The 72,089-nt window shown below is 42.7% G+C and overlaps 1 protein-coding gene across 2 annotated transcripts; it reads left to right on the top strand.

Moving 5' to 3' along the window:
• Positions 1-23,988: 23,988 nt before the first annotated feature.
• VGLL3 (vestigial like family member 3) lies at positions 23,989-55,901 on the top strand. Of its 2 annotated transcripts, XM_035116030.2 has the most exons (4): positions 23,991-24,442; positions 42,993-43,239; positions 47,131-47,634; positions 54,211-55,901. In XM_035116030.2, exons 1-4 carry the CDS (start codon positions 24,209-24,211, stop codon positions 54,252-54,254), a joined length of 1,029 nt encoding a protein of 342 aa, XP_034971921.2. In that variant the 5' UTR covers positions 23,991-24,208; the 3' UTR covers positions 54,255-55,901. The 2 variants fall into 2 exon arrangements, with proteins under 2 accessions (XP_060129629.1, XP_034971921.2); XM_060273646.1 differs by lacking the exon at positions 54,211-55,901 and having other exon boundaries at positions 23,989-24,442; positions 47,131-50,630.
• The last annotated feature ends 16,188 nt before the right edge of the window (positions 55,902-72,089 follow it).

Raw genomic sequence — 72,089 nt, 5'->3', positions numbered from 1 at the left:
ACTTGGAAACATATTGAAATCTGTACTCTGTAGTTTAAATAGCAGCACTCTAAAAACAAATTTCCTTGCTAGAATGGAGACAATACAAAAAATGTGTGTGGGCATTATTTTCCTCCCTAAATCCCATACTGAGGGTTTCTTTGTATGGTTTGAAATGCTGACATAACAGCCTCTGAACTCAGCTTAACTTCTGATTTGTTCACATGTTGACGTGGTGAATCAGAATTGGGAGTAAGCATCCACCAGGAAGTTCAAGATGCGAGTTCGAGCGGATGGGAGTTTCTTAAAGGTGAAATATTGAAGCACAAAGGCAGACAATTCCAATAAGAAAGTAAAACGGGAGACACCTAAAGAAATCAGCGTGGCTGCATGAGGAACTTACATATAAAGATATATTTTTGTAGTGGACCTTTAAGTGAGTCACCCCAACACCTGCTGTAAATACTGTATTCAGAGAGAGAATAGGAGGTGGCATGCAAAGAGAATAACTACAAAGCAGTCTCCAAAAGAACAGCACCTATGTTCACAGGACATCAGACTTGAAATAAACAGTTTTTCACGGCAATAATTTGAAGTTATTCTGGTACGCTTTAAAGCATGAAAGGCTCTGTGGGTTTATTAAGAAACCTCAATCATTAAAAAATTCTTCACTAAGTAGTCCAATTAAACTACTCCAGAATAGTTTGGACAAAACAGGAATGTCAAAACTGGCCATTTTCCTTGAATCAGCTGCTGAAAAATTCCCATGTCTCACTCACAGGTAGAAAATAATTTCCTCTGTTTCTAATGCTCTGATGCTGTTGCTTATGTAGCTAAAAGAAGATGGTGTCAGCAGGGTTGGAGGAACCCTGAGGTTTGTCAAAGAGCAGGGGAAAAATGGGGGGGGGCAAGAAGCTGATCAACAGGGGAAAGGCTGCAGCTCAGTGCTAGAGCATCTTCACTGCATGTAGAAGTTCCTGGGTTCAATCTCCAGCATCTCCAGGTAGGTTTGAGAAAGATTCCCTACATGAAACCCTGGAAAGCCATGGCCAATCTGTGTTAAACAATACTGACCTAGATGGGCCAATGGACTGACTCAGTGTAGGGCAACTTCTTATGTTCTGAAACACAGACGAAGGATAGTCAGTGGTCAGAGAATGCTGGCTGGGGTGGGTGCAAGAGGGTAGACAAGAGAATGGAATGAAGTCTAGCAGAAAAGGGCTTGGCTGGCTGAAACGAACAGCAAATGGGAGCACTACACACTGCAACGTTTTATTGCCTCTCCTACTTGTTGTATGAAATTCCAAACTCACCAGGAAAGCAAATAGCTGTTTGACAGGACACTAGACTAAAATGCTATGAGTGGAAATAAACGAAGCTTTCAATCACCTGCAGCTCCTCCCTACAACCATTAAATTATGGCCATGTTCAATTGACCGATAGATGGCAGTATCATACTCCTTTTTGTCCTACCAGGCACATTCTCCGTTCAGCAGTTGCACTAGAACCCTTTGCTATGTATCTTCTTTTCTCATTAATCTTTTATTACAACTTTCCAATCTTCATTTTAGTCCAGCTTGTGTGTCTGCACTCTCAAGTCTTTAAATCATGTTTTAAAGGACTCTGAATTACTGGGAGTTTTAGATAAATACAAGTAACCCCTATAACATTTTCACAATGGCATCACATTAAAAAGGTGCCTTTAAGCCTACCTATGCTACATTATCCACATGGGGGGTATATTCATGTTTTATCTACATGGGATCCTGCATAGGAGAGAAACCTGGAGAGTGCCAGTTGTTACTCAAAGGAAGGTTTCTGTCGAACATAAGCCATGCATTCAAATTTAAGATGCTGTAAGTACAAATACTGGTTAAGCCATCACATTTCAAACAACCTTAATTGTGTGTGTGTGTGTGTGTGCCCACAGCTGGTTGCTTTTACACAGAATAAATCACATGTGTCTTTGGGTAGCATTATGGAAGGTAGGATGCAAATGTAATGAAACATTTTTAAAAGGTACAAAGGTATTTATATATGTGTGCATGAATCAAGGCACATCCTTGATTCTTTGTTGCTGCCCCATAGCTGCATTCATCAACTACACAGGCCAGTCAGAGGGGAGAATCAGGACAGACTGAACCATGACTTGTATGGATTGGATAAATACCCTTAATAAACCCAAATGGACCTTGAGTGGACATGTTCTAAGAGCTGATTCAAACAGCCACTTTAAAAAAATGATGCTTTTCCTGAAAACATTTTCCTGCATTTTCCTGAGCAGAGAAATTAACAAAAGAAAACAGAAACATGGTAGGAAGAATACAAGGTCAGTATATCACTACAGGGGAATGTGGTTTTGCAATTTAAGCACAAACAAATGTGATTACAAATGTAAGTCAGTCTGATCAGAATGAAGTGCTTCATTATCCACAAATGAGACGACTGGCCATCAATCATCTGTACAAGAGTTCAAGTCTATAGTCTCTACCTGCTGATTGTTTTCTTGTGTATAGAACTCATTAAGCCCATTTTGTGGCTGATTCAAAATGCATCTGTGCTGGAACGAGCCTACTCAAAAGGGGTGGTGAATACCAGCTTTTGCCACCTGAGGGCTCATTCAGCATATCCACATGACACAGGGCCGGCTCAGCCCATTTCACAGCCTGAGGCGAAATGAGAAGGTACTGCTCCACCCACTTCTGGCCCAAGCCTTGTTTACTGAGGTTACACAGCTGTGGCGACTTGCCGCTGTCTCACATCCCCAGTGCCCCATGAGCACTGCCCTTCAGGATTCTGCTGCCCATAATGGCTGCTTCAGTCCACCTCATGGGTGGTCCTATGCCCAATTAATGTGGGAGGAAGATAGCACCACTGTACCCACAACTAATATGAACATCCGGTTTCAGTGTAAAGCCCTCCTCCCCAATTTAGAAATGGCACACTGTGCGCAAGTGCATTTTGCATGCAAGCCCTCTAGATTCCATCTAGAGTAATAATAACAATTTCATTATTTGTACCCCACTCCTGGGACAGGGTTGCCCCAGCCTGTGAATTCTGTATGGGCTCTTGGAGTGGGTCAGTGTGTGCACCCCTTAAAGTCCTCTTTGACTGAGTCAGCTGTTTGGGAGGATGAGGATGCTGAATTCAGGGCCCTATTTTTCTTCTGCCCTAGCAGGTGATGGGCACCATTAGAGCTTACTTGCAGAGATCTGTGTGCACAGCAGAGTGTGAATAGCTGGTGCTGTACACAAGGATATATGGATTGGAGCCCTGAACTACTGAGAATTAGTCTTTTCAGCCAAGATCCGATCAGGTGTTTCTTCTCATGATTTACATACACTACTTGAAACTCTATAAGTGTCTATATTTGTGAGTGGAGCCTCCTGTAAATTTATTGCTCTAGGCATCCTCCTGCCAGAATTAAATTGTATTTGCTAGTTTTTATTGCCTGTTCTGGTCATAAATCTGTGGCCTAGTCATTCTGGGCATTGTCTATCACTGTTGTTCACACTTTTATTACAGGTTGGGGATTATTATTATTATTATTTCTTTACAGTAATTCTGACAGAGCCTTAACTTGTGCAGGCTTTCTCCTATATAATTTATATCTTTGATATAAAAACCTGTACTTAATAAGCTTGTTACACGTTGACAGTCTTATTGGAATCTCTCTCTGCCAATATATTCTACTGCGACCCTTCTTGCTTCTAGAAGTGTATTTTATTTTCAAGCAGTGTAACTCCAATAGTATTAATGGGGGTACATGTGTGAATTCTGCATGGATTTATAACTGGCAGGGCACTGGCTAGCTCCAAAGATGTGCAGTGCTGTAAATGGTGCTTCTCGGGCTCAGATGCAGTGGCAAAGCTCAAAGGCCCCTGCATCCTCATTACCAAGTCTATTTGGCGGCCTTCTTGAACGCAGCCATCTAATCACTTGGTAGCACAAACCATTCTTTTTATATGGGTTATAAAGGCAGGAAACATCTGTGAAAAAGCAAGTGATGGATCTGCCGATAAATAGAAGAGGAAGCTTCAAGTACTAGAATTAAAATGCGCAATTGAGGCATTCCATGGTGTAAAATGTAATTTGTGGGATGTAACAGTTGGGCTACAACACCATTAACTTGAGCAAGCATCAGGTTTTGAAGATTGAAGCAATACCTAATTTTATTATGAGTCTGGGTAGATAAAGCAACTATCGCAGTCGGTACTTGCAAATAGAGGATACCAGATTGGAATATATTCCTCCGCTTGTGTGTTGTTGTTTTTTTTTAATTTTCATTGTCTCAGTTCTTGATTTGGAAGGGATTTCATTTAGGCAACCCAAGAAACAATGGGTTATGTTCAACTAAGTGTTACTTAGCATAGACCCATTGCAATTAATGGACTATGACTACTCAATACCATTAATTTCAATTGGTCCAGTTTGAGTGATACTTAATTGAATACAACCCAACATTTGGATTGTTTGCATTCCTGCATCTCTTTAATATAAGAAAGAGTGGAGGGGTCAGTATAGTCAGCACACACGATATCACAATCTGTGCATTAATTGTTGATTTCCTCTTACAGAACCATTACTTCACATACATGAAACCTCATTAGATGGGTACAAGTGTTGTTGTTTTTTTGCAATTACACAGCAGTGTTGTTGTCTGTTGAATACAGGTCACATCCACTCCATACATTTAAACCATACAGCTTCCCACAAAGAATCCTGGGAACTGTAGTTTGTCAAGGGTGCTGGAGTTATAGCTATGTGAGGGGTATACTACAGCCACATGGGAAACTGCTAGTCATCTGTAGCATATTCCCATATGTCAGAATAATTTTACCAGACTCCATCCCCAATCATAAATCTGGAGAAGCAGAGGCATGATAAATTTATCACCATATGGGTGGCTACCATATGAGAGCCAGTGTGGTGGTGTGGTTAAGAGCGGTAGTCTCGTAATCTGGGGAACCGGGTTTGCGTCTCCGCTCCTCCACATGCAGCTGCTGGGTGACCTTGGGCTAGTCACACTTCTTTGAAGTCTCTCAGCAACAGAGTTCTTGTTGTGGGGGAGGAAGGGAAAGGAGATTGTTAGCCGCTTTGAGACTCCTTTGGGTACTGATAAAGTGGGATATCAAATCCAAACTCTTCTACTGCAGGCAACAAACTTCCTGTCCACAGCAGGTAGTCACCATTTGGCAAACAGCCGAGAGACCACCACTATCCTTGTGTGGATCTGCCACAGCTCCAGAATAAATGAATGCTGCATGCCTCCAATCATCGACATTGGATTCATTTGGCTCCCTTGGCACCCAGAATCACCAAATTCCATAGCACAACATTGCTCTTTGTCCCCCTGCTTTCCTGCTACTTCCTTGGATATTGGTCCCATGTACAAAATCATTTAGCACACAAATGAAGTGCTGAATACAATTAAGCATGGGTTTCTGTGAGTAGTTTTAAACAAGCCTACTTGTGGCTTTATTTGCTCCGTTCTTAAGCTCGTCGACATTAGCATCTGTCATTTTTATACTCATTTAAAAGGAATTTCCTTGTTGTGCATCTAACTGGCCTGCATGTTTCTGATTAGAAATGAAATGAAGTGAAATTTGCATTTGTTTTCACACAAAAAAGGCTTCTTCCAAAAAAAATGATTTTAATAAAGTGCAAATGTGCAAATACACAAGCCCTGTTGTTTTCTTTATCCAAACATACATTCTTGGCCCAGAAAATCAATGTTGAAAATTATTTTGAGTTCTTCAAACATCCATGTGCTTATTATTAATATATATGCAATGCATATTGTACAGATTAGTAACAGGCTGAGTGCTGAGTGACTGAACAAGGGTGTTAAAACTACACAGCAGAAGACTGGCAAGAACAGGTGCTTCCTTGAATGGATTACAATGAAGTAAGTCTGAAAACAAAATCCCTTTTCTTAAAGCCTCGTGTTGATCCTGTAGTGGACCCTTCACAATTCTCCCAATATCCAAATAGCCCAAAAGGACACTGAGTGCAATGGAGCTTATTTGTGTTTCTGTTATTTTAAAAAACCATTTTTGCTCTGCCTTTTCCATTGTTCAAGGGCAAAGGGCAGAGCAAAAAATGGTCCTCTTCTCACCACCCCATTTGCAGGTGGTAAAAAACTGGAATGGGGGATTAAATTGAATATTCTCTGGGGGAATTCTCCAGTGGGATTTTTTTAGGGTGCTGCTGTTGCAGTATTAGCAGCAGCAGAGCTTTTTTTCTTTGTCACAACCTCAAGTGATAGCAAGGACAAAGGTGTTGGTGGACTGGTGCCATTTTGTATCCCATACAATGCTACAGAGATGGCATTTTCCCAGGGCATTGTGGGAAATAATTGTAATTCTGTGGCGGTTGCCAGTTTCCCCCACAATGCTGCTGAATGGCATTAAGAGTTGTATCCAATAAAGTTGTACAATTAACACAAAGACTTTTGCCTACGCAGTGGCATGTTGTTGGAGATTCATTCCCCATGTCTGCAGCCATGAGATTGTTGTCTATTACATGACGGTGTATGTTTTCATTCCACAGAGTGGGACGTGACGGAGACAGGAGGTTTGTGTTACTGTGTTCCGTGAAATGGGATTATTCTCCTTTGTTCTCTCTTTTTGCTGTCTGATGCTAGAGAGAGAGGGAGCCATGTTGCAGTGCTCCGTGTGTGTTTATATGCAAATAAAGTAGATTAGCCAAATGCTGAGTTGCTGAGGTCTGTTACACGAACTGCGAATACTCTGCAGATCCCTGAGTGTGATGAAGTCAGTTGGCATCAGTCGCTGTGGTGTTCGGGCAGAAGAAAGCTTTTGAAGCTCCCGAACGATCGACCAGGAGGGAGAGAACATGCCAGTCGGGCATGTGTCTCTGCCAGGGTCCTACACGAAAGTAGAATAATCCTAACACATGTATTCTTCCTCTCCTCTCCTGTGTGTCCGCTAAAATCTGTTCTGCATTTCCCTCCAACTATCTGGAGCAGATTTGGGTGGGCAAGGGGGGTGGGCACAAGGAGACAGATGAAGTTGCATAGTCTGAGGCATTGTGAGAGGATACGAAATTATGCTGTTCCTCCTGTCAAATGGGGAAGAAAAGAAGCCACATAGCTCCTGCTAGTTGTGACCTCCGACCCCCCAACCAACACCCCCCACCCATATAAGATTGTTTGGTGCAATAACCTTTCATGTGTGTTTCTGTGTGTGGAGCGGTATTGTTGCCCCCACACTCATCTGAGGACTTTAAGCTTAGTTCTAATATAATGCTTCTCTGCTTGGTTCTGTAAATCAAAGATAACTGTGGGCTGGTTCCATACTAACATTTGCCATCTGCACATTTGCAGGTGAGAGAACATAAGAAGCTTGTTTCGTTTCATTTTTTGTTAAGCAGGTTCTCTCTTGTTCAGATTTCTTCAGCAGTTTGTTGATGATGTTTTTACTGCTGCTGCAATGTTACTGTATTTCAATCAGAAAATTCAGGGATGTATAACTGATTTTGCAACTTGCCTTGAGTGGTTCCATGTTTAAATTATAAAGGTAAGATCTAAGTAATTCTAATAAAGAAATATATATACATAAAGACATCCTCTGGGGATTTAGGCACACCTATGCTCTGAAATGAGATGAAATGGTTAATGATTGGCTTAGGCCTCTCACTTTATTCTGCCAATGCATTCGCCTTTTGACAGGGTTCTCAAGCTGTCCACCATCTGGGTGCTACTCACCCATCTTGGCTGTCCAGAATTCCAAATGAATGGAGGCCCACCTACAACCAAATGTCCACACATTTTGCAACTTCAGTATGATTCATTATTGTATGGGAATTTTTTTGCAATATCAGTATGATCAGACTCAACGATTTCTGTTTTAATTCCAACTTTCGCTATGGTATCTCAGCAGCTCGGATTTGCCATGTGAAAGATTCTGAAAACTGAGTATGATGTATACACACACACACACACACACACACACATTTCTATAATCTTTATGATTTCCCAGTTGTTGCTGTTGGGTTTTGTATGATTCTGGGTAATACACAGCCTGGAGTATGACACTAGTTTGTGACTCATGCCTTTGCTTGTTTTATTCTGCTCTCTGGGGGTTGTATTGGTGATGCACAGTTAAAGTAGGAGGTTGAGCTTTACATCATTAGCACACCCAACCTGTTTATTTTATTTTATATTATTTTTTAAAGATGATTAAACTTGCCAGCATCAATATCCAGCAACATTTCAGATCTGCCAAACTGGAGGTAGAGAATCCAAAAACAGCAGATGCAGGTAGTGTTGGTCACTGTGGCAACTGGACCATCCTGGTATGGAGGGGAACCAAGAACAGTCCATATTTTGCTGTGAGTAGGAATGATGACTCCTGAATTCATATCACAGTTCTGGTGAGCTGATTTTGGCAAGTCTACATCTTCATCCTGAAGGCAGAGTGGGGACTTGCCAAATGCAAGGTGGTTCTTTTAAAATGAGATTCAGAAGTAATACAAAACACAAGTGAGTGAGAAGATTAAAGGTTTTATTCTAAACAGCAAACAATATATATACCAAGCATATATACTTCAATCTGCCACTTGGAAGCCCTCAAGAAGCAGCGACGTGACTTCCCTAGGTAGCCGTCAGTCCGTGCACGAGCCTGTGGGGCTTGCTCAACTGGCTACGTGCAGATCATTCATTGCCACACCTTCCCAATGCCTCACTTTCTCAAAATAATGTCCAACATCAAAGAAGGTACCTAGCACTATCACTGCCTCCCAATTGATTAGGACATTAAAGGCTGTTCTCATGCCACCCAAGAACTTAAATGTGCTCAGGGAGCGGGAAGGAACAGAGGCAGGAAGAGTAATCATGTCAGATCACTAATTCCTCAAAATACAATTTATCTTCCGGGTAGATTGCCCATACAGGTGGTAATATTGGATGGTCTGCAGCAGCAGCATGATGGATGGAAGGAAGGAAGGAAGGAAGGAAGGAAGGAAGGAAGGAAGGAAGGAAGGAAGGAAGGAAGGAAGGAAGGAAGGAAGGAAGGAAGGAAACTACTGTAGCCCTGAACCGAATAATAATAATAATAATAATAATAATAATAATAATAATAATAATAAATTATTTATACCCCGCCCATCTGGCTGGGTTTCCCCAGCCACTCTGGGCGGCTTCCAACAGAAAAATGAAATAAAACAAACTATTAAACATTAAAAGCCTCCCTAAACAGGGCTGCCTTCAGATGTCTTCTAAAAATCTGGTAGCTGTTTTCCTATTTGACATCTGATGGGAGGGCGTTCCACAGGGCGGGCGCCACCACCAAGGAGGCCCTCTGCCTGGTTCCCTGCAACTTGGCTTCTCGCAATGAGGGAACCTCCAGAAGGCCCTCGATACCGGACCTCAGTGTCCATGCAGAATGATGGGGTGGAGACGCTCCTTCAGGTATACTGGACCGAGACCATTTAGGGCTTTAAATGTCAGCACCAACACTTTGAATTGTGCTTGGAAATGTACTGGGAGTAGCCAGATCTGAATAATCCCATTTGTGTTCACCTTTCAGAAAGTGGGCAATATATGAGAAAAAAAGCTGGTATAAATAAATGCAGTTTAGTACGCATCTGAACAGAACAATTAGGTCAGTGATTCAGAATACAGGAACTGTAAAGTTCAGGCAATAAATGACATTAGTTTACATGGCAGGAGCCACACCATTTTATCAGCAATGAATCACATATTCTATGATAAAGAAAATGCCATCCAGTCATCTGTTGTGCACTATCTTTTGCTGACATTTGGACACACCACATTCCGCTGATCAATGTCCAGCAGAATCAGTAGCCCTAGAAACAGTGAGCCTATCTGAAAAGTTTGTGTCATCGCCCTGGCCATGAGTCCCTCATGCTTTTAATACATCCTCATCTCTCTGTGTGAGAACAAAGGTGACAGATGGACTGAAGAATGAATCTCTTCTATCTTTAACAGCTGGGTAAGAGCAGAATTCTGTGTAGATGTGACTTTTGCCAAGAGAAAAGCTTATCAGGAAACAGGGGTGTACCCAGGATCAAAACTGGGGGGGGGGTGTCAAGCCATGGTCGTTCAGGTTGTGACATTTCAGCACGGAGAAGGCAAATGAAACCAAAATTTTAAGAAAATTATATATAATTATAGCAGTGCTTTATTACGGTACTTATTACAATTATTTGCTCGAATTTTTTTTAAAAAATTATTCTAGTTACATGTCTTATACTAATATCATTTTTCTTGGGTTTGAAGAAAACTTGTTCAAAACTTTCGTTTCAATCCAGTCCTGATTTTCCTTGAAGAATTTCCGATTAACGCTCATCAAACACAACCCAGTCAGTCTGTCCTCTCCCATTGTACTTCTGAGCCAGGTCTTTACCCTTTAAATTTTAATTTTCTACAGAAATTACTTAACTTACCTTTTTGGAACCAGTTTCTTATATCCATTTAGGCAGCCTCGTTGTCTTCTAAATGTAAATAAGAAGGTAAACTAATAGCGGACAGCTCGGTTTAGTGACGCGGAACTCACTAGACCCCTCTAGAAGATTCCCTCTTCTCTCTGCTAGAGCCTGCTAGAGACCTCTCCCTCCCTTGAATCCCAATGGCTGGCTGACATAGATTCCTCTACCAGTCGCTAGGTGGCTCTAGATACTTTTCGGTTTTTACACCATTTCAGTGTGGTAAACAACTGATTATTCACCATCGCCCTACCTAATTTTGTTTCGTTTCATCACTTTATAACCCCCTCTTTTTTTTGCTTCTAGGGGGGCAGTTGCCCCCCCCGCCCCTCGCTGGGTACGCCCATGTCAGGGAAGCTGCTTTTCATAATTCAAAACTGGCTTGTTTGCTCAGTCATGTGCATGCTTTCCCTCCTATGTGCGTATAAGTTTTATAGAATTAGATCATTTGCCTCTAAATACATATATAATCATTTGCTACAGTTTCGAGTTAGAAATCTGGTCCAGAAAGGTAACCCTAACCCACTCAAAAGCAATCTCTCTATTTATCTCACACACTCTAGTTTGGAGTTAAAAAATGCTTCTACCACCATGGCACCCTTGACATTTTAGTAGCTTTATTCTGCCATATAGTAACATCTAGCTCAGTGATGCCATCCATATATTTGCTGTACTACAACTCCCACCATCCCTAAACATTGGCTATGCTGGCCAGGGCTTATGGGAGCCAGTGTCCCAAACACCACATTGGCTGCCGCAGATCTAGCCCCGTTCCATTAAGCTGGCAAATCTGTTGCCTAGTGGAACGTTAGATCCAGAACCTTGTTTTAATTATTCCGCCTCAGTCAACACAAGCATCATATTCATTTGTCTTCATCTATAGCTTTGGAATTATCTCCATAAATTCTGAGGTTATCAAATGGGAATTTGAAGTTTTCAAACATATGCTCAGAGATCAGCTCTTTAAGCTATGCAATAACTCAAGGATGTCATAATCATATCTAAGCACCCTGAGCATAATTTCTGATAGCAACATCATCAAGGTGCCAGAAAGCCTTTGGCAACTGAATACAATTAAAGTATTTTAAGCAGTCAATCCAATTAGCAACAAACAACTTGCTAGATCCAGTGATCTCGGAGGACTAGGAGCCGTGTTGTATGCTTGAGAGTAGAAAAGGAACACCCACTCTGAATGAAATATGGGGATAAAACCAGATGGGATGTTGGAAGAAGATGCATGAACAGATCTGTCCCTGAAGATTTTGAAAAGGTAAAAAAGCACAGTGTCCCCTGAATTAAATCAGGGCTGCAATGCTTGGAAGAAGGGTTAAGCATATTCACTGACACAATTTCCTCAGTTCAAATTATCCAACCCTCTCCAAAGTTGCTATCACATCTGCAGAGGAAAACATACAGGTACTATATATTGATAACAGTACTGTATGTTTTCTCCAACGAGACAAATAAAAACTTTGCAGAGAATGTAACCTGGGGAAAGGGTGTGGTTCAGATTCCTTATCAGGATCTAGCCTCACAGGCCAAATTTGACAAGTGGATGAGACTGCTCATCTGTAGTCACCTGATGTCACCTGTAGTCACCTGTAGACACTGAGATCCAGCGCCGAGGGCCTTCTGGCGGTTCCCTCACTGCGAGAAGCAAAGCTACAGGGAACCAGGCAGAGGGCCTTCTCGGTAGTGGCGCCCGCCCTGTGGAACGCCCTCCCATCGGAGGTCAAGGAGATAAAGAACTACCTGACATTTAGAAAACACCTAAAGGCAGCCCTGTTTAGGGAAGTTTTTAATCTGTGATATTTTAATGTATTTTGGTATTTGTTGGAAGCTGCCCAGAGTGGCAGGGGAGACCCAGCCAGATGGGCGGGGTATAAATAAATAATAATAATAATGTCACAATGATGTACAGGTAACTCAGATCTTACACAGGCGTTGCATTTCTGGTCATAGTGCGTATATACAAAATCTCATAAAGCCAGAACACCCACTATTATGTTTTTATATGTGTTGGAAGCCGCCCAGAGTGGCTGCGGAAACCCAGCCAGATGGGAGTGGTATTAATAATAATAATAATAATAATAATAATAATACCATAAAATCCTAGAAAACCTTAACAAACCATTTTTAAAAATTGTGCACTTACCAGTGAAGGAGAAATGGGACTTTCAGTCTTCATCTTCATCTTCCTCCCCCTTCTTGCTGGATGCTTCTGCAGATTATATGAGGCCCAGGGGTTTTGACCTGTAGCCAGAAGAAATGTTTGGATGTGGTTCAGATCCAGAGGTAGGTTGCCTGGGCACATCTGCTGCTGGTGGTAGTATCTTTATGAAGAATACAGTATGATGATTGCCAGCTGCTGCTATTGTCTCTTGAGCTCATCAAACATTTCTTTGTATGGTCTCGGAGTGTCTGCAGTCCCATAGATGACCTTGAGGCTGCATTCCATGTGTTAGTATTAAGTTTTGGTTTAAACTAAAATAGTAGGTATTTAAAAAAGAGAGTTCTCTGGATGACAAGATCCAGGTTTGGGGCAAGTACAGTACTCTTGGTAAGAGAACCCCAACAGAGATTTAAAATCACAAAATATACAGTAAAGTAAAGCCTTGAAATATAGGCTATTGAACCTTTAAAATATCTCCTTCTAAGTTGCTTCTATAGTTCCCCTCTTCCTTTAGCATAGAAAGAGACCACACATGTGGTAAGTTAAAAATGGTTTACTTACAAACTCTTCAAAGGTCAGATTCATGTGCTTTTCCACACTGCTTTCAGAAAACACAGGCAGTAAAGCTTAGGTTGCAAAGTGATTAATGTTTCTAAATTATTTGTATAGAAACACAAAGCTGGCTTTGTAGAAAAGCTATGTGGTCTGAGTTTGGAGTAACCAGCCCAGACCTCTTTACATGTTGGAGTTCACATGGTAAACTGGCGAAACAATAGATTCCCTCCCAAGGTGAGGGGGAGTGACCTAGCTAAGCCTGGCAGAACAGTTTACTCTGTGGCATTAACCCCTTCATGCAGTAATTAGACTTAAGCATGCTAGTTATATAAGGCTGTTTATTCCACACCATGGAGGGGGACAGTTCATTTGTGCACTTTATGACATGGAAGAGTTGAGAATATTTGTGCAGCTTCCTTACCATTAATTCACCACCTCCCAAAATCATCACCATCATCATCAGGATTGTTTTTCTTCCTATACAAATAAGTATTCTTACGTCTCATCTCTCGTCTCCTCTTGTCTTGGAATCAGTACAAATTGTGAAAGGAATCAATAGCCCTGAATGCAGATTCACCTGCTGTTGAGCACCATAAAATGTTCACCATATGCTCCAGAAATACGTACTGGTGGTACTCCACATTAATTTCCTCCTTTCTCCTTTCTCCTCTCCTCATACTAGTAAGAATGGAAACTTCAGCATCTTTCAGGCTTTTAGTATAAGGGCCCCTAGAATAGAATATCATTATACTTGATAACATCCTGCAAACCACTTTGGAAACTGGTCTTGTTTCATAACATGATGCGTCAGTGCCCAGGCACCATGGTGATGGTAAGTGCCTAGGTCTGACCTTTATGGTAGATTTATTCGTGGGTAAAAATGCATTCATGTCAGTGGAATTGGTTTTGAGTTGCAGTGGTTTATCAACATAAACAAAAATGTTTTCATCAGCATCTCAACCAGTGTTTCTAATTTTTAAACTAAGAGCCCATTGCAGAAGACCTTGGATATTTTGTTGAATAGCCACACACAAAAATATGTACACATCTCCTGCTGGGGGATTCTGGGTATATTAATAACTTTGGGGAGCACGTGGGAAGGGTGTTTTGTTTTTTTTTACTATGGTGACTCACTAACCTTTTCATGGCACTGTGCCTTGGCACTGACAAACATGAATTCTCCACAGCTCAGAGGGACATCTGAACCCCCTGGGGTCTCTCTATTGCCTCAGAAAGAGCTGGCGTAGCTGGCACATTAACAGCATTTGATTCCCACATGAGAATGGGTGGATCAGCTGTTGTCCATCGACACAAGATGGTTCTCCTCATTGCCAGGTTTAGGGAGGTGTGGGCAGTTTACCTGCACAGGATGCCGAGCTGACAGGGTGCAAATTGTTGTTGTTACAGTCAAACCTCGGTTGTCGAATGTAATCTGTTCCGGAAGCCCGTTTGGCTTACGAAATGTTCGACAGCCAAGTTGCAGCTTCTGATTGGCTGCAGGAGCTTCCTGCACTCAAGCAGAAGCCTCGTCGGACGTTCGGCTTCCGGAAAATGTTTGAAAACCAGAACACTTACTTCCGGTTTTTGCCATTCGGGTGCCAAAACGTTCCAAAATGGAGGCATTCAGGAGCAGAGGTTTGACTGTACAGTGGTACCTCAGGTTACAAACACTTCGGGTTACAGACTCCTCTAACCCGGAAGTAGTACCTCGGGTTAAGAACTTTACCTCAGGATGAGAACAGAAATTGCATGCCAGCGGTGTGGCGGCAGCAGGAGGCCCCATTCGCTAAAGTGGTACCTCGGGTTAAGAGCGGTTTCAGGTTAAGAATGGACCTCCGGAACGAATTAAGTTTGTAACCAGAGGTACCACTGTACCTATATTTATATGGGTACGTACTCAAAGTTAGGCCCTGGTAGGTTAGGCAATTGAGTTGCAGCAACGATGACGTAGTGCACTTGAGAGCATGAGCAGAACAGAAGGTGGGAGGAGGGGAGAGATATTTAGGAATGAGCACCAAATGTTGCCTTTGCTCAGGGCACCATATTACTAAAGTCTGCCCCTGGTTTTCCTGCACCTGCTTCCATTTGTCCTCCTGTTCTTAGGCATGTATGTTTCACACAGCTGAAACATCCTATGAGTGTACAGAGCAGTTCCATTTAGAGAGAGCCCTCTTCTGCAGCCTTCCGCTGCTTAGCTTAGCTTGTTTTATTTTCTCCTTTTTTTGCTATGTAAGAAAGAAGATCTAGTAAAAGCCTGAAATGTCCACTTGTGCCATAAAGTGCCATCTTCTCTTAAGAGTGCTCACCCACTACATGCTCTTAACCGGAGAGCTGGATCTAATAGTTCTCCATATTCCTAATGCATCTTCTTGTGTTAACTTTGTATGTAGGTCATTGTGTGGCAGACTAATGCATGCATACATAAACTTCTGTTTGTTCATTTTCCAACCAGGATCTGGGGACGTATGTTCTGGTTGTGTTCGCCTTTGTTTCAGGAAGTGATGGGGCACTTCAAGCCCAGCGGCACATGCCATTTTAGGTGCCATAGGGACAGAAGGGGAAGAAGAAGTAGTCTGTGGTGACGGTGGGCTAATTGGGCAACTCCTGCCTAAGAAACAAAAGAGATCCCTGATTTTACAGCACCCAACAGGGTCAGTCCAACCATTAGTAAGGCAGCAGTCTCAAATGGCAATGATGCAGGGTGGAATGGGCAGCAGCAGCAGCACGGTGCTGGGGGGGGGGGCGGCACAGTGGTGTTCATGTAGTCTGCTCTGTGCCCCTAAAGCTAGCCTGCTGCACTAAGATGGGTTGCCTGTCATCATTGTGTAAGATTCAACTGCAAGCGTGGTTGGCTTTTGCACATGGAATAGGGAAATGGACACCATCTTGTTTGCCTCCAGCAGCAAAATCTCTTGAGCTGGCCTGGCAGCCAAAGCCAAGCTCAGACATTTGAACATTTTTCTCCCATTAATGCACCAATTTTTCGCACCTGTCCCACTGGCTGAAGGACCATGCCATAATTTTATTTGGGTCATGTTAAGGGGTGTGGGGTGGAACACTTTGATTTATTCATCCAACCAACCACTACTTGCAGGAGCAAATGGATCAGCATGAGGTGTGACCTCTCGTTCTTGGATTACCAAGTTGTCCTTTTGCTTTTCATGTATGTGTGTGTTAGATCACTCCTTCAATTAAAAGTACCTGCTTTCCTTTAAAGAAATAAAAATAAATCTCACTGCCACCATTTACTTTCATATAAATAATAGCTTAGCTCACTAGTTATCGCATTAGTTAAGACTGGCCATAACATCTCTGCACCAGCTTTATATTATGCAGACACTTTAAGCAAACTGAGGTGCCTTCACCCAAGTGGAAGATGCTTGTGGGTGAGGAGGATTGTAGCAATCAGCCTTCCATTCCTTTTAAGCCCACCTCTGTTCATCCCTCCTGAACTACACACACACACACACACACACACACACACAGCTGCTCTTGGTGAGCCTATCCCAACTCAGGCTGCACAAGTAATTCCTCATGAGTAAATGTAGGGGGGGAGAGGTTGGCAGAGCACACACAGATCTTCAAGGGTTCTAAATCACAGCGGGACTCTCATGACAAAAAAAAAAAGACTTCCCTTTTCAGAACTTATACATCAGCATGTATAGGACTTGCGCCTTAAAATAAATTATCAGAAGACAAAGATTCTTGCTTTTTGGGAAAAACCAAAGATCAGAAACTGGGAACTCCGAGGCCACAAATTAGAACAAGTGTTGAACTATAAGTACCTAAGAATGGTGGTCCAGGCTTCAAAATCCATATAAATTCTATTAGGAGTGTTGGGGAAAGATCTGAAAACTTTGTGCTCTGGGCCCAAAGTCCTCTCTCATTTGAAAAAGCCTTTTTTCACTAGCATCTTCTAAGAAATGTGATGAAACCTACCATGCTATGTCTGTGAGATGTACTTCACTCCCAGAAAGTGTGGATATCTGACCGTTACTTTCTATTAAGAGCCTAGCTGTGAACAAAAAATTTCAGGATACAGCATGGGCGTAGGCAAGGAGCAAAAAATTAATGTATTTTACAGACCATAACCAGCACTTTCCCCCTCCAAAAACTGAAGTGGAAAGGGCTTTGCTTTAGCGAGAGCAGCTCTGTCTCCACTTGCTGGGGGGACGGGTGGAACACAGCTGTAACAAAAACACATCAAATAAATAAAGCAAAGTGGCTACCGGTAGTTAAGCAGTTAAGACAATGGAGCAGATATCGCCTTTCAGGCAAGATTTGATAGCTCACCACTTCACCCTATTGTTCTTCAGTGGGAGTTGTTAATGAGCATTCAGGGATCGCATTAAGAGTTCTATTGGCGATTTAATGAGGGTGCAGAGGATTCAATTTGACTAAGGTGGCTCTGCAAGGCTAAAAGGAAGTGAATAAGAAAAGGGGGGCTGCAGCTTTGATAGACACAGTGATGTTTATAAAAAGCAGTGGTGTTCCAGTCTGCCCCTCCTCCTGCATCTGTATACTGTAAATCATGGGTGGCCACCTCCCAAGAGACTCTGAGCTACTCACAGAGTTAAAAACTGGGAGTGATCTACCCCCTTTTGGGGGGTTCAGGTTAAAGCTGTTGAGTTTTTTAAGGAAGGGAAGCCCTGTTTTTTGGGCTTTAGGTCAAACTTGTTGAGCTTCTTTTAGGAGGGAGGGAGGCCCATTTTTGTTTAGGGCTTCAGGTCATAGTTCAGCTTTTTTTTAGGAAGGAGGAAAATTTTGGGTGAGCTTTTTTTAGGGGTGCCAGTGATCTAGCAGTGATCTACCACAGACATCCAGTGATCTACTGGTAGATCACAATCTACCTGTTGGACGTGCCTGCTGTAAATCAAGCAGAGAGAAAGCTGCTTACAAGGCTCCTGTACAGGCGTACCGGTATCTTCCTCTTGCTGCAGAGTTCCAGCATCACATCGTCACCCAGAGGCACCCACAAATGTGAGTTATCCCTCTCTCTATTTCTTCCCTCCTTCCCTCCCTCTTCCATCCTTAATAAAATACTGGGGGGGGGCAGATAAGCCCCACATAGAAAGCCCTAAGGTGGGGCTTGAACCCACGACATGGTTGAAATATTATGCTGATATGCAGCAACGCCTTGGAGCCGTCGTGACTGCGGCCATGCCTTGCCTCGCCTTCGCCCGCCCTGCCACCCCCTCTTGCCTGCCCGACCCTCCCATCCTCTCCAGCCAAGCAGGATAGCCGCTGACGCTGCCAGCCCCAGAAGCACAAGAGGGCCGCTGCTGCCGCCACCACAATGTCGTCGGGCCCGCTGGTCATGTAACCCTGCCCATGTTCTCACTTTGTGCCCCCGCCCCTCCCGTGCCTTGGTCCCACCCCTGAACGACCATGGCTTCCCCCCCCCCCCCGTTTTGATCCTGGGTACGCCCCTGGGATACAGCTTCAGATAAGGAGCTCTAGTTTGACCGGGGATTTACATCAGGTTTTACCTTCTCCCCCATTCTCATGACCATAATTAAACATTCATCTTAAGTCAGATCGGGGCATTTCAGATTGGACCCCAAACTGAATTGGGGAACATGCAAAGCCCTAATAAGTACAATAAGTACAAATAACCTACTGAATGTTTGGAGACCAGACTATCTGAAGGACCAGCTGCACCTTATGTGCCTGTGCAACGTTTAAAATCACCTTCATTTGCCCTTCTCTCTGGATCATCATTTATTTGTTAGCTTTGTGGATACTAGGCACAGGTCCTTTTGGGTGTTGGTCCCACACCTGTGAAATTTCTTTCCCAGGAAACTATGCATGGTCCCACCAGTATTTGCATTTAAGAAGATCCTGAGGACTCCCCCCGCCCCACACACTTTTCACTCTGTATTTGGTGGGTGTGTTGCTTCCTGAGTGTACTGTTGTGGCTCATTAATTCCCGAGACAGTTTTAGTAAGCTGCAAAGATGATTTTGTATGATTTTACTCATCTTTCTGTACAATGCCTTGGAAGTGCTATGCCCTGGAAGGTGGGTTAACAAATCTTAATACGCAAACAAAGGAAAGATCAGGAAACCACACCATCGGTCTCCTGGATCTCATCTAGTTTCACTCCTTAAATAGGACCACTGGACTGAAGAAGTCCCTGGATGCTTTGCAGTGAGAAAAAAGTACATGGAAAACTTCAGAAGCACTTTCTGTTTGGCAGCCCAATCATTTCTGCTCAGAAGTAAGACCTGCTGCATCCAATGGGGCGTAAGTGTGTTTAGAATGTTGGCCTTTATTCTTCTATTAAAAAGCAGGTTCAAGTCCTCACATGCCAGACTTCAAATAAACTCTAGATGTTTGATAAAAGCTAGTGCTTAGTGACAGGGGATAGAACCAGTCCAAATGCTAAATCCCCGCCCCCCTTTTAGCAGCCAGAACTAGACTCTTAATACTGTAGTAGATACAGAGATATATGAAAGCTCTTTTGCTACTATCTGTTTCCCTGCATCAATTCCATTTACAAATAACTCAAGGGCTTCTCTCATCTCTCCATTAAAGCACTCCCAATCTATGCTGCAGGCTAATGGAAATAAGAAAATAAAGATATGCAGTGCATGCGCAGAAAGAGCATTCAGTCCCAGACATTTTCTCACCTTGCTCAAACGTGGTGTGATTGGCATTGTTGTAAAATTGATATAAAATACGATATAAATTTGAAATGGCAAAAGTCTATATTATCTTTCATTCTGAAAGCAACAGCAAGCATCTTTCTATTGGGTTGTAGCTAATGTTAGAGATACTCAAGAGCAAGACCATTGAAATTAACGAGTATGACTAACTTGGGCTTCTTTATTTCAGTGGGTCTACTTTGAAAATTACTAACTCCATTGATTAAGACTAGCAACTTTAATACTCTGCTCTTCTAACAGCACCTTCCTTTTTTAAAAAGAAAAGAAAAGAAGAAGACATAAAAATCAATTATATTAAAGTAAAGCAGAACAGCTGCCTTGGAAAATGATTTGAAAACTGCATTTGGTCTAGAATAGGGCCACAAGATTATTATCTGGAGCTGCTGCATGGCTTGACCATATTACACCTGTGCTACTGCTTTGTCAGCTACAGTGGCTCCCAGGCCATTTTGGGCCTCAATTTGAAGCCTTGAACTGCTTGGGACCAACTTATCTGAAAGATCATCTTCTTTCAACCTGTACATCAAGACCCTCTTGAGAGGACTCTTCTCCAGGTGCTTCTGCCAAATAAATAAGACTGATAACCAGCAGCATGAGACCTTCTTGGCAGAGGCACCCCAATTTTGAAGAGCCTTCTTTATGGCACCAGGTGAAAACTTTTCTGTTCACCCACCTCTTTAAAACGGCAAATATTTCACAGTCTTGAGTCTCTCCGTTTAGTGTTTTCTTTTCTAAAAATGATTTTTTTTGCTACAGTTTTGTGTTATGTTGATAATATTGCATTGCTTTTCATTTCCTATTTTGCATTGTGATCCACCCCAAGAATTTCTGCTATGTAGAAGCTATATAAATACTGTGATATAAATAAATTATTTATAGGGAAATAAAAAGTGGTTTTCCTGGTGCCCAAAGACAACATGCAACACCAGCAAAATGGCTGGGCATAGAGTCCCAAAGCCAGGCCACCACCCCAGAGAAGGAAAATGAAATCAGTGGAAATAAATTACACACTCTGGGAGTTTGGGGGCAAAGGATCAATGACAGATTGGTCCATTGTTAGAGGAGGGAGGTCATGTGAGACGGACCTTTTTCTTTTTAAGAAGGTTGGGTGGACAACCCTTTCTCCCATTTTCCTTATCTAACTATTCTGTCCTTTCCTTCCTATCACTGCATTATGCCTGAAAAGGATGTGTGTCAGAAGCAGAAGGAATTTATATTCTTTATCAAATTACTTTATCAGTAATTTGTATGAATGCAGCATTTTCACAGGGAACTGTCTGTATTTTTGTAACATTTGTTATTGTTTTAAGTTGTCTGTAGCTGTTTTTGTTTTCAGTACTGTGTGTGTGTGTGTGTGTGTGTGTGTGTGTGTGTGTGTGTGTAGTCTAAATAAGTAACGTGTTTCTCCGAAAATAAGCCATACCCCGAATATAAGCCATGGTGATGGGCAGTTTAACCTTGTGAGTTAAACTGTACCATACTTAATAATAATAATAATAATAATAATAATAATAATAATAATAAAGACATCCCCTGAAAATAAACCACCATGGGTTGTTTTTGTTTGTTTGTTTGAGGAAAAATAAATATAAGACGGTGTCTTATTTTTGCAGAAACACGGTAATAAAGTAAGCCTCTTTGCAAGTGGGGACCCCAATAAATCAGGGTCTCCAGCCATGTGGAAATTCCTCCTGATGTTCAAGAGACATCGGATAAAAGCCCTCATAGGACTTTCCCCCATACAGTACAGGAAGATCAGGGATTTTTAAATACAATTTTTTCATGTGAGTAAAGGCTACCCTATCCTATTCATGCTTCATAGTATAATGGGGCAAAAATGTCAGTAATAAAACTGCATAAATGTTAAGGAAGCAGCAAGTGAGGCAAACAACAATTTTGTGAGAAAATTGATTTTATTTCTGATGTTCTAGAATAAAAAAATATTAGCTTATAGGCTTTTTTATTTTTTAAAAAATGCTTTACTTCTAACCCTATGATTATAATAAATAAAAGTACCAACATAAAAAGACCTGTAAGATTAGAGCTTCCCTGCACAGAGTAGAACATCACTTGACAGAAATGGGGAAATGTTTGAGCCTTCTTCAAATCACTTAATTACAAGTCCTACTGAACTCCCATTTGCTTTCAGTTTTGAGGAATGTTACATAACCTTAGCAAAAATGCTCAAATGGCTGTACAAAGGACATATCTGGAAAGCAGGAAGCATGCATTATTTTAATTTTGTCTGGAAAATGTTTGTTTAAATTCATGTTATGTCCTTATAGAGCAGCATAATCTTCTGCCTGAAGTTTTGACAAGTGTGCAGCAGTGTAAAAAGCTTACATTTGGAAGCTATGAGTTTGGTTCATCACATTGCACTGATGATGCAGAATTTCAGTTTTGTATATTGAGGACAATGCTACTGTCTCAGTGAGGCCCAGTTTGCACATGATCATGCCTTAGCATGAACATGTAAACATGATGGCTCCCAGAGCGAAGATCGTGGCTCCAACCTTCCTCTCCCAGTCCTGCTACTGCTGTGTTACACTTGTCTAAGTATTACATCTGAACCCGGGCTCTAAGAGGAACGATTAGTGCAGGCATAGGCAAACTTGGTCCTCCAGATGTTTTGGGACTACAACTCCCATCATCCCTGACCACTGGTCCTGTTAAGGGGATTATGGGAGTTGTAGTCCCCAAACATCTGGAGGGCTGAGTTTGCCTATGCCTAGATTAGTGTAAACCAGTAAACAACCTTAGCTACAGTCTGTGTTTGGACATAATGCTAAGGCAAACTGTTGCTTAGCCCTTGATAGTGCAGTTGCAACAAGACTTGGCAGCAAGGGAATTAAAGACTCAAATTGTGCAATTGGAGCTGAAATAGAATATCTACTGAAGGAATGGAGGGAAGTCGCATGCTTGGCAGAGCAGAAAGTTTTTGCATTTGGTATTGTAATGTTGAAAGGCTGAAATGTTGTTTAAGAATGAAAATAAATAAAAAATTATTTTATTTTATTTTGAAAAGACTGGCAGAAAGAGAGAATGCTGCTTCACCCACTTTTGCTTGTTCACGCTAAACGCTGCTTTGGGTTAGCATGTGCAAACTTGTTCTTGCATTTGGATACAAAATAAGGCTCCTTCCGAGTGCTGCTTCAGAGTTTATATTCTGCTTGCATGCAGTAAAGAACACATGATGTTGCTTTTTAAAATTTCTGTGAAACATTTAAGGGAAGAGATTGTCTCTTACCTCTTTTATTGCCAAGTTTGCAAGCTGAGGAACAGGAACCCTGAACAGGAAACAAAGATGTTCTTTGGGTAAATGATTACTAAAAATGCCATGCAAAATATCTCCTTATTATGCAGAAATGAGAAAGAAGAAGAGCTTTTCAGGAATTCTTCATGACAGGGCGGGCACACCCATGAGGCAAGGTGAGGCAATCCACAGGTAAGCAAGATCCACTGTGGCAACAGATCTGGTCACCTGTTGCTGCTGCCGCCCCTACTGGCCAATAGGAGGCGTTGCTGGTCTCTATCCACCCTTGTTCCCTGTGCGGATCTTCAACTTAGGTGCCAAAATGTATTGAGCCTGCCCTGCTTCATGAGATAGCAGAGCCCACTGATTTTCTTCTGGGGGGACGCAAAGCCATAAACATTTTGTGACTCTTTGTACTTTTGTCCATTTACTGTATTTATTCCCCCCGATTTAAACTAATAATAAAAAAAGCACTGGCAGGGCCCATATTGTCGTCTAATTAAAACCCTTAATTACAGGGACTCAGATGAAGGGTCTTTGGCGACCTGACTTCTTTCACCTCACGTGCAGTTGCACCCTTACCGACTAGGTCACTGACCAAGCCGCTCTGTCAGCACGATCCCAGTTGCCAAGCTCGTCTCCCCTTCTCCCGCGCATCGCTTGCCTCCCACGTTCTCTCCAGGTGCCGCTGCCTTCCCGGGCGACGTGGGAAACTCACGCGGCAAAAGCATCCTGCAGAAAGGGGCGGAGTCCGCGCCTTCTTTTTCTCTCCGCGCCTCCTTTCTCGGCCAATCCCCTTCCCAGCCCGCTCTGTCCGGACACAAACTTTTACCCAATCCGAAGGCGGCGGGGCGGAGTTTCCCAAGTTGGGACGCGGCTCCCCCGCGGCCAGGCAGCTATTGGCAGAGCGCGACAGCCCCTCATTGTGTCTATGATAATCAGGGCGGCGGAGGCGTGCTGCCCCTTCTCTGCCTCCCCGGGCTGCGCTGCCTCCTCCGCCCAAGGCAAGCCGGCTTCTATTTAAGCGCCACGACGGCTCCCCGAGACTCTCGAAGATGACGGCGCCTCCGCCACTGGCCTCCGCAGCCCAAGGCTCCTTGGCCGAGCCCGGATGGGAGAAGGCAGCGCGGCGACCGGCACCGGCGGCTGGAAGGCTCGGCTCCCGCTTCTCCGGACGGTGGCATTAGCTGGTCCCGCGGCGGCTGCCATGAGCTGCTCCGACGTGGTGAGGCACCAGCCGCAGGCGACGTGCTGCTCGCCCCAGCTCAAGCTGCCCGGCGCCGTAGCTGCGTGTCCCGCGGCCCCCGGCGCCTTTCCTGCGCCGCCCTTCGCGCACAGCCAGCAGGTGAGACTCTCGCCGGACACGCAGGAGGCGGGGCAGGTTCCATTCTAGGAGTGGGGTGGGAGAAGACCAGACGGAGCAGCTCACTTTGGATGAAGCGAGCTGCTTCTCCGAGCGACTCTCCCGCTGCTTTTACACGTGTCCGTGATGAACCTGACATACTTGCGAGCCAGGTCGCCAGCTCATGGCCCTGGACAAAGGTTCTTAACTTCGGTATGTGCGAGTGACGGATGCAACGGTCAGCGGGTGATGCACGTGTGAACAAGCCTCAAGCGTGCGCGATGACCTAAGCGCGTGCGACGACCTGTGCCTTGAGTAGGCTATTTGTGCCTATAAGCGAATATTGACATAAACGTCGATGTGCGTCACTCCTCGTATCTTAGGAATGTTTATGTCCTTCTTCACGGTCACCAGCTCTTTCTCGCACAGACGCCCGCTTTGTTTCTCACACGTCGCAGGCACATACATTCCCTTGGGTGCGGCACACACTGCCTGTCACTACTTGTGACAGACAATGAATCGGGGTTGTTTGCCACCACACGTGTGTGTGTGTACCCGGGCGGGGTGGGGGAGAGGGGGACAGAGCCCCAGCCCAGGGGAGAATGTCAGGCGCTCCGGCCTATGAACAGAGAGCACACCTGGGGGTTAGGGGTGTGGGGCGTGAGAGAGACTGGGACCTAGACGGAATGGGTTTTCACGACCTCCCGCCCTGAAAGTAGCAGCAGAGGCGCTGCAAGTCACCTTAGGATCTGACGCGGAAGTTTCTTGGCGCTTTCCTGAAGCAGAAACACTTCTTTGACGGGACGGTGTCCTTTAGTGGTGCCCGCAGGATTGCCCCCTCTGGCGAGTTATCTCACTTGCTCGTGACTGTGAGGAAGTGGGTCTGGGAGGGGGAAGACGGCAATGAGAGAGGTGAACGTCTGGACCTCGACGACGCGTGTTTGTGCGTTTTAAAAGCGCGAGCGAGAGCGGGGAAAGTTGGCCGTGCGTGTGAATATACTTGAGAAGGCTTTGCACTCCAGGGTCTGGAGTGTATGTCCTTTTGCGGGTTCCCGTGGAGTGACTCGGGTTGCCCCGACTCTGTGGCATAGCTGCCAAGTTTTCCCTTTTCTCGCGAGGAAGCCTATTGAGCATAAGGGAAAATCCCTTTAAAAAAGGGATAACTTGGCAGCTATGCTCTGTGGCCGGACCCTTGCGGGGCTTGCTTTCTCGACAGCCATTCGGGTTCGAGAGCCTCGCGAGATAAGCAGGAAGCGCTTCTCTACTCAGGTTAATCCTATTGCGCCCGTCCTCCGGCACCTGAAGGCCAGGGCAGCCCCAGCGCTCGGCCCCGTTCCTAGAAAAGATCGCGCGGGGCCGGTTCCTGGCCAAAGTTGCCCACGGGAAAGCGGAGGAGAGCTCGTCCGCGTTACAAACGAGATCGCTGGGCGTAGACACGTTTGGGGCGCCCGAAGATCCCACCTTGGTTTTTCTCATCTGGTTCCCGCCCCCCGAATTCTGAATTAATGCTGGGATGGGATGGTACTCTTAAGGAAGATTGCATTTGTACCCTGACTTGAAGGTATGCTTTCGAAAGCAAGCTCCATTGCTTTCAGTGGGACCTTTTCTAAGATCTACAGACAGTACAGTATTTGTTTGGGAGTTAGTCTCGTTGATTCTAACGGACATACTCGGAACACAGTTGCTTTGAAGGGAGATCTTTCTGTCCATACAATGTAAGTTGGGATTGTGGTATGTAAGGGTTTACTTCCAAGTAAACTTGCTATCCTGGTCAGTTGTAGGTGTTGCCCCGTTCAAGAGCATAGCCAGAAAGTCATTTTCGTAATTGCAGCGAGTTAAATGGGTCTGGTGTTGGAGCAAAACGTACAACAGAAGAGTTTTGTGGTACTTTAACGACTACCAGATTAATTTGGGTTTACACTTTTGGGAACTGAAGAAAGTCCTCTTCATCAGATGTATCTGATAAAGTGGGCTCTACTACACAAAAACTTATGCTGCCTGCAACAAATCTTTTACATTGAGGTGCCACAAATCTTTCAGCAATCCTACATAGGTTAACTCAAAAGTAAGCCCTATTAACTTCAATGGGAGTTAAGCCTGTATAGGATTGCAGCCTTTACTGCCTTTACTGTTTTAATTGCTTCAGTTGGGTTTTTAATTGAGAGCATTCCTTTGTGGGTGTAAACAGTGTTATTTCTATACCAAGCATAATTCATTGTAATTAACTATAACAATGGCCTAGTTGTACATTCTGCATATTATTACTATGGCTGCAATCCTCAACACATGTACTGTACTATGTCCAACTGAACACAGTATACAGTAACTTACTTCAGAGTAAACATTCACAAAGTTGCACAGTACAGTATGTCTAATTGGTGTGTAGGACACCTCACTTGATAAAACAAGCCCCAATACTCTGGTTTTTGTTTTTGTTTTTTGTTACAGGACAGTTTTAAAGTACTAAGTTCTTTTGCAGATCTAAAGGAGAAGAGGGTTGTTGTTTTTTAAAGCCAGCCAAACATCTTGTTCTTCTAGTAAAGCGGCAAGGGCTGTTTTTAACCTTTAACTTAAGAATCTGATGTAACAAAGTAAATCAGGAAATTCTTATCAGGCTGACAGCATTTTTAGACTATGCTTGTGCGTGGGTGAAGTGGGACTAATATTGACTTGGCCCAAATGCAGTCATCTGAGAATACATTTTTTTGGTTGTTGCTGCATTCCATAAGGTTTTATCATTATTATCCACAAAAATTGTTTTCTCCGTACATGGGAAGTGACCCTTAATACCAGCTTGCCTGGGAGACACAAATATGGGCTAAAATACAAAATCCCTTTTTCAAGTTTATTATTTCCTCTTTATTCATTGCCAGGGCAGTTTGAGCAATGCTTGGCTAACTTTTTCAGGTCCATTATACAAGGACAGTAAGAGTGTGTAGAATTTGGGATGTCTTCCCAACACCATCACCACTGAAGTATACTGAAATTTATTTTGCAATCTGGGTTATTACAGTTGCAACTGAAACCATTTTACTGATTTGTAGTTTTACTGTTTAAGCATTCCACAATTTCAAATATTATTTGCTAAGAGATCAAATACAAACAGATGTTCCAGTTTGCTATCATATTTGGAAATACAGCATGGCATTGAAAAATTTAGGGTTTATATACAGTACCTTAAATTTCTTCATCTCTACTTTTTCATTTTACAGTTCCAAGCTTTGAGCATCTTTTTTCATCTATGTATTTTTAAAATCAAGAAGTCGCTTTCTTTTTAGAAGACTACTGAGTCCGTAGAGTGAAGCATATATTTAAGCAAGTAAATTTCTTTGTTGGCGAATTTTTAGATCTAAATTCTTCTATATGCCATCGTCCATATGTTTCCCTGCCTTGATCTTTTCTCCTTGGGTTTTTGTTTCATTTTTTTTCTATATGAATCTTAACAGCGATAAGAAAACAGTGTTTAACTTTAATTGTTAACAACCTGAACACAATAAAAAAAAATCCTTCCAGTAGTACCTTAGAAACCAACTAAGTTTGCCATTGGTATGAGCTTTCGTGTGCATGCACACGAAAGCTCATACCAATGGCAAACTTAGTTGGTCTCTAAGGTGCTACTGGAAGGATTTTTTTTATACATTTTGTTTCAACTACAGCAGACCAACACGGCCAACTACCTGTAACTAAACCTGAACACAGGTATGCTTGACTGCCTGAACACAATTTAGTTTAGGAAACACTTTGGCATGTTCTCCCCCCCCCACTTTTTTTTATATTTCCAAGCTGGCTAGTTTGTAAAGAGGTGATGACTCTGCTCTTTTCACATATTTGTGGATTTCTGATTTAATAAAACCTGAGGGTAATAACTATGATATTGCTTTACTTTGATAAGAACCCCCCGACTCTCACTGCTATCTAGCAGAGGTCATGTGCCTGGAGCAGCTTCCACATACTGTTTTCTTTGCAGGGTCACATTCCTTGCAGCTTTTGCTGCACCGTAAAAATCTTCCCTGTATGGCACCTATGGCTGAATGCTGATACGTTCTGACTCAGTCCAATATGCATCCCTGATGGCATCAGCACGGCGAGGTTGAAAGCACTGGTTCCTTCTAGGGGGAATAGGACCAAATCTTGCCTATCCCTCAAACAGGTGACGGGCACTCTCAGAGCTTCACCAACTGTGCTGCTCATCTGTTTCACAGGTGTGCATGTAAATAGATTTTAATGAAAGTGGACATGGAAGGAAATGTGTCTGGAGAATCTTTGGTCTAAGACTAAAATTGTAAAAACAATCACACTTCCTTTACCTTTGCACAAGACTTGGTGGTTCTAGAATGTCAACATTTGGAGTCAATACAACTCAGAAGACACTGCCAGTGATATTTTAGGGGATTTTGAATATTTGTTTGCCTATGTAATACTTTATAAGCCCGTAGCAGGCAACAAACAAACAAACCCTAAAACAATAACAACCCCTGATTTGGAAGGTCATGATAATATTTTTGGTTGGCACACTTATTTGTAGTATGAAAAGGTGAAAGTACATAAAGGTTTTACAAACCATATAATTAGGGGGGAAATTGTATAGAATATGGGACAAATAATTTTTTTATTGGAAACTAAAGCACCACTTTTGCTTTCACCTTTTGAAGCCATAGCATGGAAAAAGAAAAATATGCCGGAAAGTTGGGCGACTTAATAGAAATTTGCTAAGAGAGAAGGGTGGAGAATTTAAATTAAAAGAGTTTAAGGATTTACCAGGAATGTTAACAAAATGGTAACAGTATCATCATTTGAATGAAATATTTAGAAAGGATATGAAGCGGGGGTTTGGGGAACAACTATCACAATTAGAGAGAGAGATGTTAAATTGTAATGTTAAAGTGATGTCTAAAATGTACAATATGCTGTTGGGATGGGAGACAAAGGATGAAAGACAAAGTGAAATCTTCAATGATAGACTGGGCAATAGATATTAGTCATAATATAGAAATGGAAGCATGGGAACAATTATGGAATACAGGTATAAAATTTACAGCATGTTATGGTTTAAGAGAAAATCATATGAAAATGCTCTATAAATGGTACCTAACACCTAGTAGCAGGACGCAGGTGGCGCTGCGGTCCAAACCACAGAGCCTAGGGCTTGCCGATTGGAAGGTTGGCAGTTCGAATCCCCGTGGCGGGGTGAGCTCCTGTTGTTCAGTCCCTGCTCCTGCCCACCTAGCAGTTCGAAAGCACGTCAAGTGCAAGTAAATAAATAGGTACCGCTCTGGCGGGAAGGTAAACGGCGTTTCCATGCACTGCTCTGGTTCGCCAGAAGTGGCTTAAGTCATGCTGGCCACATGACCGGAAAGCTGTCTGTGGACAAACGCCGGCTCCCTCCAGCCTATAGAGCAAGATGAGTGCCACAACCCCAGAGTCGTCTGTGACTAGACCTAATGGTCAGGGATACCTTTACCTTTAACACCTAGTAGATTGGCAAAAATGTATAAATCAAAGTCAAATAGGTGTTGGAAATGTAAACAGAAAGAAGGCATCTTTTTCACATGTGGTGGTCTTGTTAAAGCTAACTGGGAAATGATATATAATGAATTGAAAAAGATGTTTAAGATAACATTAGTCAAAAAAAGCCGGAAGCTTTTCTCTTGGGAATTATAGGATTAGAACTACCCAAACAGTATAGAAATTTATTTAGGTATGCGACTATAGCTGTAAATATGTTATTTGCCCCAAAGTGGAAGGATATAGAGGTCCCAACAAAAGAAGATTGGATACAGAAACTAGTGGAGTATGCAGGAATAGCGAAACTAACTGGAAGAATAAGAAATCAAGACAACAAATGTTTTAGAAAGGAAAGGAAGTGGTTTATTGAGTATTTACAAACCAGCTGTAAACAGATCAAAACATTGGCAGGATTATTGTGAAAACCTGCAGTTTTAAAAATATATATGATATATATATATATGAGAATAGGTGATTAAAAGGAATTTGAAGTATGCAGGTAAGGATGAAAATAAATGTAAGGAACCGCAGAAAGAGGGGGAAGGGAGTCGAAGCTTGAAAATGTTAAAACTATGGTTAAATAATTGTTATAATGTATATAAATGAAAATTATAAATACAAATTTAAATAAAATATTAATAACCCTAACCATGGCTTACATAAGTCCTAACATAAACAACAGATTTAGACAGTTTCATTTTTTCCCTTGGCTCTGTCTAGTCTGTTCTGCTTTTGGTGTTGTCAAAATACAATGGGGAAAGAATTCCAAATTCATTTTCTGTTAATTATAATTTAATCATGAATATTTCCACAAGCTGATGTTTTCTGAACTAAAATTGTACAATAGATTACTCACTACTTTAGCCTTGATCTCGCCAAAGTGAACTTTCAGATGCAACTGATTTCAATTGGGATGCTTCAGCACATGTTTAGATATTTTTCTACTGAGCCACTGGTATGGAGAAGACGTGTACACGTTTAGACTGCAGCATGCCCTAGATGGACAATCTGTCGCCCTCCTTTTGACTATAACACCCATCACGCCTGACTATTAACCATACTGGGTGGGGTTGATGGCAATTCCTTTTGCATGCTTATTAGGATGATTCTTATGATAGGTAGGAAAGAAACTGGCATTCATTTTCCATAGGCAGCAATGGCAGCAATGGGCAACCCTACTGCTTACCTGCTGCTTACCAGGGTTGGCCATTGCTGCCTTTGGAAAAAAGGCAGTGACTAAACTGCACTAGATTATTTCATATGCTGTATTTAGAATCTCTTGTTCCCTAGACCTGTATTTACTTACCTGTCATGCCTGCTAGCCAGGTAATATTTTCACAGGCTGCATTTAATTGGTGGGAAGGGGATGGGGTGGTGGGGGAATCAGGTGTGCTGCTGTAGGTGGAGAAAGGAAGGAGAAAAGAGGGTAGAGGGGAGCCTAATATTTGCAATTGCCAGCAGATGGACATCAGCACTGAACCGGACACATTTGGCCTGTGACCTGACCCTCCTTTTCATACCAATGCGAATTTATTCATATCAACACTCACAGGAAGTGTGCTTTAAGCTTTGTTGCCGATATCCAGTTATGCCTTCAACAATTTCTGACACTTCACCTCATCGCTAAGAAGTTTTATAAGCATTGATCCAAGCAGTGGCAAGAGAATAATCTGAAACTTTAAACAAAAACACCAGTTGGTTATGTCCAGTTATGTACATCTGCTCTTGGAAGGCTTTTTTTCCTTTAGTGGAGGCTTCCGTAAATGAGAGGTGGGAGGAAGAGAGTTTTTGCAAATCACACCTTTCTTTTATAACTGCCCCCCCATCACCTCATGCAGTGCTCCAGAGGGCCTTCCAACATTCTGGAGCAGATTTCTGGTGGGCACAGTGGGCTGCAAAAGGGAAGGCAAATGATCAAATACTGCTCCCCCCTCAATTCATGGAAGCTTCTGCTAGGTTTAAGAGCTTTCCAAGAGCTGTGAAGCACAATAGGCTAAAACTTGGATTATTTTTTTCCAAATACGATGGTGTGAAGACCCTGGTCCCACTCTGCCTTACTATCACTGCGACACAGGAATCCAGAGGGGAAAACACCCACCCTCTGGTCCTGCCGCCTCAAAAATAAACCCCTTTTACTAATGGGTTTCTAAGTAAGGAGAGCCTTCCAGCCTGCGTGACCTGGTACCTTAAGAAACTCTAGGCTGTCCCCCAGGAATAACCTCTTGCCTCCAGTAAAGGGTCTCCCTCAGTTGGATTCCCCCACTGTAGAAGTTTGCCCTATGCACTCTGGCAACTTCTTGGCACCTCAGGTTACCCTTCTAAGTCTCCTCCGTGTAACTTCAGGACACAAACCACCACCTCCCTGCCTGAGGTGAGTTTGGCCCTCTCTTGAGTCACCACGGCTGTGAGTCCTGGTACCTCGCTGGAAAAATACAAACGGACCTCTTGTTGGCAAAAACAGAGATGAAGTTTTATTGTGTTAAAAACATAAGTGATTCTTTAACGTGTCATTTATTAATTAGCTTTGTTCCAGTTGTACAAAATAAACTCAGTCAAACATTTAACTTTAAGTTGTCCTAGCCTCTTCACTGTCTTCTAACAAGCCACCTCATAACACCACACCCCACCTTCCTCCCTCTCCCTCCTAACTGACCAAACCGACTCTCCCTCCTTTCAAACCTGGCACAGTCCCGCCCCCATCAGAGTTCTATGCCAGTCAGGCTGGAGGTGGGTTAACTCTTTGCCAGCCGGGCAGAAATAAACATTTTAAAAGTGCTTCAATTTGTCACATATCTCCCCCACCACAAAGACATTGCGTCGGCTTGCTCTTAACTAACTAGAGCAATGCCAAAGCAATGGGCTTGGGGTTAAAAATACTTCAATGCATTCTATAACATTCATATTACAAAGTCAACTAAATTAACATCTCATAAACTTGTACACAGATAAACCATGTTTGGCATGTGTCAGACTATAATGCCTAAGCACAAATGTTTTGCTAGGGTTACCACCGTTTCATATAATAATTTGCACCATCCTATACCTCTCAAAAATACCTGGATAAAGCGTCCGCTATGATGTTTTCCTTCCCACTTATGTGCTTGACATCAAATGTGTAATCTTGTAACTGCATGCTCCACCTGATTAACTTGCTGTTGTTACCCTTCATTTGGTTTAGCCATTTCAGCGGTGAGTGATCGGTATATAGGGTAAACTTTCGGCCCCACAGGTAAGGCTTCAGTTTACCTACGGACCACAAAATCGCTAGGCATTCGAGTTCTATGGTAGAGAGGTGCTTTTCCCTCTCCAATAGCTTCCGGCTGATATATAACACCGGGTGTAAAAACCCTCCTTCTCCCTCCTGTGCCAGCACTGCACCTAAACCAACACCTGAAGCGTCCGTCATTAAATTAAAAGGGCAAAAGAAATCAGGTGCTTTTAAAATGGGCTCTGTCATCAGAGCAGCCTTTAAAAGTTCAAAAGCTTGTTGACACTGTGTGGTCCAGATAATCCTGTCCGGGCGGCTTTTCTTCGTGCAGTCACTCAACACAGCCGCGTGAGTGCTGAACTGGGGGATAAAACGCCTATAATAACCTATAGCTCCTATAAAGGCACGCACCTGCTTCTTAGTTTTGGGAGCCGGCCAGCTTCTGATGGCTTCCACTTTGTTAGTATCTGGCCTGATCACTCCCCCTCCGAGAACATGGCCTAGGTATTTTACCTGTCTTTTCCCCATCTGACACTTAGCCGCTTTTACTGTTAAACCTGCCGCTTTTATCCTCTGGAAGACCACACTTAGGTGCTGTAAGTGACCTCTCCACGATGGGCTAAATACCGCTATGTCGTCAATGTAAGCAAGGGCGAACGTTTGCAGACCCCTTAGCATCCTATCGATGAGTCGCTGGAACGTGGCTGCCGCGTTCTTTAATCCAAAAGGCAACACTTTAAATTCAAACAACCCATCTCTAGTGATGAAAGCGGTTTTGGGCCTGTCTAAGGGATCCATTTCCACTTGCCAGTACCCTTTTGTTAAGTCCAGTGTAGATATATAATTCGCTTTTCCTATGGTCTCAACCAAGTCGTCCACCCGTGGCATGGGGTAAACGTCCGGCACGGTCACCTGGTTCAACTTTCTGAAGTCTACACAGGGACGAAAGGTATTGTCTGGCTTCCTGACCAAGAGCAGGGGCGATGACCAGGGGCTGTAAGAGGGCTCAATCAATCCCAGTGCAAGCATCTCCCTGATCTCTGAAGAGACCAAGTCGGCGTGCTCCCCCGTCACTCTGTAAGGAGGGGTAGCTATGGGTCTTGCTTCCCCCGTATCTATTTTATGAGTTGCTAGGTTGGTCCTCCCTGGGATGTTTGAGAAGATCTGAGCAAACTGAGCAAGGACTAATTTTAACTGCTCCTTTTGCTCTGGGGTCAGACTTTCATCGAATGACACCTCTGATAGAGTTGTGCCCTTACTCAGCTCTCCCCATCCAGTTAAATGAATTCCTTGGGTCACCTTCCCCTTTACTTGCAACACCAACTTATTTCTGTCAAAATAAGGCTTAAGTAAATTTACATGAAAGTTTTTACATCGGTTCCCTTCCCCATCTAACTCTACCAAATAGTTCACCGCAGATATCCTCTCGACCACTTTGAAGGGACCGTCCCACGACATCTCCAACTTCTTTCGACGTCTTGTTCTTAACACGAGCACACTGTCACCAGGCTGGAAAGTTCTGTCTCTTGCGTGTGCATCATACCACTGCTTCTGTCGACGCTGTGCCTGCTGTAAGTTGTGAGCAGCTTGCTCCCGTAGCTCTTGAAGGTCGCTCTGCAGCTCCTGTAGATACGTCACAACATCAGGGCTGTCGATCTGCTCCTCCCCTGACCACGCTGCTTTCATCAAGTCTAGGGGTCCTCGTGGCTGTCGTCCAAATAGGAGTTCAAAAGGACTGAACCCTGTGCTCTCCTGCGGCACTTCGCGATAACCAAATAGGAAGTGTTGCAGCCTCTCATCCCAGTCGTTAGGATGATTGATGGAATAGGTTTTTAGCATCCGGCTCAGGGTCGAATTAAATTTCTCCGTCAAGCCATTCGACTGTGGATGATAAGCCGTAGTTTTAACATGCTTAATCCCACAAAGGGTTAAAAGCTCTTCCATGGTCTTGGACGTGAAGGATGTCCCTAAATCTGTTATAATTTCTTTGGGGAATCCCAGCCTTAAGAACACCGACATGAGGGCTTTTGCTACAGTCTTTGAGTCAATGTCCTTTAGAGGTATTGCTTCTGGATAGCGCGTAGCATAATCCACGAGGCATAAAATAAATTTATTCCCACTTTTAGTAACTCTGGAGATAGGCCCGAGGATGTCCACTCCTACTCTGGAAAAGGGCTCAGTAATTACGGGAATAGACTGTAACAAGCCTCGCGTTTTGTCCGCTCTTTTGCCTGCTTTTTGGCAGATCACACAGGACTTGCAATACTCTTTGATGTCTTTGCCCATCCCAGGCCAGTAAAATCTTGCTTGGATTCTATCACTAGTCTTTCTAATGCCTAGATGCGCTGCTGAGGGTGCGTCGTGTGCCATTTGTAGCACTTGCAACCGGTAAGCTCTTGGCAACACTAACTGTTTCTTCCTTTCCCAAACAGCAGCAGTTTTCCTCCTCCTAGAAATTCTATACAGTCTTCCCTCAATGGTGGTAAATAAGCAGGGGTTCTCCACAGTTACTTCTGCAGTAGGACTTTGTGCTTTACCCCACAGCTCTTTTATAGTTTCATCCTCTTTTTGATCACTCAAGAATTGGGCACCGTGCTCCTGGACCACTGGCACGCTAATCAGCCCTTCATCCTCACCAGGCTCTATGGGTGACTCTATAACTGCAGGGGGATTACTCTCAGTGACTTGAGACTGTGACCTAGTTATCACTTGAATACGGTGCTTCTGACTAGCTAGGTCATTCCCTATTAAAAAGGGTACCTCCAATTCATTTAGGATTCCTACTCTCCACTTGCCACAAAATCCTTTGTAGGTAATATCAACTTCAGCTAATGGTACTTCAAAATGTGGGCCCCATATGCCTTTTAAACTATAGGACTGACCCTTGAGGTACTGCTCCTTTGGAACAAATTGTGATTTAACAAGTGAGACTTCTGCTCCTGTGTCCCTCAAACCTAAAAAAGACTGACCATTTAATTCAATTGGCTCCATGTAATCTTGGTTGCACTCCTGCTCAGCCCTCCAGACCTGTAAGACCTTAGAAGTAGTCTCAGCTGAACTGTCTGCTTTCTCTGAGCCTTCTGTCTGAGGCGAGCTATTTTCCTGTGACTGCATTACCAGTTTTACTTGTTTAGCTGCAGTAGGTGTAGTTTGCGACTTAACCAGCAGGGGGCACCTGGCACGTACATGGCCCTCACGATTACAGAAAAAACAAGTGATTTTCTTAGACCCTGTCTTGTCAGAACCTGATTCCCTGACAGGAAAATTTTCTTGCCTGTCTTTATTTTCTCTGTTTCTCCATGGATTACCCTTCTGTGAGTGTTTTGGGAATGTTATTTCATTGAAATCTCCTTGTAGTTCGTCTAAGACCTCAGCAACCCGTGCCACAGTTTTCAGTTTTTTATCCCTCAAGAACCAACGTAAATTGCTAGGGATTTGCTTAAAAAATTGTTCTAAACAAATTAATTGTTTTAACTCCTCAAAGTCCTTCACTCCACTCCCTTGAATCCATCTGTCAAGTAATTTATCTAAGCGGCTAGCTAGTTGGGCATAAGTCTCTTTATGTTCCTTTTTTGCCTCATGAAAAGCCTTTCTGCTTTGTTCAGCCGTGAGCCCACATCGAACCCTGACTCTTTGCTTAAATACTTGGTAACTTGACAGCTCTTCTTCCCTCAGGTCAGCATAAATTTCACTTAGTATCCCACAAATTTGAGGTCTTAAATAAAGCATCCAGTTCTCCTCAGGTATTTGAAATTCCACACAAACGCGTTCGAAGGTAAATAGAAACGATTCGACATTATCGTCTTTTCCAAATTTGGGGAACCTTTTTAAATTAATTGCGATACTATCATTGTTAACTGGACTCCGAGTTAATTCTGATCTCAAACGTATCTCTTCAAGCTTCATTCTGTCCTGTTCTAATTGAACCCTTAGCCTCTCGGACTGCATTCTCTCCTCAGCTTCAATTCTAGCTTTTTCCCTCTCACTTTCAATTCTAGCTTTTTCCCTCTCCCTTTCACTTTCAATTCTGGCCATCTCAATTCGTAGTTTCATCAGTTCTACCTGAGAATCTGGGCTTTCCTCAGCCCCTTCCGTTCTTTCATCTCCTTTTGCCTCTCTGGGTTTTCTTACGTGAGTCATTTTCCTCACAGGAAAATCCTGACAGACTCAAACCAAACTAGGCGCGTGAGCTTTGAATTTCGATCACGACGCTGCCACCAAAAATGTGACGACCCTGGTCCCACTCTGCCTTACTATCACTGTGACACAGGAATCCAGAGGGGAAAACACCCACCCTCTGGTCCTGCCGCCTCAAAAATAAACCCCTTTTACTAATGGGTTTCTAAGTAAGGAGAGCCTTCCAGCCTGCGTGACCTGGTACCTTAAGAAACTCTAGGCTGTCCCCCAGGAATAACCTCTTGCCTCCAGTAAAGGGTCTCCCTCAGTTGGATTCCCCCACTGTAGAAGTTTGCCCTATGCACTCTGGCAACTTCTTGGCACCTCAGGTTACCCTTCTAAGTCTCCTCCGTGTAACTTCAGGACACAAACCACCACCTCCCTGCCTGAGGTGAGTTTGGCCCTCTCTTGAGTCACCACGGCTGTGAGTCCTGGTACCTCGCTGGAAAAATACAAACGGACCTCTTGTTGGCAAAAACAGAGATGAAGTTTTATTGTGTTAAAAACATAAGTGATTCTTTAACGTGTCATTTATTAATTAGCTTTGTTCCAGTTGTACAAAATAAACTCAGTCAAACATTTAACTTTAAGTTGTCCTAGCCTCTTCACTGTCTTCTAACAAGCCACCTCATAACACCACACCCCACCTTCCTCCCTCTCCCTCCTAACTGACCAAACCGACTCTCCCTCCTTTCAAACCTGGCACAGTCCCGCCCCCATCAGAGTTCTATGCCAGTCAGGCTGGAGGTGGGTTAACTCTTTGCCAGCCGGGCAGAAATAAACATTTTAAAAGTGCTTCAATTTGTCACAGATGGCATTAAAAATAATGGGGGAAAGCACTGAAATATGTCACACAGTTTGAAAAAAAAGGTTGTAGTTTAAAATTCTCAGTAGTGTAAGTTACAGTATGTGAATGCACTGACTTAGGAATTTTCAGGGTTATTGCACTCGACATGCAATTTGTGCATCACTATTTGTAAACATCTTTCTTTCTCTCTCTCTCTACACACACACACACACACACACACACACACACACACACACACTTGTTCCTGTCCTTTTATTATTAAGTTCATTTTATTGGGGCTGCAAATTGAGCTTGTCCTATTTTTCATCACTGGAAAGGCCTTAAAGCTTATGGGGATCTGTTTTCAAAAGCTCCAGGATATCTTTGTAATATGGGGATGGACTGTATCTCTGTGCAAGAGGGCATGTTTTGCATGTAGAAGGTGCCAGTTTCAATCAATAATGTAGCAGGTGCCAGGAAATAGCTGCATTGAAGGAGGTTGGACTAGATGACCCCCAGGATCATTTCCAACTGTGCAATTCTATGCAAGGGGAGGTAACATAGTTTGGTGCTTTGTAGTTTAGAAAAAAATATGAGTAATAGAGACCACGTTAAGAGGTATATACCTTGTGGAGAAAATGGGCCCTCCCACAATATCAAAACATGGGGTCTTCCAATGAAGCTGAATAGTCAAATACACACAATTAAATTATGGAATTTGTTACCACAAGCATTGTGATGGCCACCAACTTTGATAGTTTTGAAAGGGAATTAGACAAATTCATGGAGAATTGGGCTGTCACTTGCTACCAGTTATGATGCCTATATACCTCGAGGTTCCGAGTCAGTGAGGAACCCAGAGCAGGAGACGACTATTGCCTGGCAGGCTAGATAGATCTTTGGTCTGTTTTTATAAGGCATTGTATCAGTGAGGGTGTGTATAGTGATGGCAGAGAGACCTATGGGGGAATAATTCCTAGTTTTGCTCTGTGGCATCTTTGCAAGATGGCTTTGCTTATTTCTGCTGTGCAACATAGCGTGCCCAGCTGCTATTACGGTTCATGCCACAGATGATGTATGGTTATGCTTACAGCAATGTTGACTCTGCAGTATTGTTGCCACTTTGCTGACAAAGGGTCATCTGTTAGTACTGGTCAAATGGCACGGGTTGCAATAGCAGCCATCCTATGAAATGCGCTCTCAGAACTCTTATGTGTACAAAGGCTTCTCCGTTCATTTTAGTCGATTTATTCATTGAAACGAATGGGGAAGCCTTAGTACGTACTCACATCAAGGTGCTTTGGAAGAGGACCATAAGGAATAATTTGCTTTAAAAGTGTTAGTAAAGTTTATTTTATGGCTAGGATTCTCCCATCTCTTGAAGACTGCCAACAAAAATCTAACTTCATGAACAATGTTGAGGCTCAAAGGAATTGTCCTAGTATGAAAACTTTAAGGGGGGGGGGAAATTAATTTGGTTTCTGTTGCTTGAAAATGTATATCAAGTATTACCCTGTTGTTGAAACAAACATTCTATGTATGTGGAGGAAGTTTGCCACTAGGTTGGTAAAGCGTTAGCATCTCAGGATAAAATAGGAATATCATAGATTCAGCTTCATTTTCTAAAATTAACCAAAATAACTTTCAGCAATAACTCTTGGGATGAGAAACAGGAAAGATTGAAATGCAAATGCTGCGACAGAGCCTTGACCATGAAACGAAGAGCATTCCTGCACAGAGCAGCAGCTCTGGATACGAGTTTTAATTTCCTGAATTCCACCTACTATATACAAACGCTAGCAGACTTCCAGGCAGTAGCATCTGGATCCCAGGAACAAGTTTCCACATTGCCCCCTTGGCCTACCCTTCACATGTAAATTTTCCTGGTTCGCCATTTGAAAATGATCTCAATAAGCTGAAAACTCAAACGGGATACAATAACAATAAAATGAAATCTGCAAAGGGCAGAGTCAAACTGCTACATTTGCGGGGGGAGTGACAACGCCCAAACTGGCCCATGTTGAAAAATAGAGCTGTATGACAGTATAGCTGCCAAGTTCTCCCTTTTTTTAAGGGAAATTCCATTATGCTGAATAGGCTTCCTCATGAGAAAAGGGAAAACTTGGCAGCTATGATGACAGTGAACACTGCAATGCAATTTTCTTCCCGTTGTTGTGGTTTTTTTTAAGCTACTGGTTATTGCTAATATATGACAAGTTTGCCATGTGAGAGGGTGTGTCAACCAGGGGGTGGGGTGGGGAGTGAGTACCAAGGGGCCTGGAGCTACATTTTGCCCCTAGGGCTGTGGTTGCTCACCCTGTTCTATTGTGATGTGAGTAACAATGTGGTATTTCTAAGAAAGTGAAAATACTAACTTTTGAATATGGGTCATTGTGATGCTGCTGAGCTGAAGGAAGTGAAATAAGTGGAAGTTATAAAACGCGTACTTGAACTACAACTCCCATCAGTTGCAGACAGCATGATGTGCTGACTAGGTCCTATGGCAGTTTGCAGCCCAAAACATCTGGGCAGCACTAGGTTGGAAAAGCCTGTGTCAGGCTAAAATGCTATTTAACAGACTACTTCTTTGAGAGCCTAAGAATGGTGGCAAACGTGCTGCACAGAGGGTGAAGGGGAAGAATGGGAAACACTAAGAGCTTATCCACACTTACCTTTTGCCCCACTCTTTCCAGGCACAGGTCGGCACCTTATAGCTCCACGTCCCACTGCCCCCCCTCTATTTTGCTCCAGAGCTTTCCCTGTGAAAACCTGCTCAATTGGAGCAAATGTCGGTTTGGTATTTCCACGGACTAACATTTGCTCCGACTGAGCATTAGAGAGTAGATTTTCAAGGGGGAAGCTCCAGAGGGGAAAAAGGTGCTTGGACCCCGAGCTTTAAAGCACAGGCTGTACCAGTGGATGAAAGGTAAGTGTGGATAATAAGCCCACTGAGAGCTGAGTTAAAAACCTGCAACCTTTTTGATTGCAGCTTGCTAGAGGATGGTGTAATGCACAAGAAGGGACAATCTGATGCTAAGAGCAACTTCTCCTGCAAATAATGGGGAAATTACAGGGTGGGTGGGTGGGGGTGGTGGAGTGACTTAGAACAGACATACCATGTGAGCCATTCCTGCTGCCTGCCACCACCAAGTTCATCCGTCTGCCAGTTCCTGGAAGCCCCTTACTTCCCAAACTATGGTCTGAGTCTAATGCTTAAGTGCCAGTTGTAACAGTTAAGAAACAAAAGCACAAACTGCCATGAACCAAAATATATGCACAACAAGTTCATACAAGAAAGGGGAACTAATAGCCCTGGATAATCGACATATGATAGCAGAGTGGGAGAGGAGGTTAGACAAGAATCCTCTGTTTATTCCTCAGGTGGAGACCAAAGCAGAGAAGCCTCCACTTTGGTGTATGTATCCTGGTCCCCCAGCCAACTAGCTCTGCATGAGCAAGTCAGCCAAATGCTGAGGCCTCCATAGCAGGTGGCATGGCTGGCAATTGTACCCTAAGATGAACAGCCACTGGCCATGCAGCCAACAATCACACCCGTTCCCTTCTCTCCCCCATGCTGGGCACAAAGGGATGCTCATTGCCAGAGGGGTGTGGATCTGGGCTTCTTGGAAAACATTCGTAACATGGAACATCTGAAAAATATGTTCCATGTAAAATTGATCTTCACACTTAATTTATTTTGACATTTTCGTTTGATTTGACAGAAAAATCGTGGAGAGATACGCAGAGGCTTTCATCATCCAACATTGGTTTTAATTATGTTTCTTTCCCCCCTTATGAACTTTAAAAGGGTTTGTTTATCTCACAGCAATCTCATCACATTTAATCATCTTTTATATGCAATGTTTTTATAAGTTGGTGTTATGTAAAAAAATGCAGCATTTGCTTGAATGAGGGAAGAGCACAGATTTGTTTTGTATCTTTGGCAATGCTTAGACTCCCCCTCTCCCCGCTCACAAATGGCTCGATTCTGCTACCCACATCTATGTGTAGCATCCTCCTCCTCCACAAACGATAACTAAGCCCAGGAAAACTATGACAAGTGGAGGATAGTGAAGAATGCCTGAAACTGAATTATAAAGCTGGAATATTTTATAGCGCTTTCCACTCATAAGTTAGGGTTGGGAAAATCCATCACTTGAACAAGAGTACTAGTTCATCAGATGGCTGATTGAGGAACAGTGCAATACCATTAAAAGCATGGTTATTACGAGCAATTCCTGCTGGGTTCAATGCAAAGCTGCCAGATAGGTGTGCAGTAGGGCCTGCACCAAAGCAGCATGAACTTGAGCCACTTGAGTCATTTAAAACAAGAACCAGCACGACTCTGTTGGTAAAATGCAAGCATAGTCAATGTTGAACCATCAAGTTTTAGTTAGACTACAACTCCCATTAGCTTGGCCAGAATGGCCAATGCTGAGGCATTATGGGAGTTGTGCCCAAAAACATATTGAGATTCCTGCATTGCAGGGGTTTGGACTAGATGACCCCAAGGGTGCCTTCCAACCCGATAGTTTATGATTCTATGAATATCTGGAGGACGCCTCACTGGCCACTGAATAATGGAAGGGGTTATGTTTTGATTTGTGCATTAATCTTGGTGGTGTTTGTTAGGTCAGTTAATTTCATTTGGTCTCCATTTCTACTTATGGTACCTTCATCCCTATGTGACACAATATGAATGGCCATTCTCTGTGGCAGGCACTTACAGAATAGATAGGGCTGGCTACATGGAAATGTATAATAATATAAAATGTACAGTATGTCCATTGCCATACGTTAAATGCATGTTTGTTTCAGTAGTCTGTACTTGAAGTTATCTTACTCTCTTTCTTTCTGTTTCCCCCCCCTTATACCAGAGTAAGCTAGCTGTATACAGCAAGATGCAGGAATCTCTGGAAGTGACCCTTCCTAATAAACAAGAGGAAGATGAGAAAGACCAGCCTACTGATATGGAGTACCTTAACTCTCGCTGCGTCCTTTTCACTTACTTTCAGGGTGACATTGGGTCAGTAGTGGATGAACACTTCTCAAGAGCTTTAAACCAAGCTAGTCACTTCAGTCCTGAGACTGTCATTTCAAAAAGCAAGACAGGGCTATGGAGAGGTAAGGTTTATAAGCAAAACTTGGTTACATCTCATTTACTTTATTCCTTTTGTTTTGTGAGCACACAAGTTGGGTTTTATAGATGCCTTCAGGTATACATTCTTTTTAAAGATTAGGTTGCCATACAAGACCTGGATGGCAGGACACAGATATACAAAAATCTGACCTGCAAAACCAGTGTTAACCGTGCCGTCTGACTAGCCACATGCAAAATTTGGAAATTCCTGGGGGAAATTAGAAGAATTCAACATCACACTATTATGATTATTCCACTAGTGTAAGCATTTTTGCTTATCAGATGGAACAATCTCCCCACTCCTCCTGTATGATATTATAGCGGTTCTCCTAACCCAGGGGTGCCCAAACTTTTTTCAAAGAGGGCCGGATTTGATGAAGTGAACATGTGTGAGGGCCAACCAAAGTTGTTGAGGTTTTTTTTTAATTGAACTTGTTGAGCCTTTTTAGGATTTGACCCCAATAAATGAACTGCCACAGGGGCCAGATAAAACTGGCCAGGGGGCCAAATTAACAGACTTTGGACATGCCTGTCCTAACCCTTCTTAGAGCCAATGGGGGGGAGGGGAAAAAAACCCTTTGCACTCTCCTCCTGCATGCTATTCTGATGTCTTGCATTGGCTCCCACTAGTGGAACTGTCTGGTTGAAACCAGCCCCTACCTTTTCCCATGAAACGAGATGTGATGCAGGAGATCTGTAACTAGCATTTTCTTCAGTTCCTTTTTCTTAACTACGCAGCAGCCTCATGCAATGGCTTTGATAACTAGAGAAATAGTACTTGGAGAGAGTGCAAAACCCGTTTCTCCTATGCTATTTTACCTTTCTGAATTGCCCCTCCCAACTGTAACTGGAGCAATGGGGAAACCATGCAGGTACCAGACATGTTAACTGCCCCCCTTTGTCCAGCTCCACTTTTAAAATCTTCAGAGCAGAAATATGGGGCTCCCAATTGGTAATAATAAAACCTACAGGGAGATCTTATGCTTGTGGATTTTATGTGTTGCGTTGAGTGTTACAGAATTAGTCTCAGAGAATGGGAGGTTGCTATGTGGAAAATTCTTCAATATTCACACCTTTAGAATTTCACTTTCCTGAAAGATATTATAGTGTGACAATGCAGGACTTGCTATCTTATCATCATGCTATATAGTCTGGTGGGTGGATAAGCACCATGACTTTGGAAAGAGCTGGCCATTCCAGGCAGATGGGATTGCTTAGTATTACAGAATTAATGAAAATTGGAAAATGAAATGGGAGTGATAGTTGGGATGCATTTATTTTTCTCCAAGCAACTGAATACTACCAAAATGGGTATAGACAGTATCAATTTTATTAATTAAGCACTTTATTGAAATCTCAAAACCGAAATCAAAGAACATACGAACACTTAATGCCTGAAATGATTGTGCCCTGCATTTACAGCTGATCTATTACATTGTAGAATAGCTTTGAGAAGGGATTGCACTCCTCTGGCTATCTTTAGCGCAAGTGTGGGCAGACTGCAGGCATATTGAATCCATTTAGGGGTTTGTTTGATTTTTGTTTACTAAAACCCCATGATCCACCCTTAAGTTCTTTATACTTCGAATGGAAGAATTATGACCTTGGTGACAGCTAATATGAGGATAGGCAATAGCGGATGGCATGATGGGGCTACACTGCATACCTGACCTCGCCCCACCCAGCCAAGACACTGCTGCATCCTGAGCTGGAGAGCAGAAGTGAGGTTGGCAGAGTGCAAATGTGCCAGAGGAGCTAATCTGCTGTTCCTGCTGGTGTGTTTGCACTGTGCCAATCTCTCTGCTGCCTCACATCTTCTCATCTCAGTATACAGCACAGAATTATTGAGTTGAAAGGGACACCAAGGGTCATCTAGTCCAACCCCATGCAATGCAGGAATCACAAATAAAGAATTCCTGACAGATGGTCGTCCAGCCTCTGTTTAAAAACCTCAGTTTTTCCACCATCTTCCGCAGTTGCTATCTAGAAGGGACGTCAGATAAGCCATGCAGCCTGGCCATGTTGTCTGCTACTAAGTAAAGGAACTGAACAGAACTCACCATCCTTCCATACAAAACTCTGCTCCTAGTTATCCCATATTTTTCATATTGTCATTACAATGAGTGTGTCATTTTGCTGCTGCTGCTTAACAATTAGGAGTGATAAATCCTTTCCGATGTACTGCAGTTACATAGAGATCTACTGGTAGGTGCATGTTTACCTACTGCCACCTCTGCTTTAGCATCTTAACTAGCCATCCAAATGTAATTCTCAGGTGACTCTCACCAGAGAGGAGATGATTTCTGATAAATTTAAAAATATATATGTAAAAATGCCAAGTGATCACCTCACCAGATAAGGAGCGTCAAAACTGTTCTCCACCCCCCGAGTTTTTTTTGTTTAAAAACAACAACCAAAAGATATTAAGAAGTTGTCTCCAAGAATTTGGTTGTGCAAGAGGTGAAATGTTTATGAATTGGGTGTGGAAGCATGATGACATTTCACAAATATTCAAGAATGTTATTTTAAAGCTCTACAGACCTAACATTCTCCATGCACATTTAGCACAGAACAGAGGAGTGCACTTTTATCTCTTGGACACTGAACACCCTTTCCCATCAGTTATATGCGAAGGCAAACTTAAGGCCTCCAGAGTTCCCGAAGGAGGGGAGAAATGGATTTGACTGTGTTGCTTCCCTTTCTGCAGTTCTCCTTCCAAAGCCTTTGTCTGCTCTTGAGCATTCCTCATCAGAAAGTACACTGGGCTAGATAAGGCTTTTCTTCAGGGCATCTTGTAGTTCTATTGAACTCAGGTGTGATAGGTTCTGAGGAGAATGCGTAAGTTGGTCCCTGCACAGCTCTCTACTGGGATACATATGGTGAGGGCCTCAGTGGTGTGCATGTATATTTTTTGATGTACAGTTTATTAACTTGTGTTAAAACTAAAGTATTATTTAAAAATAAATAAATAAAAGGTCACTGAGGAAATCCATTGAACATTGTAATTTCTGAGATATGAAAGCTCGTTAGCTTAATAAAACAAATAAACCTTTGCAATTGCCAGATAGATAGATAGACAGAAAGATAGATATGGGTGGGTCTGATAAACACCCCACTGAAATGTTCTTATTTTTGTGATATTCCTCTGACTTTATTTCCTCACCATCAGCTATAGGCATATTCTTCCATGGTAACATCTCTAGTTTCCCTTATTTCCCCCAAAGCACCTTCCTTTCCTTCCAATCAAGGTTTGGGCAAGAATACTAGTAGTATCTATGCTAACACCATAATTACATAGTAGAATCATTTACCACCCAGGCTTAGAAAGATGGGATTTGCTGATTAGACACTAAAGTGGCCAGTTACTTATGCCCTTTTCGGTAAGCCCTGGGGTCTAAAAAGAATTTTAATAAAATAGAAAAAAAATCCAATAAACTTAAGAGACAAACAGCACATAAACCCAAATACAAAAGCAGCACAATGAAACCAAAACAACAAACAGCTGTATAGCAAAGAACTTAAATAGCCCTTAAATGCATATATTAAGACTGCCACTGTGAATTAAACATATATATTAAAAAGGCCTGGGAGAACATAAAAGTTTTAACCATGTGAGCTTCCCTAGGGAGAGCATTCCATAGTCAGGGGGCCACCACCAAAAAGGCTTGCACTCTCATAGTCGTCCTCCAAGCTTCAGATTGAGGAGGCGCATGAAGAAGGGTTTCTGGCAGGGTCCAGTTACTTGTGCTTTCACCAACATTTTTAAATAGTTGTCTATGGAACTTAAGTTTGTTTCTTTATTCATGTTAACAAAGCTGTTTATTATTCAAGATCTATGGAAGAATTTATCGTCATTTTGATGTTTCTTTTAAAAGAGAATGCAACAATCGCAAGCCAGAGGAGTGGTTTCCCAGCTTCGTTTTGGACCAGTTCTTATCAAACTCCACCTCCGCCGTGCTTAAGTGGAGTTCATCCTGACTTTCCTGTTACTGCACCAGGCACCTTCTCAGCAGCAGATCCCAGCAGCTGGCCAGGACATACTCTGCACCAGACTGCTCCGCCTCCTCCGCCGAGTATGCCAGAATCTTGGCATTATCCATTAGCATCTCAGGTGAGCCCTTCATATGGACACATGCATGATGTATACATGCACCGCCACCATCCTCATGCACACATGCATCATCATCACCACCCAACTTCGCACCTTGACCCACGGTACAGATCTTTGCTGATGCCTTCAGTTTGCGCAGGCAAGATTCCTCCACCACAGTGTGATGCAACAAAGACAGATCCTACTGCTGTCACCAGTGCTACCTCAACTTGGGCAGGAGCCTTTCATGGAACAGTTGACATTGTGCCAACTTTTGGGTTTGACACAGGTAAGCTGCAGCTTTCTCTTTTACGTGGTTCGTATTTTAGGAAGCGTGTCGTAACCAAGCAAATTCTCAAGACCGCTGCTAATTCGGGGGGGGGGGGGAAGAGTGGCACTGCAGGTCTTGCTGGGCCTCCTTCTCCCATCTCCCATCAGCCAGCATGGTGAGTTGGTCCAAGACCAGCTGAGGGGGTCACAATCTCCCCACCCTGATTCTTTCTGTTAGATATGAATCCCTGATGTAGTTAGAAAGGGTTGAAGTTGCAAGAATGCTAAGATTTGCCATGATGATCTAGAAGAATTAGTTCTTTACTCCCACTGAAATCATAAAGCAGACAAACATATAACACACTTAATACAGCCAAGCAATCTCAAGGTTCAGGGCTCTATTGCTTGTAGCAAAAATCTAACCACAAACATCCTGTTATTATATAAAGTCAGTAGGAACCAGATACTGGCTTTCTTGTTTTGCAGTTCTAAATACCCTTCCTTGTTCCTTTTTTTTCAAATTAGACAAACTTAGGATTCTCCTTCCTGTAAGCCTGCAATGAATCTGGTTTCTTAATCAATCCTGTATGAGAATGAGATGTTCTGAATTCACACAATGTGGACCCACGAGATCATGAAGTGTTTTACAAAATCCAACCCAAATGTTAGGTACTATAAAACTTCCCCCAAACAACCCAGCATAAAAGAAAGCTGTCATTCTACAGGGCAGTCTTCCAAATAAATTTATTCCAAGCACAAAACACTTTTTCTCAAATTACTTTTATAGATGGGGCTCTGCCGCACCTATACAATCTCATTTTAGCACTTTGAGATGCTCTCTGAATTGGAAGACAAAAGTTTTTCCCTGTGAACTCCATACTCAGGACCCAGAAACTTTGTACCATTGGAATGACATCTGGTCTCATCCATTACTCTGCTGCAGGCATCCCAGCAGGTCTAGCTAGCATTTGAACCACAAAGAATTGCATATTAAGTATATATATCAAGTTACCTTGTGGTAATTCAATATTCATTCACTCTCTCATGCATTATGTTTCATGGTCCCTTGAAAATAGATTAAAGTGGCCACTTGTGTATTGCTAAAAATGAAGAAGCTATGCATCACCAAAAAAGAGGACAGAGATTTGCATATACTGGATTTAGGTAAAAAGGTAAAGGATCCCTGGACAGTTAAGTCCAGTCAAAGGTGACAATGGGGTGTGGTGCTCATCTCACTTTGTGCCGGCATTTGTCCACAGGCAGCTTTCTGTATCAAGTGGCCAGCATAACTAAACCACTTCTGGCACAATGGAACACTGTGACGGAAACTAGAGTGCATGGAAATGCTGTTTATCTTTCCGCCACAGCGGTACCTGCTGTACATACATGCACTGGTATGCTTTTGAACTGCTAGGTTGGCAGAAGTTGGAATAGAGCAATTGGTGCTCACCTCATCGTGTGGATTTGAACCGCTGACCTTCTGATCAGCAAGCCCAAGAGGCTCAGTGGTTTAGACCACAGCGGCACCACATTTACCTTTACCTATACTGGTTTTATGTATAAATACAAATAATAGAAATATAATGCATCTGGGAAAGACTGTGGCCAGCTGACCAATTTGCCTGCTCAGTCTCCTGTCTGGATGCTAATTGTTGATGAGAAATAAGTTACCAATCTATTGGTTCTTTACCTTTAAACGTGACATGAGAAGACGGACAGACAGCCCTTCAAATAGAGCAGGAGTGGGAAACCTTTGGCCCTCCTGGTGTTGCTGAACTACAACTCCCATCAGCCCCAGCATGCATGATGGGGGTTGTAGCTCAGCAACCTCTGGAGGGCCAGAGGTTCCTCACACATGAAAAAGAGGACTCCTTCATGAGGACTGTCCTTTGACAGCCCTTCAAACAGAGCCATCCTCTATAAAGTATGATACACAGCTATCCTAAAACGGATTTAGAATCACACTGGAGCCGTGTCTTGAATGTGTACCAACTTTCATTCGGATATCTTTGTCTTCAAGGCAGTTATCATTACCACACACACACAAAACCTGAAGATCCCAAACAGTCAGGTTAAATCAAAGGCCTTACTTGGCTTAGGGTTAGGCAGTAATCTGTAAATCACTCTTAACTGAGAAAAGGAGTTGTTTGTCTCCCAGCAGCTGGTATTCAGCATCATACTGCCTTTGAGTTGAGACATTTCATTTACTTAGCTATCACTGAGCTATGATATGTGGCAGGTGAGTTTGCAGCTGGTTTTGACTTGCAAAGATTTATGCATCTCAGGAGCCCAATATGCTCAAGGATCACCTCTCCTCACACAAACCACCTCGGATCCTGTGATCATCATCTCCATGGGAGGTCCAGAGGGTGGCATCCAAAGAACCTTGTACAGTACATCTCCCAGAGTGTTTGAGCACTTGTGCCTGTCTTTTTACACATCTAGTGAAGAACACTAGTATAACTCAATTGTATCAAATGGAGAAGCAGCCATTGCTGACCTGAAAAGTGAATTGGAAAAGGAGGCACATGCCCCATGAAGTAACTCTGTATAGAACTGACCCATAAAACTGGATAACTACAGTGAGCCCTGCCAGCCATGGATCTGGAAAAAGTTGCTTATTCTACTTCTCCCAGATCTGGTGTGGAAAAGAGGCAAGAGCCTCAGGTTAAACTTGCTGGGTTAGGACCTAGTTCAAGTGATGCTCAAGCCAAGGACAGATAGGGCAAAAGATCGAGGCTCAGATATAATGTGTAATTCTTGTTTGCCATTGCCTATTAATATACTGTAGAGTAGCAGACTACAAACTTTAGCAAGCAATGCTACGATCTTAAATTGATTTTCCTGTACTTCAAAATAAAACCGTTGTTCCAATTCTCAGACTGCAGTTTTTGCCACCAAGGATAGGAAATCCACCAGGTTTTTTCCATACAAGTCTGACATTACTGTTTGCAGGTTTAATATAAGAGTTTATATGGGAAATAGTACAGTAGATGGCTCTCACAAGTATACTACATATATATATATATATATATATATATATATATATATATATATATATATATATATATGTTGTACCATTCACATAGCCTTGGATGATGCTCCGTTTCTTTGAATTTGGGTTTCAGAGAACGGAGCAGTGCAAATATCCTGTCTCACATTCTTGTAGTAACTGCTACAACCCAGAAAGCTTCATTCTCACATTCTCCTTTATCGGGGAGAGAGTTAAACAGCGCTGCTTTTGCTGCCTCGAGAAATTAAGAAAAAACAGCACAACTGAATCCTTAAAAGATCCGGGCAATTTTATGGCCATTAATTATGTTTGCAGCTGTACTGATGACACAAGAGTAATTAAATTTCATGCTCCAGGTTGTAAAGTGATCGTCTACTATGACTAGGAGCAATTGTTAGGCCCTTCATGGGGTCTGCCTTTTGGCAAGGTATATTTATGAGCAAATTTCAGCTGTCTATGACTCTTGTCATAGAAGGCAACATAAAGGTGCATCTGATAGCAATTCCAGTATTCCTTGCTGTCTAGACAATTGGATTGTCTGTCCAAGGCTGAATAAGGAATCTTATTTTAAGTTTTTTGTTTTTGTTTTTTTAAAAAGGAAAGGCTCAAAAACCCTGAAAGGGGCTGCAATTTGTTCATGGGTAAGTGAAAGTTGGAAGGAAATGAATTAATATTTTGGGATGGGGGGTGAGTGAGGGATGGCTCTAATTTAACTACAGTATTGTTATAAGAATAGAATGCTAATGGCCCAGTCCAGCTTTTCAGTTTTAGAGCTTGGTACAGGGGTCAAAACTGAGGATGCATCGTCAATGATGGATCGCGGGGCATGGATGGCGCTGTGGGTTAAACCACAGATCCTAGGGCTGCTGATCAGAAGGTCGGCGGTTCGAATCCCCACGATGGGGTGAGCTCCCGTTGCTCTGTCCCAGCTCCTGCCAACCTAGCAGTTCAAAAGCACGTCAAAGTGCAAGTAGATAAATAGGTACTGCTCTGGCGGGAAGGTAAACGGTGTTTCCGTGTGCTGCTCTGGTTTGCCAGAAGTGGCTTAGTCATGCTGGCCACATGACCTGGAAGCTATCTGCGGACAAATATAAAGCGAGATTAGTGCCGCAACCCCAGAGTCGTCCGTGACTCAACCTAACAGTCATGGGTCCCTTTACCTGTACCTAACATTTAATTATGCAAGCAGTACTGACTTCAGCTTTACCTGAACACAAAAATGATAATGAACATTTTGCATATTATAGCATGTCATATATTAATCAATTAGCTTGCATTTATTTGAACTCAGGGTAGGCTTTCCCCACATATGTAAAACAGTGACAAGTTCCTGTGCGTTTAATTTTTATTAATCCTTGAGGGATGGAAAGATGGCGGAAGAGGAACTTGTGGCTCTTTAGGTGTTGAACTAAAAGTTCTACCACCCCTGCCCATTGGACAGGGGCTGGTGGTAGCTATACAATGTTTAAGTGCTCCTTACCGTGTTCATTGCCCTAATCCCAACAGAGCTGGTATGTAGATGTTATATGCAATTGTGATGACTCACAGAGAGCTTTGAAATGTTATGTCCACTCATGGAGCACTGCCTGGGGGAAGGGATTTCCACTACACAAAAGATCTGCAACCATTGAATACACACTGCGGCTCGGGGAGAATTCACACAAACATTTCTGACTGAAGCAGCTGCTCCAGACTCATCTCAGCACACCCATCATTCACAAGTTTTCTTTTGAGTCTGTATCAGTACAGCAAAATCTCTACTTAACTGAATCCATAATGATTGAAAATGAAAACTAACATTATCAGGAGCAAGGTTGCACCCCCCCCCCACATTCTTTCTCTCACTGAGCATTACTGAGGGGGGAAAGTAAATTGTGTCCCATAAGACTACAAATTTGCCTTCAAGAATCACTGGCTAGATTACTCCTAGCTCCTGAGAAGGACATATTCATTAACTGAGGATGCAGCAGGCCAGACATGAATAGCCTTACATGGCCTTACATAGCCTTGTTGATGTTAAAAGATTACAAAACTACACATAAATTAATCTGGGCCAGTTCCACAAAAGCATAAGGAAATTATTCAACAGTAAGTAATTTCAATAGTGTTCCCATCCCATGCCCTTTAGTGCAGGAACTTCAGCATAATCTTTAATTTCGCATAAATGTTTTTAATAACTTGTTTTACTAAAAGGCAAAATAAACCAAAGATAAAGGGCATAAAGAAATACTATTGTTACAGCAGGTTGGGATCAGTATAAGGCTGGACATTATCAATGAACTTGTATGTTCCAAAACATTACAAAAATGTGCCCATTTTTTCATAATAATATCACAGAAATATTTATGTTTAATTTATTAAGATGGAACAGATAATTGTCTTGGCTCTTTCAGTTGTCTCTTTGCTTAAATTTTTCAATGATTCGTTAGTGGATTCATCTTTTTGGTAAAGTTTTTGGGAAGCTATTTTTATTTTTTTAATGCATTTGGGAAGTTGCTTGTTTTTTTCATGGGCTCTTTCAATTTTTTATTGTGTTGGCCAGCCTTTTATATTATATTTTGTATTGATTTACTGTTTTATCCTTTTATATGTTTTTATGTTTGCTACAACTAAAAATAATTGGAGGGAGGAGAGGCAAAAGTGGTTTGAAAGGCACATTTATGATGGGGTTCTTCTCTTATTAGGGTTGTACAAATACATTTTTCTCCTTGAGGTGAAATACATGTTGAAGCCTCTCTTCAGGGCCGTCTTAAGCATATTGGGCGCCCGGGCGCCATGGTGCGAAGATCGCTCCGGCGCCCCCCCCGTTTCCCACCGTGGCTGTCTGGCAATCACAGTGGCACTGCAGCGGGCGCAGCCATGCGGCGCCCCCCCTGGCAGCCCTGCGCCCTGGCGCCTTGCGCCACCCAGCCTTGCCTTACAGCCGGCCCTCTTCATTACATGCCTCTCTTCGTTACATGTAGAAAAGCAGGTCCTTTGAAGGATGTGTGGCCAATACATCTCTATTCAGTCCTTGTCCCTCAGGATCTGAGCTGGCCCCTTCACTTAGTCAGTTGGCCAGATTTTATCCTACTCTCACCTCTGGTCAAGCAGGCAGTGCAGGTTTCAGAAATAATGCAAAAATCTTCCAAATGTGTGTACCAGAAGCAAAAGTGGGATGGATGCAAATGCAATGGTTCTTCTTTCAAACTACTTTAAACTGAAAATTATCATGCATCTCAGGCACATAAATGTCATTTCTTAATAAAACCAAACTGATGTTTATGTCAGATAATTTTAATCAATATGTTTTGAGTCTAGTACTACTTCTTGAAATTGGACAGGGGGTGGGGAGTCAGCTACAGTACAGTCCAACACAGGTGTAATTAACTTTTGTCCCAGAGTTTGATCTGATGGCACCTGAGGTCACCACCCAACTGAAGCTAAGCAGGTACAGTATGGGCCATACCTGGGAACCACGTGTATGTTGCCTTAGGAGCCATGATGAGAGAAAGGTGGGATGTAAGATGATGACTGACTGATCAAATTAAGCCACTCAAACAATGCAAGTTTAAACTTATTTCCTCTTCCCTTTCAAAATAGGCATCCAACATCAGGACAAAAGTAAGGAGACATCATGGTTCTGAAGTACCAAAAAATGGATTTTACCAGTAACCAGTGTTAAAAGAGTTCCCATCTTGTGAAGGAGATACTACAGTATTATTATTTTTTACTGTTTCTTCACAGTGGCAATAAACATTATACTAAGCAGATGATGAGAAAACCAGCCATATGTTTTTTTTGATGGAGCCTTTACCTCCAGAAGGTCATTTTAAAGTCCCAGGACATTAAAGAAAAAACCCGAAAACCTTTCTTTTGTATATCATTTGTCATCTGAGCCTGCTGCAGCATTTCTCCAATCTAACTTCTCTATGCTCCTTTTAACAGTGTTTTGCTTAGATGTGTGCCATTGTCTATATACTAATGCACACCCTTGACTGCCAGGAGAGACCTAGCTTTGACCTAGAGTCCTCCTTCAGGAATGCAGTTTTTGTAGTTCTTTGTGCATCTATTTTTGTAGAAATACAGAAAGTTTGCATAAGCACTGGTGGGCTATTTTAGAACAGTGTATTTTTTTAAAATTTAAAGTTTTGGAAATTTTAAGTTCTGTTTTAAAGAACTTGCTCTCAGAGACGCACTGGCAAATCTTTTGAAATGCATAGGTTTTTAAATGTCTGATGTGGTTGTATGAGATTTTGTTGTTGTGACCTGAAGTATCTTGTCATGATCAAACAGTTCAACCCCCCATATAACAACCCCACAAGATCTTGAATGTACTTTGCCTTTCGCTTATGCAATTGTTCAAATGTAAAATAGTTTCCACGACAGTGCTCTTTCGTTGAAAAATGACTATTTGCTTTGCTGCTTCTGATGACAACTTTGAACTGGGTACCTGATAAGAATATGTTGCTGAAACAATGAAGTACAGACGTTTTTAACTGAAATCCTAAACAGATGGGTAGCCTTGAGCCTTTAAAGTAATCTCAGCTGCAGTGTTAACATGACAGTAGCTGAAGAGAGATGCAGCACCTTGTTGCTTGAGGTACATACCCTACTTTCCTCCCAACCTCCACCTATAACCTGCTAGAACATAGAGTGGGATTCCAAAAGTAAGTTTAGGTGTGTTCAAGGGACCGTGTGCATCATATAATTTTTCACTGTTTTCCTCTTGAAGGGGAGACTGCTTTAGAAAATCTTTCCCTGGCCATACCATTCTTTGGATCCAGACCAGAACTAGCCAGCAATTGCACCAGTCTATGGAGCATGTTTAATGCCCTACACAAAGACACTAGTTCAGTTGTCTTAACTACAAGCATGAACACAGCACAGTAAGCTATTGCTGGTGCCACAGTTCTGGGGGATAGCTAGGGCTGGGGGCGGGGGGGCTGTTAGCTGCTGTGATGTTCATAGAAACAGGATCTTCACTGAAAAATTCATTGGATACCAATGGGGCACACCTAACTTATAACCAAACATACTACTATTGGGCTGGGTGTTTTTTGTTTTGAGGGAGGGGGGTATTTCCAATGAACCATTCTTGTGATGACGGAAAGAAATCTAACAGGAATTATAGTGTCTGAAGCATATTTTGCAAGTATTGATAGGCTGTTGGGGGGACCTTTCCACCAATGGCTTTTGCATTCTGAATCAGCCCTTTTTTGGTGCAAAATCTTTGTATATTCCAAAAAGCACAGTATTTCAAATACTGGAATAAAGCTACTCATTTTCCACAATCAGGTGTCAGCTGGCAGTCCATTGAGTGTCTTCTTCACTACTCTTCAATACAATTAAATTAGGAAGTCATTGGCTAAACCGAATTTACCCATGGATCCATAACCAGCAAGACATTTATAGAATGTGTGCTAAAGTTAAACTTTTGGTGAGATTCTTCAGTAGTCTGAGGTCTAAAGCAGGTACATGAAGCAGCATGCATGCAACACGACTTATTAGGGCTCATCTAGACTTCTGCTTGTGCCACATTTCTAGGCACGGCTCCAGCCTTTAAAGTTCTGTGTCTGAACATTGGTTTTGTTTGTTTTTTGACCTGGTTCTTTCCCCGTGAAAACCCACATTATACCGCTGAATCAGAGCTAACGGCAATTGGGTTTTCCACAGATTACCATTTGCTCCAGTTCGGTGGTAAAATGTGAGTTTTCCCAGAGAAAGAGCCAGGACAAAACACAACTCCACTGGACACAGAGCTTTTAAGCACATAACTGTATCTGGAAAGCGCAGCACAAAAGGAATTTGGATGAGCCCTAAGTGCTACAAACTGCTGTTTCAACTTGAAAGAAATTCCAGTGCAGGGAATGTTCCTCCTGATTGGAAAAATAAAGCAAAAGCTCCTTGTTGTGTGCAGTCTTTTTCTTCAACTTCCTTGGGATGGTGGGTTATTACAATAAATAAATACTACATTCTGCTCATTTCAAGTATGTATATGGCTACATTAGGATTTCTGAGTGTTATGGGGTGTGCTCCTCCTGACCACTTCTCCTCTTCCAGATCAGCATCTCCCCACACCAGAGGGACAGACAGTGGCACACACAATTTGTTTTTCCAAGAAGCTGATAAAAGTTGGGTCCAATACAATTAATCTGAACCTTGAAAAACACACAGGGCTAAAAGGAAATCCAACAGATCATCAAATTCCTCCTCCATCTTTTAAAGGGATAAAAGGGTAACCACCCTTGCCATTCCCTAATCAAGGACAGTGAGCTTAAAGGCTTGCTTAGCACCAGGGAAATACTTCAAAGGCACTACAGTACTGTGCCCAAAGGCACCACATTGGCAACTCCTAGTTAGTACATCTTAAATGTGAATCTACTCGCCAATTGCTTCTTGTTTGCAATTTTCTGCCAGGTAATTCAGACATATCTCATCATTGAACTGGGATATCATAAATAAAAGTTTATACCATAACTTGTGAAGCAGTATCCTATTTTGTCCAGGCACAGTGGAGTTATACAATCTATCCCACTTGCTTCTGCAAACACCTGAAAACCTCTCTACTTGCATCACACATCTACTTGTGAACCTGCAAAGGCACAGATAAAAATCCTTGTCAGGATTAAACTTTTATCATAATGGTAGTTTGCAGCTCAGACACATGATAGGTGGTGTCCCTTTGTGCTAAGCTAGCAGTAAAAATCTCTGCTGCCCCAGTGTTGACACTCAAAATTGCAAAATTGATGCTACCCACTTGCTGAAGTTAGTGCAAAACTAGGCACTACTTCAGTTGTACAGCTAGAAAGGTTCCCCCTCTCTTTGATTTACAGGTTCAGGGCCCCCTGGAAAGTGAGGTTTAATCCTTTCCACTGAGCCCAACAAATATTTCTCCATGCAGCAATTAGTCTCAAGGAAAAAGCTTACATTGGTGCCCATTGCACCATGGATGTGTATGTGATTGTTGGGATTGTGGCTTGGATAGGCAAGGGTTCGTTTTTTAATAGAAGCCTCTGAGCAGTGTTCAAGAAACATTGCAGACAGTCAAGAGAACACATGAAGTTTCTGGTTTTGATTTTCTGCAAATGTCAAAAGTATAGAATCTGACTGGACCTAGGAAGAGGATCGCTGAAATATCACAAGGAAAATGACTACCAGAGTACTAATCTATTATTATTTTAGAAAAGTTCATTTTAGAGCTTTGTTCACTTCAGCTTTTATCGCTCTGCATCTGGAAATATCTGCCAAGTCACTGTTTTTCCAGTGGTACATAAAGGTCACAAAGGAGCCTGTGTCAGATCTCTGAGGAGATTGGAGCTCTGAATCACCAGCGAGTAGGATCACCTCCAAAGCCTATCTGGATTGCATCAATCTCAATGCATTGGAATCCCTTGCAGTACAGTACTGAAGTACTTTCTCAAGCAGGCTGTTTTGCATTAAGGGAACAATTCATTTGTAGCATTGTGGTGAAAGCAAACCAAATACCCATTCCAAAAATTCTACTGATATACCCTGACAAAGAGGTTTGGAATGATTAATATTAGACAATACATTTTTCAACAGCCTAAAAAGCATCTCCTCCCCTACATAAACCAGCACACTTTTAAGTGTATTACATCTGGCTTTCAAACTACAAAAATGTTTTGCATTGGCTGGGTGAGGGGGAGGAAATAGATGTCACACTAGAGGACATGTAATAGGTGATATAGGTGGCTTGTAAACTTCAGTATGAGACGTCAGCAATTTAAGAATTGCTGTATCTGAATAAGTGTGCATGCACACGAAAGCTCATACCAAAATATAAACTTAGTTGGTCTTTAATGTGCTACTGAAGGAATTTTTTTATTTTGCTTCGACTCAGACCAACACGGCTACCTACCTGTAACTAGCAATTTAAGACATTGCTATACACCATATATAATATACAGAGTCATGGGGGTTGCACATGCTTTGATGGAGGTACAAACCTCATTCTGGAGCCAAGTATGGATAACTACCTGCAGTCAGTTGACAGTGGAATGGCAGACAGTGATTCAGTACACGATAAGCACTGCTTCTGCTTTTGTCACGATTCCTCACAGGAGTAGTGAGTTTTGTGCGTGTATAGGAACTTAATGCATTTATACTTCAGCTCCATACATACATCAGTGCATGTCTGTGGGGCTGTCTGTGCAAGTGGGACCGCTGTTTCAGAGTTGTGAAAGTGAATCAACACAACCAAGCATCAATAAGTACCCTGCCATTTCCCAAAGTGTGAAGAGAAAGTTGCAGGATTACTCAAGCGACGAGAGGAAGGCACTCTGTGCATGCAGAGTCACAGAACTCCGTTTCTGGGTTGTCAGTAAACAGACACAGCCAGAGGATATATAATCATCTCCCCCTCTGCCTTTATCAGGGGTTACAACCAAATCATAGTTACAGGGTTGCAGGCCATGGTTCTGATGGATGCAGGAAGCAGGAACTTCAAATCCAAAGCATCCCATTGAGAGAACCATCCTTCTAGGCAACTGAATTGCTCTTAGTGTTAATAAGTAATGTTCAACACAAATCTACACTTCTTCAACTTCAAAACATTAGATCTATCCCTGCTCTCTGGAATAGCAAAGAACAAATCATTGTCTTCATCTGTGTGACAGAGTCCTGCAAATATTTGATGTGCAATCATGTCCCCAACTCAGGTTCTCCAAGATAAGCATACCTGTCCCTTCAACCTTTTCTCATAAGCCTCACACTCTGGACCATTTCCTTTGCCATCCTTTGAACTAGTTCCAATTAGTCTATGTCCCACTTAAAGTGTGGCACACTTGACATGCTTTTCTTCTAGGTAAACAGCAGATTCTACTATGTCAGTATGACACGCTCCCAATGTAAACTTACTGCTGACTATAAGCATTAAAGGGCCTACAAAATGTGAAATGGAGATATCTTCCTGTTAAATGTTATTTAGGCTACAAGACTATGAACACTTACCAAGGCATAAGACCATAAGATCATAAGTCTTGAGTAAACATACATAGGATCAGATTCTTAAACAGCACTTGCACTAATCCTTTTCCTAATAATGGAGCTGGAAAAATAAATCAAGGCTGTGCTTATAGCTTCCTCCTGTATTTAAAATCAAGGATGAAGAACCTGTGAGCCTGCAGTTGTTCAAATCTATCTCTCATCTGCTCCAGAGATCATGGGCGATGGATCAGTGATGACAGGAGTTGTAGTCCAATAGCATGTTAAGGACCACAAGTTCCCCATCCCTGATTTAAATCACGAAAACTCAAAAGGGCAATAATTGGTTGTGTGTTATACTTCTGTTAGTATCTCAAAATGAATGGTGCAAAAGTACTAATTAAACACAGATGTGGGCTTGGTATTCATTATTTAGAGAGCAGAATGTTCTCTTGAAACATTTAAGGCACCAGCATAAATAGATGACTAGAGCTGATACAAATATTAATCCAAAGTTCACATTAACAATGCAGGCTTGCATTTGTGATCATCTGTATCATCACTGTAGTGGACACAATTCCATTAATTGTGTATATTACATTCATTCCAAATACATTAATTTGTGAAATAAGGATATTTGCAAATAAATGCATTCACAAATGCTCTTCTGTTGGCCTTGTGAAGCTTTGGATACATGCAAAATTCAAAATATTGCAAAAGGAAACACTGAGTGGTTGGAGGAAAAAGTAAGTCTTCAAATTTCTGACAGTAGTTGTTGCCATATCATTGACAAATGTTCATGGCTTTGACATGTCGTTTTCAGATCAGCCCTAGAAATCAAGATGCAAAGAGCCCGTAATCCATTTTGACTGACATTCTAACCTCCTGGTATAAAGGTTGTGATAAACACTACACACATTAATGATCCATGTTGTTCCATGACTCACAAGTGGAGGGAGGAAAAGAACTGATTTTATTTCCACATAAAAATTAGGTCTCTAATTTAGCATAGCTTGATGGGCCATGGACAGCATTGATAGACTTGTTTCAAAGCCCACTTGACATTTCTATTAATGGAAATAGGACTATGTGAAAACTACAACCGCAACAATCAAATGCCATAGAATCTCATGCACATATCATGCTGGAGATCTTTGCCACAGAAGTTCCCACTGCCAAAGACATAAATATCTGTTGTTTTAAAAGCCACCTGTATCTTCAGCTGAGAATATTGCTACAGTGACACCAGGTGTTTGGCTGAACACATTAAGTGGCCAAAGTGTGGACAGCAGTTTTGCCCCCAATGTCCTCACAACCAACATGCCTCCCTGCTTGGATAAAGTGAAAAGCAGAAGTCCATGTGTGGGCTCCCGATAGTGGAACTAATTATCTGAATCCCACCTTAGGTTGCTGCTGCTGCTGTTTGTATGTGTGACATGTTCTGCACCATGTACATGAAGGTGTCTCCGTAATGCACATCATTTATTTCTAGGAACAGACTAAAACACAATGGCTACCCAGAGATGCCATTGTGGAATTAACTGAATTTCAACTCATTCATGTCCCATCACCATCTCATACATAAAGAGATGCATAATATGAGTGGATGAGATTTCAGGGAACTCCGGTGGCAGAGGTTTTATTGATGCTGAATCTGCAATGGGCCTGCAATATCAGTAGGCTGAAAACGAGGCATTTTTTGGGTGGTTTGGGACGTGCCAATGCAGACCAGGAAAGGCTTGGATCCAAAAGATCTAACACCTTCCTGATATCCTGGCATACTCCCAAACTGGGGTCTGGGCTATGCCAGCTTGGAAACTTTTTTTTTTAAAGTAAAAAAGAGAGTTAAATTTCACAATTACGCAGTTTTATCTAGAAGCTTCATAAGCTGTTAGGCTCTCAGAAACATCAGAGACATCTCTTCTCCCTGTGATCCCAATGGCCTAAGATATGAATTATTCTTTTTAGGGTTATAGTCCATAATTTAAACACCATTTTGCCTTTAACTTGCTAAAACAGTATGCCAAATGGAGACCAAGACATCTGGTAAGAATTCGTCCCAGTCCAATTGTGTTTTCTTTGGGGAATATTGTGATTTGTTGCTTTGGAATATATAGCCATCCTGTATGTTCTGAATTTTCAAGGACGGCATGAGATTCAAATAATCATTTGTTTACATACTCTAAGGATCAGTGATAGAAAGCTTCTGCCCTTGATAATGGGCATGCACTTCGAATCCATGGATTTCAACAGGACCTGCATATGCTCAAATGTATGCTGGATTGTACCCAATATCTGTACATCTGAAACTGGTTTTGTTATTTTGTGCTAGCAGGGGAAAACTGAGTCAAGCAAAACAAAATGGAGAACAGGCTCTGGTGCTCACTGATGCAACTGTAGTATTTTGCATCAGTGAGCCATGGAGTCCGTTATCCTTTTCATTCTGTTCATTTGAAGTGCTTCCCTCCCTTTTCTTTTCGTTTCTTTTGCTCTATTTCTCAAATATGTTTATTCTTGAGATGCTCTCCTTCACATCTCACCAACATCTGAACTGTGTTTGTTTGGTATTCTACTCTGTGGTTAGGCTCAGCCATGCCCTGAAAGAACATAGTCAACTTTGCACTTCTTGCTACGTAGGTGCAGATTGACCAGAAAATAAAATAATTACTTTTAAAAAGCTAATGTACTTAACAAAATATTTATAGCTCCTTGACCCCTGAGCCAATTCTTCTGAAATTTATCTAGAAGCATACCTACCGTATGCTATACATCATATTTATGCAAATGTCTCATAAAACCACAAGGATTTGCATCAAACATAGATAAAAAGTCTCAAACTTTAAAGGCATGTAGTATAAGAACCTCTTCATTTATGTGTTTGAAAACTGTAATGAGAAATTTCAGACCCTCCAAGTGTCCCTATTTTCCAGGGACGTCCCTAATTTAGAGTTGCCACCCCGGTTTCTGATTTGATCCCAGAATGTCCCAGTTTTCCTTAGGATGGCCCTATTTTCATTGGAGAGTATGAAGTTATTCGACCCCTGAGCCATCTGAAGGCATTCCTGTATAGGAAAGGTGTTTTTTTTTATGTTTAACGTTTTATTATGTTGGAAGCTGTCCAGAGTATCTGTGGCAACCCAGTAAGATGTGTGGGGTATAAATAGTAAAATTATCATTATGGAATGGGATGTCCCTGTTTTCATTGGAGAAATGTTGGAGGTTATGTAATTTCTTTTTCCAAGTCTGCCAAAAATATATATATTAAAAAGTTAAAGATATTTGTTGATTCCTCCCTTCCCCCTGCAGTAAGGAGAAGACATCTGAGACTTTGGAGATTTGGGCCCAAGGTAAAACACATTGTTTATCTAAAATGTAAAAGTAGCCATGTTGGCAAATAAGAAAAAAAAATCTAGAATCAATATTAGGGCAATAATTTAACTACACCAACCAAAATATCACAAAATAGCACACCAGCTTTTGAGATCTCCAGTAATCTTCATCACGCTAAATGATAAATAGAGTGATGGAGGCAGGGGGAGAAAAATGGGGTAATGTTTGAACCATGAAATCTGCATCTGATTGCAGTCTTCTGGTGAAATGAAGGAGGAGCTAGCAGACCTTCAAATAAGGCTGTTTAGATGTGCTGGGAACAAGAATCACAGTAATGGCTGATCCCATGTTTCTTGTTTCTAGCAGGCCTTGAGATAATGCACACTGTTTTGTGATATTTTGGTTGGCCTAAGAAAAGTATTGTCCCAATGTGGATTTTGAAATACTGTATCAATTCTAGTTACAGGTAGGTAGCCGTGTTGGTCTGAGTCGAAGCAAAATAAAAAAATTCCTTCAGTAGCACCTTAAAGACCAACTAAGTTTTTATTTTGGTATGAGCTTTCGTGTGCATGCACACTTCTTCAGATACTATTCTAGTCACCAAGCCTAAGCAACTCCCACCTATCAAAGCCTCTTTGAACAGCCCTCTTATCTCCTCATGCTGAGATGAGGATAGGGATATCACAGTGACTACACAACAGGCAGGAACCAGGAAATGAACTTCTTCATCATGGCACCTCTATGGCAGCAAAAAACTTTGCCTGTTGATTTCTGCCTCTTGAATGTCTCTGTTCATTTTTAAAAAATGAAGCAACCCTCAGAAGAGTCATGACTTTGAACATTTGGGGATTTGATTTTCCATTGTCAAATTTGGCTTGTCAACTGGTTGCTTTTGCTTCAAAGGCTGTCTTGCCTAAGAGGGTCAAACATTTACAGGATGGTTAAAAATACAATAAAATGTTTTGCTCAGGAAAATATTTGTATATGCCAAGCTAGACTTATAGAGGGTAGTGGTGGAGAAGTCAGAAGGTTGAGAAGTCAGAAACGTAAGCGGATGGAACCAGGAGAGGACCACAAAGGAACCCAGAAGCTGAAGTGATCAATGCAAATGGGTAAGTATTGATTTGGTTAGAATCAGTAAAGCTGGATGTCTTGAAATCTGTTTATTTTTATTTGGGTTACTATATTAGAAAAAAGTAGTTACCCAAATAATAATTACTGAAAAACTGCTCATTATTTAGCCTTACTAAGTACTTACTAAATAGTGTATTTTGTGTTGGGATAAATTACACAAACTTGCACTCAACCCATGTTTAAGTGCCATACCACTCAACTATTTTTGGGAGTCGAGTGGGCTACTGAAAGTCCAGAAGGCCTTTAGTGAAGACAGCCAAAGAAAAAGAAAGGTATCTACTTGGTAGCAACAGTGAAGAAAAAGGAAAGGCTTGTTTGGGTGGTTTGTTTGCCTGCCTTCCCTTTGAAGATGAAGGGTACAACTTGTAGCATCAGAGGGGATAATGGAAGTCGATAAGGAATAGAAGCTGAAACGAGCCTGATCACTGGAACAGATAATAAGCCATATATCTTCACTTTTGCTGAGGCTGGTTTGGAAAGCGACTTTGGTACAAACATGTTTCTTCTTCCTTATAATGCCAGCATTAGTTTTGACTTTGACTTTACTGGAAGCAAGGCTGAATCTACTACTTTTTTTTTTTTAAAGAAAGAAATCAGTTTCCAGAAAATCTCACTTTGGGAATACGTAATCCACAAAGGCCTGTATTGCCAGACATGCGAGTGATGGATTTTAAAATAAACACTGGGATGGGATGTTTGGAAATATTTGGGGTATGTAAATATGCAAAACATGCAAAACAAGGCTAACAGCTGTGGGATGTTCTCTCAGTCGACAAGAGAAGGGCTTGTGTAATTCTCCACTGGTTTCCCTACAAAACAGGCAGACACTTAGCTTGACAGATGATGGCACAGCAGCTTTGCCCTGGAAGCAGGACGGCACATGCTTGTAAAACAGAACCTGCCTTCTCAAAACAGGTTGTTGTTGTTGTTGTTGTTTAGTTGTGTCCGACTCTTCGTGACCCCATGGACCAGAGCACGCCAGGCACTCCTGTCTTCCACTGCCTCCCGCAGTTTGGTCAAACTCATGTTGGTGGCTTCGAGAACACTGTCCAACCATCTCATCCTCTATCGTCCCCTTCTCCTTGTGCCCTCAATCTTTCCCAACATCAGGGTCTTTTCCAGGGAGTCTTCTCTTCTCATGAGGTGGCCAAAGTATTGGAGCCTCAGCTTCACGATCTGTCCTTCCAGTGAGCACTCAGGGCTGATTTCCTTAAGAATGGATAGGTTTGATCTTCTTGTCCATGGGACTCTCAAGAGTCTCCTCCAGCACCATAATTCAAAACAGGTTAAATGATGCAAAACCCCATATGTAACAGAGAGACCTTTTTATTTCTGGAGCAATTCTCCACTTTGGATGCACAGGAGAAGCTTGTAAAGTGTAAGAGAGCCGACCTTCTACAGAAGCCAAAGCGCTGCCTCTCAGCAGCCCAGTCTGACTTTCTTACATGCATGATAGTTCTGTCACGTGCATGAATTCCTGCATACGTAACAACTTTCCTTAATCTTGTAATTCTTTAAACGAATGGTTCTAAAATCGAATGATTCCTTTTTTCACTCAATGCACTGATTGAATGTAATGTGATAATTGAATAGAAGAGAAATTAAGTTTAATAATAATAATAATAATAATGGCCCTACTAGCTCCTATACACCAGAGCCTAATCAGCCCGTGCCTGGTTTCCTCGGAGAAGAATTAGAGCAACAGAGCAGATGCAGGGGTTCATCACAGCTGTGCTCTCTCAGGAGCCAGAGTTGGAGCCAAAACACATTGACAGCAGCCAAGAAACATGGAACATGCTCATGTAATGCTCTCATGTGGTGTTCCGTTGCATATAAATGCACTTACCACATAAGCTGTCCCATGCACAGTTAGTCTTTTGGTGGTGCACCTGCCCAGGACATCAGTCATTTGCTTTCGAATTCCTCGTGTCAGCCTTCCCCAGATGCTTTAGACTACAACTCCCATCAGCCCAGGCAGCATGGCCCATGGTCAGAGATCATGGGAGCTGTAGTCCCATAGAGGCAACCAATTTGGGGAAGGCTGTCTCCATGTATCACATTCAAGTCAACTGACCCACAAGATAAGAACATTTGTATAGAGCAGGATATGTGTGGAACATCTACCTGGGCAAGCAATGCACCTGGCGGTTTTGGGTAGCTGCCCATCAATGCTAATGTGCCTGGTCCTCCTCCCTGTGCAAGAACATAAGAAGAACCTGCTGGATCAGGTCAGTGGCCCAGCATCTTGTTCTCACAGTGGCCAACCAGATGCCTGTAGGAAACGAGTAGGACTCCTGTAGTTTCCAGCAGCTGGAATTCAAAAGCATACGGCCTCCGACAAAGGAGAAAGAGCATATTTGCACATTCCCTATGTTGCTACTTGGATAATGTGGGGAATTGTGATAAATTTAGCATGACAAGTAGCTTCCCACACCCATACATGCTTCCAGATAAGCCCATGGCTGGAACAGCAGATGGGGGGTGGACCAACTGAAGGTCACTTTGATGGGAGCTCCCTCAAACTTAGAGCTAACTCTTCTTTAAGTTTATTATTATTATTATTACATTTATCGGTCACTTTTCCACTATGGTACCTCATGGCAACAAATATTATATATGAACAGAAACTTACATTAAAACCGGCATTAAGAAAAATAATCTAAACAACCATTCTGTTTTTTAAAAAACTAAATCAAAACATCCTACCCACCCCACCAAGTTTATTTAATCACCTGCCTCATGGCTTATGCCCCTATGGTTGGGTTGTTATCCTCTGGGTATGTCCAACACAATGGTAATTTTTCATAATCTATGGCCTTGTGGTTTCATTGTCAAACTTGTTTAGCAATGTATGCAAGATGGCACTGTTGCAAAATGCAGTCTGCTTAATTGGATTTTTATACCTCAGTCAAGTAGTTCAGCCAGATACAATGCAACCCTCACATTAAGCCTCTCTGTAGTTCCTTTTTTTCATCCTGCACTATATTTCAGTGACTGTTAGCAAAGGAGAATTATATGGCAAGTAGCTTCACGGTCACAATCCTAAAGATTCCAGCAGTGCCAAATTCAGGCACTTCTGATGATTCTCCCTCCAGCATGAAGAACTCATAAATGAAAATGCAGGCAATGAAGTGCTACGTGGCCTCACTATGTTCCACAATGACACAAACCCTCCTGAAAGAGCCACAAGTGTCCCATTTTTTAAAAACAGGAAACCAGTGGCGATAAAATTTTGCCACAGCAGGAATCTCCACTCTGCTCCCCATCTCCTTTCTGCAAAACCACTGGCTGTCTCCTTTGATAGCTCAGGCTTAAACCATTTGCAATTGGATGGAAAGGAAAAGTCGAATTATTGTTTTTGCTGAAAACTTCTGCAGCTGTCAGGGTGTGTATGAAACAGTCCTGATGACTGGAAACAATGGCGGGACGCAGTGTGCCGTCTGGGTGTAAGAGCAGCAGAAGAGCTTCAAGTCGCCAGCTATTATTTGGAGAAGATGGGGCTAAATGAGGTGAAAAAATATATTGCTGAACAACACTGAAATGCTTTCTAGTAGGATGTTTTCCCCACCAGGGACAGTCTTACTATACTTCATATTCTATGCAGGCTCACGCAGTGAAGCCAGCAGCTAGAGTAAGCGACAGCTAAAGTATGAAGTGCTGTGCATATGCTAGGAGCCTCCCTCTCTCTTTATCCCCCACTGCAATCCTCGAGACATTCCTCTTAGGGTACATTCACACCATACATTTAAAGTGCAATGGTACCACTTTAAACAGTCGTGGCTTCTACCAGATAATTACGGGAGTTGTAGTTTGTTAAGGGTACTGAGTGCATGGTTTCTGCTAATGGAACCATGTAGTTGAATCTGACTCTCAGATTCAAGTTGTATATTCCTCTAGCCCTGCGACTGGCAATTCACTGTCCAGATTAAATGTGGTCCATCCAGTGGCGGAGCTTCATGCTCTGGCACCGGGGGGCGGAGAGCAGGTGGGGACGGTGCTGGCGTGTGTCCCGGGGGAGGGGCGCACTGCCCACAGGGGCATGATGCGCCGCCCACAGGGGTGTGGCGTGCCTTCTGGGGGCGTGGGGCAGCCACAATGGAACCCCACTGAGATTGCGCTGCCGGGGGCGGTGTGCTCCCTCCGCATTCCTCTTCCTCCGCCAGTGGGTCCATCCAGTGGTGGAGGAAGCCGCTCGGGCACCTGGGGTGGCGCGCCCAGGGGCAGGGCGAGCTGCCCACAGGGGTGGGGCAAGGGTGGGGCCTCCAGAGTCTGCCTGCCTCCTCCCATTCAGCCTCCCTACAGCTGGGGGGAGGAGGCAGAGAGCAGACCTTTTGGGAAGCATGGAGTCTGTGCACGCGCAAGCCATCACGTCTCTCCCAGGAAAGATGCGTGGCTTGGGCGCACTGCAGGCCCCGCGGTGAGTGCCGCCCAGCATTTTGTCACACACACCCCTCAGTGGTGACACCCAGGGCGGACCGCACCCAACGCACCCCTTCCTCCACTCCTGGGTCCATCTGCTCTTTTCTTCTAGCATTTAACTGTTGGAAAATGTTTTTTGTAGGACTCTTTCATATCCTGATCCAAAGATAAATGGAATCTGCATTAAGACCCATTAATTCTGCAGTGTTCAGAAAACAAATCTATGGTTTGCAAAATGAATGTGTGTCTGTTCCATTAAAGGCAATAATACCAAGTGTGGGAGGAAAACATAACTTAGGTTATAGAGTCCCCGGAAGTCTGTAATTCTAGAAACATTCTCAGTATTTGTATGTCCTTCTGTTCAGGTCTTTTAAAACTTTAGCCACATTGCTAAATCATTGCCAAGTTTTTATGCAAAATCCCTGTGTCACCACTATGCACCAAACTAGACATGACAATAAATGTGTTGCTGCAATTAACATTCATGCTTTTAAATGAAATGGCTGCCTCATGCCCCCGTAACCAGGATTGTTACAGTAGTTAGCATGGAGGGTGGGCTTAGCCCTTTTCCCTGAATGAGATTCTGATGAAAATTGACCCTGCCTTCAACACTGCTATTGAGACCAAAGCTCCCATGAATACTTTTAATCTGCCATGGGTATTTGGTCAATTTCATTTACTGTTTTGACTGGATTTTGTGTGTGTGTGTCGAGCACCGTGTGCTTGAATTTAACTGTCAAAAAGAGCTGGCAGGCACAAGCAGTCATGAAATTAGGGCTATTATTTGCTATTAGCTTATCTGCTTTCCTGTGGAGGGGAAAGCTGGGAATAATAAAGTGCTATATTGCGTTGCTACTCAAGGAGTTATGCAACAGTTCAATTTTTAAGTTACATAAGGAGCGGCTCGCTGGGTAATTGCAAGCCCTAATATAAATGGTCAGAAACATAGGGAGCAGAGCAATGGCCTCTCCATTTCTTAGCATACCCTCAAAATAATACAGTTAGGAACGTAAGAAATGGCCTTCTTCCATATCACACCACTTGTTCATCCTGCCCAGAATTGCCCAATGCGTTACTGGATTACAAGTCCCATCATCCCTGATAATTTGTAACGTTGACTAGGGCTGATGGGAGTTGCCATTAAGTATGTTTTTAATTGTACATTGAAATGGAAATTGACTCTATTGGTAAAAGGAACATACCGGTAGGGAGAAATTCCAGAAGAAGAACTTTCTGAGTACCTAATGGGTTGATAATTAATTTAGGTTGTTTTGCTGGACTGCTCTCTCAGGTGGTGTTTAACTTAGACCAAGTGGGAGGGGTTTTCGGTTGCAAATCTCCATTCTGTGGGAGTTGTCTTTGTTCTCAGATACCATAGAAGAAAGGTGTGCAAATGAGTCTCTGTTGGAGAAAACAGCCTCGGGCTGGAATGCAGGCTAATGGAGTCTCTGTGTGGAGAGAAAGACCTTTGATTTTAGGTCTGTTTGGAGTAATTTAATAATAATAATAATAATAATAATAATAATAATAATAATAATAATAATAATAATTTATTTATACCCCGCCCTCCCCAGTCAAAACCGGGCTCAGGGCGGCTAACACCAATAAAATTACAATAAAACATAAAAAGCAATTAATTAAAATACAGATTAAAATACAATATTAAAATTTAAAATGCAGCCTCATTTTAAATAGTCCATAAATCCAAACCATGAGGGAGGAAAAACACAGGGGTCAGACTATTGATTACTAAGAAGATATACCTGTGCTTGGCTAAGCACATGATTTTATGCAACTATCTGGTTGTTACATTGATTGTTTTTGTGTCTGCTTTGGAATAAGTTCTGTTAGTAAAGCTTTTGAACCATATTCATGGTCTGGACAATTTTTATTCAAAGAGGATTCAGTTTTTATTCAGCGACGCAATAGTAATAATTCAATAATTCAATAGTTGCAATTGCAACATCTCCTGGAGCACGGGTGTCAAACACAAGGTCTGCGGGCCAAATCCGGCCCGCCAGACCTCGTCATGTGGCCCGCTGAGCGACCCAGCCAGCGGGACCGAGCAGCGGAACCTTTCTGCTGAAGCGCCGCGCTGACAAAGTGCCGACAAACAGCTGGGGCCGGAGGGGGTAGAAAGGCGGCCAGAGCAGCGCTGCGTGGAGCGCCCCGAGCCACAGCAGGAGAAGGAGGAAGCAGCTTGCCGGGTCAGCGCCCGGCAGCGCCGCACGGAGAGTCCCGAGCCTCTGCGACGCAGCAGTGCTCTGTAGCACTTTGAATCCTCCTCCTCCTGCCACGGCTCGGCGCCTGGAAACGGCTGCTGCTGCTGCTGAAGCACAGACAAAGCACCCAGTAGCACCATGTGGAGGAGGAGGAGGATTCAAAGTGCTACAGAGGACTGCTGCGTCCCAGAGGCTCGGGACTCTCCGCACGGCGCTGCCGGGCACCGACCCGGCAAGCCGCCGCCTCCTCCTCCTGCTGCGGCTCAGCCTCATGAACATGAGCTCAGCAGCGGCTCAGCCTCACGAACGTGCAACTCTGAGGCTTTACGCACTTCTCCTAAAACGGACACCCGCTGCCTCACGCTGCACGGGAAATGCTTTTTGCCCCTGGGTCCCTTCACGCTCTTTTCTGGCGCTGAATCAAGGCGGCGACCCCCCCCTTCCCTTTCTTTCTTCCTCTCTCTCGTTCTTATTCTTTCTTTCCCTCTCCTTCCTTCCTTCTTTATCTCTGTCTTCTCTCCCTCTTTCTTTTTCTTTCCTTCTTTATTCCTTCTTTCCTACTCTTCTTTCTCTCACCTCTTTTCTTCCTCTCTCCCTCCTGCTCCCTCCTTCCTTCCTTCCTTACTTACTTACTTACTTACTTACTTCCGTCCTTCCCATCTTTCTTCCTCTCCCTCATTCTTATTCTTTCTTTCCCTCTACTTCCTTCCTTCTTTCTCCCTTTCCATCTTCTCTCCCTCTTTCTTTTTCTTTCCTTCTTTATTCGCTTCCTTATTTCCTGCTCTTCTTTCTCTCCCCTCTTTCCTTCCTTCCTCTCTCCCTCCCACTCCCTCCCTCCCTCCCTCCCTCCTTCCTTCCTTCCTTCCTCCCTCCCCTCCCTCTCCCTCTCCTCAGAAACATAGGATGCTGCTTTATACTTCTGGCCCTTAACCCTGGAACCAGGAGAGCAGCTCCAGTGAGTCAAACTCAGCCAGTCCCTTTGGTGAAGGGTGGTGGCTCACTGGCAGAACATCTGTCCTGCATGCAGAAGGACCCCAGCATCTCCAGGTACTAGGAGCTCTGCAAAGCTCCTGCATGAAACCCTAGCGAGCCTCCACCACCCAGTGCAGTTACCAAAAATCATTTTTCAATAAATTGTACAATAATTGTACATTTGAATATCTACTTGCCATTATTCTGACTATGTTTCTGCTTTCAGAGCTAGTTATTACTTAAATTATTACAAAAAACAGTAATAATTGAATGCAGTGACAATAATTTAAGATAATAAAGAGTGGACACATAGTCCTACAGATATAACCGGCCCTTTGAGGGTGACCAAACTGCTGATGCGGCCCCCGATGAATTTGAGTTTGACACCCCTGTCCTGGAGGGTACCATGACCACTTGTGTAAACTGGTGGCAGAGGCCTTCTAGGGTCTCAGACAGGAG

This window comes from Zootoca vivipara, chromosome 4 (assembly GCF_963506605.1).
Source record: "Zootoca vivipara chromosome 4, rZooViv1.1, whole genome shotgun sequence".
NCBI lineage: Eukaryota > Metazoa > Chordata > Lepidosauria > Squamata > Lacertidae > Zootoca > Zootoca vivipara.
This window is presented reverse-complemented; position numbering and strand designations above follow the sequence as displayed.

What these genes read in the sequence shown, in the direction of transcription:
- VGLL3 (XM_060273646.1), top strand. Translation starts at nt 24,209, where the DNA reads ATGGGAGAAGGCAGCGCGGCGACCGGCACCGGCGGCTGGAAGGCTCGG. An exon ending in CCTTCGCGCACAGCCAGCAG is followed by an intron (nt 24,443 to 42,992) that starts GTGAGACTCTCG and finishes CCCTTATACCAG; the next exon opens with AGTAAGCTAGCTGTATACAG. An exon ending in CAAGACAGGGCTATGGAGAG is followed by an intron (nt 43,240 to 47,130) that starts GTAAGGTTTATA and finishes TTCTTTTAAAAG; the next exon opens with AGAATGCAACAATCGCAAGC.